The sequence below is a fragment of the Mobula birostris genome, chromosome 18 (assembly GCF_030028105.1).
Source record: "Mobula birostris isolate sMobBir1 chromosome 18, sMobBir1.hap1, whole genome shotgun sequence".
NCBI classification, from domain to species: Eukaryota; Metazoa; Chordata; class Chondrichthyes; order Myliobatiformes; family Myliobatidae; genus Mobula; species Mobula birostris.
The window spans coordinates 68219000-68285940 of NC_092387.1; the positions used below are offsets into that span (position 1 = coordinate 68219000).

The following is a 66941-nucleotide window of genomic DNA, read 5'->3' on the forward strand; positions in this document are numbered from 1 at the left end:
TGTAAAGGTAGAAAGATAGAAGGGCTAAAGTGTGTGTACCTCAATGCAAGAAGCATCAGGAACAAAGGTGATGAACTGAGAGCTTGGATACATACATGGAATTATGATGTAGTGGCCATTACAGAGACTTGGCTGGCAGCAGAGCAAGAATGAATTATCAATATTCCTGGATTTCAGTGCTTTAAAAGGGATAGAGTGGGGGGGGGGGGAAAGGGGAGGAGAGGTGGCATTACTGGTCAGAGATACTATTATAGCTACAGATAGGGTGAGTAATGTAGCAGGATCCTCTTTTGAGTCAGTATGGGTGGAAGGCAGGAACAGGAAGGGAGCAGTTACTCTACTGGGGATATTCTATAGGCCCCCTGGTAGCAGCAGAGATACCAAGGAGCAGATTGGGAGGCAGATTTTGGAAAGGCGCAAAAACACAGGGTTGTTATCATGGGTGACTTTAACTTCCCTAATATTGATTGGCACTTGATTAGTTCCAAGGGTTTAGACGGGGCAGAGTTTGTTAGGTGTGTCCAGGACGGATTCCTGTCACAGTATGTTGACAGGCTGACTAGGAGGAAAGCCATACTAGATATAGTATTAGGTAATGAACCGGGTCAGGTCACAGATCTGTCAGTGGGTGAGCATCTGGGGGACAGTGACCACTGCTCCCTGGCCTACAACATTATCATGGAAAAGGATAGAATCAGAGAGGACAGGAAAATTTTTAGTTGGGGAAGGGCAAATTATGAGGCTATAAGGCTAGAACTTGCGGGTGTGAATTGGGATGATGTTTTTGCAGGGAAACGTACTATGGACATGTGGTCGATGTTTAGAGATCTCTTGCGGGATGTTAGGGATAAATTTGTCCCGGTGAGGAAGATAAAGAATGGTAGGGTGAAGGAACCATGGGTGACAAGTGAGGTGGAAAATCTAGTCGGGTGGAAGAAGGCAGCATACATGAGATTTAGGAAGCAAGGATCAGATGGGTCTATTGAGGAATATAAGGTAGCAAGAAAGGAGCTTAAGAAGGAGCTGAGAAGAGCAAGAAGGGGGCATGAGAAGGCCTTGGCGAGTAGGGTAAAGGAAAACCCTAAGGCACTCTTCAATTATGTGAAGAACAAAAGGATGACAGGAATGAAGGCAGGACCGATTAGAGATAAAGCTGGGAAGATGTGCCTGGAGGCTGTGGAAGTGAGCGAGGTCCTCAATGAATACTTCTCTTCGATATTCACCAATGAGAGGGAACTTGATGATGGTGAGGACAATATGAGTGAGGTTGATGTTCTGGAGCATGTTGATATTAAGGGAGAGGAGATGTTGGAGTTGTTAAAATACATTAGGACGGACAAGTCCCCAGGGCCTGACGGAATATTCCCCAGGCTTCAGTTAATCTTCTTGCAGGCAGCCACAAGACGAAGAAACACAATAAAATCCACGAAAACTGCACACAAAAAACACCCAATGTGCAAAATAAAATCGTGCAAACAATAGAAAGGTAAACAAATAACACACAGGACATGAGTGGCTGAGTCCACAGTCTCGGAGCCAGTTCAGTACTGCAGCCTGTCCAGATCTCGATGGCTGCAGGCCACGGCTTCAGAGACAGTTCAGCACTAGGGCGAATAAGGCCTCGCAGTGTAGTGAGCTGAACACCAGTTCAATCCTTGCCCTCGGGCTTGATGCCTTAATCTTTATAATCTGGCCCAGCACTTAAATCAGCTAAAGGGGAACATGTCCAGGATTGCTCCTCTTTGGTTCTAGTTCAGAAAATCATAAGCAGAAATGTTCGGAGATGGACATTTGCATGTTCTCGCATAACATTTCTCTATTCAATTCATCATTATACAATTGTACTTCCAGCAAGAGAACTGATAAAGAAAGCACGAGCATGTACGTCAGGGTCATTTTGAATGATACTAAATTCCCGGCTCCATGATGCGTGAAAGAATCCTTCAATTCTAAGAAACCTGGGGATAGGGATTAAGATTAGTACAACTGGGACCAGTTCAGAAATAAGAATATTAGAACATAAAACAGTACAACGCAGTACAGGCCATTCGGCCCACAGTGTTGTGCCAATCTTTTAACCTGCTCCAAGATCAATCTATGCTTCCCTCCCTCTTAGGCTTCCATTTTTCTTTCATCCACATGCCTCTCTAAAACTCTCTTAAATGTCTTTAATGTATCTGCCTCAACCACCGCTCCTGATTGGGTATTCTGCACACCCTCCAGCCATAAAAAACAATAGCTACGGGCCTTATGAATTCTGGTCAGATCACTCCAAATCTCTTCTTTCAACTTACTCTGAGAGACCTTGGTATGTTCCTACCTGGTAGCAAGAATCAAAATTCACCATCAAAGTTATACTTATACCACAGAACATCAAACATCACAGCAAAGTACAGGCCGTTCAGCCCATGATGTTGTGCCGACCTTATAACCTGTTCTAAGATCAATCTAACCCTTCCTTCCTGCATAGCCCTCCATTTTTCTATCATCCGTGTGCCTATCTATGAGTTTCTTAAATATCCCAAATTATTTGTCTCTACCATCATCCTTGAGAGAGTATTGCATGCCCTCACCACTCTCTGTGTAAAAAACATATCTCTAACATACCCCCTATCCTTACCTCCAATCACCTTAAAATTATGCTCCCTCTCCTCATGTTAGCTATTTCCAGCCTGAGTAAAAGCCCTTGGCTCTCCCCTCGATCAATGCCTCTTATCACCTTGTGTGCACCTCCATCGAATAACTTCTTATCCTCCTTCACACCAAAGAGAAAAGCTCTAGCTCACCCAAGTTCAAGTTCATTGTCATTCAACCATACAAATATAAAGAGCTGAAAGAAACATCATTACTCTGGGACCAAGGTGCAAAACTTCTTACAGTCACACACAGCACAGACAGTTACGATCCAGGATGTGCAGTCACAAATTAATATTAGCACAAGTCCCTGAGGGGGATGGCCTGCAGGTTGATGGTGAATGGGATGTTGTCACATTTCTGTAAGAACAAACACACACAATTTCTCATCTCGTGCTGGATCAATTGCAGATGAACGCAATCCAGTTTGTTTTGCAGGGAGTGAACACTGGAGAGCAGTATTAATGGGAGGGCCAGCCTGCAGGGGTTCGCCTTTTGACCTTGCATGGATTGCAGTGCGACCTCTCGCACAGCTTCCGGTGCCTCCTCCTCTGGGTGGCTGTAACACACCATGCTGCTGTATGAGGGCCTGAGGGGTCTGGTCCACGCAATAACCCAAGGCTATGCAGCTCGTCTGCTGTAGGTCTTGCTGATGAACAGGACTTGCAATATTTTGTATTATTGTCAACAGCATCTTGTGATCATAAGAAAAACATGTAAGACAGGCATTTACTGGACCTGGAGGTGCCGCTGTCATCTTACCATCTTACCAGAAAGCAACCTTCTCAACTATGATTAATAAGAAATTTGTAGAAACAAGAATCTTTTAAGGTCTAAGTAGACAAAGGATGGGTTATAAAATTAGCATAAACAAGATATACTGGGATTAGCAGAAGAATTTAACTGAAGCACTATACTGCACTGAAGCGTCTGGATAGAACGTTGCTGTGATGGGTAGTACAATAACCAAAGCAGAATTACCAAAAAACAAAACATTTCCAATCACCCTGAGAAATGTATTCTTCCATGTAAATAATCTGAATGATAAATCTAATCTATATTTAATCCCAATTTAGTGTGAATCAAACGCCTTGCCTTTTCATTGGCTGATTTAATAATCAGATTTGTCAGTTTGTAAGAGTTTCAAAGCTCTTCTCCTTGTCTGTCAACAGAAAATTATATTGATTTCCAATTAAGTATCTGGCATTTGAGACTGCAACTACACATTATGAACAATTTCAGCAGCTCAGATGGCATGTGAGATCAATGGTTGTTTTCCGAAGAAATGGAAAATATTCTTGTGACTGATGGACTGATGGTAATATCTCTTCTCATCAGAATATTGAATGACTGCACCGTATTTAAAGCTTGAGTTCAAGCTTCAGTGAGGCCTAAGCCTCAGGCTGCAGTGTTGTCAGTTTGTAGCTGCCCAGGGTGGGGTGTTGGCGTTGGAGCCAGGCACTCAGCTGGAGTACTGGAGGCAGTGTGGTACAGTGTCCCTGCTCGAGTCAGTACTGCTCCCCAGTGCTTACTCGGCACAAGACAAGCTGTACTGTGAATAATCTTCTTTCGGGCTTCCAGCCAGGTATCGATTATAACTGACATTTCAATGACAAACACTCCCATCTTCATCAGCGATGATGTCTGGTTAAGTCTAGTCCAGTGGTACTTATACACCAGTAGTCTGTCCCTCCTGATCGGTTAGTCCTCATCCTCCTTCACAATCGAATTCCAGTTCTTACTTAGAGTGAGAGCTTTGTCTTTGTTAAAGTTCTTTTCCTCTTGTGTTTATTTCAATGACTTTCTTTACCAGGCGGTCCCAAAAGCCATTGACACAGCACAATAGCCTTCAAAGTCAATCCTATGGCCATTGCCAATGCAATGTTCTGCTACCACTGATTTCTTCTAATGTGATTATGGACAACATTCCTACTGAATGGCTAGAAGGAGAGGGAAATTAATTAGGCCCTTAAAAGGGCCAATGGAAAAACAAGGAGACCTAACAATGAGGAGGAACCTGTCGCTACTGCCTATCTTCCCAATATTACAACGGTTTCTGAAAGATCGCCAGGATCATGAAGAAATATCGGATTAATACCATCCACAAACCTGTAAGGAAGCTCAGATCACAAAGATGACCTGGAACTCGGCTTGGCTGATGTTTACAGGATTCCCTGTGAATATGGAGCAGCGTATATCGGCCAGACAGGACACGGTGGAAACCCACATCAAGGAACACAGGAGGTATATCCGTTTGGGTTACCCGGAGAAATCGGTGGTAACAGAACATTGCATTCGCAATAGCCATAGGATTGACTTCAATGGCACAAAACTACTGTGCCATTGGCTTTTGGGACCGCCTAGTAGAGGTAGCCATTGAAATAAAACTAGAAGGAAAGAATTTTAACAAAGAAGAAGGTCTAGGTTTAAGTAAGAACTGGAATTTGATTGTAATCCAGGTGGGAGTGTGGAAACCTGATTGGATGAAGACTAACCAATCAGGAGGGACACACTACAGGGGTATAACTACCACTTGACTAGACATGCCCAGGCATCATCCCTGTTGAAGATGGCAGAGATTGTCATTGAAACTTCGGTTAAAATCGTTATCTGTACCTGGCTGGAAGCCCAAGAAGAGTTTATTCATCATATGTGCCGGGAAAGCACTAGATCCTTTTGCAAGCAACACACACAAAATGCTGGAGGCACTCAGCAGGCCAGGCAGCATCTATGGAAAAGAGTACAGTTGATGCTTCAGGCTGAGACTCTACATCAGGATCCTTTTTCAAGCTGTATTGTGTTCAACTGCAGACTGCTGCAACATTCATGAACTCAGGGACTTATACTATACATATTTTTTGTGTATCTGTATTTTGCTGCTGTCTTATATGTGCTATATGTGCTTTGTGTGGTGTATGACTGTCGGTAGCTGCAGAGTAACGCTGTTTCATCTGGCTGTATTCATGAGTATTCGTGTAAGGTTGAATGACAGTTAAACTTGAACTTGAACTTCAAGAGCCGTAAGGTAATGTTGCAGCTCTATAAAACTCTAGTTAAACCACACTTGTACTGTGCTTATTGCTGATTGCCTCATTATAGAAAGAAAGTGTATGCCTTAAAGATTGATCTTGCAGCAGGTTTACTAGGATGCTGCCTGGATTAGAGAACATAACTCATGAGCTGAAGTTGAGTGAGCTAGGGCTTTTCTCTTTGGAGTGAAGGAGGATGAAGGAAACCTGATAGAGGTCCATATCCTGAAGAAGTATCTCGGCCTGAAACGTCGACTGTTTACTCTCTTCCATGGATGCTGCCTGGCCTGCTGACTTCCTCCAGCATTTTGTGTGGGTTGCTCTGGATTTCCAGCATCTGCAGATTTTCTCATGTTTGAGAGATGTATAAGATGTCAAGATGATAAGAAGCATAGAATGAGTGGGTAGCCAGAGATTTATTCCAGCAGCTAATATGAGGATGCATCATTTTAGGATGATTGGTGGAAAGTAAAGTGTCAGAGGTATCTTTCTTACACAGAAAATGCATGGAGCACACTGCTGGAGTGGTGGTAGAGGCAGATACATTAGGGACTTCTCAGAGACTCTTAGATAGGCACATGGATGATTAAAAATGGAGGGCCATGTGGGAAGGAGAGTTAGATTGATCTTGGAGAAAGTTATAAGGTTGGCCCAACATTGTGAGCTGAAGGGCCTGTCTTGTGGTGTACTGTTCGATATTCTATGTCCTAATTATAATTTTGATTCATGCGTCCAAGTAGGAACATACTGAGGTCTCTCAGGGTAAGTGGCAAGGAGAGATTTTGAGTGGCCGGCTCAGAATTAGTCAGGTCCAAAGCTGCTGCTCTTTAAGAAACAGAAAGTTCTGCAGAAGGCTTGCATGGTCAGTCTTCCATTACATCGTAATTGGTTCCCTTGCCCCCAGGCCTTTGGCTGAAGATAATTGCTTTAGTCACATTCCAGCATGCTGCTGTCACCCTACACTGAGGTTGTTAATTGGCTCCTGCCTGCCTTTCTGTCAAGAAATAAAACCAAAATAGTAAATAATTATTAAATCAGTTCTTGCTGCCTACTGAGGGCCCACCACTGTAATTTAAACTGGCATTGATTTAGAAGCAGGGGTTTTGCCGAGGACAAGCAGACCAGTAAAGCCCTCACTCTCTGATTGGCTGCTTTATGACAATGGAAAGGGATAGTAAACAGGGGTTATTGACCCATCGCTCTTAAATTGGTAGTTGGGTACATGCTGGAATCCATAAGAAATGGTGGTAGATACAGCTCAGTCCATCACAGACAAAGCTCTCCCCACCATTGAGCAGGTTTACAAGGAGTGCTGCCACAAGCTTTCACCATCAAGGACCCCCACCATCCGGGCCATGCTCCCTTCGTGCTCCTACCCTCAGGCTGGAGGTACAGGAGTTCTAGGTCCCACACCACCAGCTCAGGAACAGTTATTACCCTAAAACCATCAGCTGCAGAACCAGCATGGATAACCTCACTCACCTCAATGATGAACTGATTCTACAACATACGGACTCACTTTCAGGGTCCGGGCAACTCAACTTCTCAGTATTATTTATTTATATTTTTATATCATCATCATCATTATGAGCCGTGTCATATATTAGATTATGAGGACAGGCAGTCCTCTTTTGTTGTCATTTAGTAATGCATGCATTAAGAGATGATACAATGTTCCTCCGGTGTGATATCACAGAAACACAGGACAGTCCAAGACTGAAAAACTAACAAAACCACATAATTATAACATATAGTTACAACAGTGCAACAATACCATAACTTGATGAAGAACAGTCCATGGCACAGTAAAAAAGTTCAAGAGTCTCTCGAAATTCCCACATCTCACGCAGATGGGAAAAAGAAAAAAACTCTCCCTTCCATGCCCGACCACAGTCCGACTTTGAGTCGTTCAAAAACTTCGAGCTCTGATCAGCCCTCCGACACCGTGTACCGAGCACCATCTCAATCTGAACGCTTCGACCTTAGCCTTGGTCGCCAGCAGCAGGCAAAGCCGGGGATTTTGGGGCCTTCCCTCCGGGGATTCTTGATTGCACATTAACAACAGCAGCAAACTGGCATTTCAGAAATTTCTTCAGATGTTCCTCTGCTTCTCACGTCTGCCTTCATCAAATCAGAATTGTCCACGGCCCCTATTCAACAGATACAATATCATTTCACTGGAGAGCTGCACGCCCTGCGTTGCGCTGCCATCTTCTCCTCCCGCCTAAGTCATCATTATGAGTCATGTCTTATGACATGAGTGATCATGGTGACAATGATTGTTCTGGGCAGTGTGTTTACAGGACAGGTGACCTTAGCCATTATCAATATTCTTCAGAGATTGTCTGCCTGGCATCAGTGGTCGCATAGCCAGGATTTGTGATATGCACCAGCTGCTCGTACGACTATCGACCACCTGCTCCCATGGCTTCACGTGACCCTGATTGGGGGGCTAAGTAGGTGCTACACCTTGCCCAAAACTAGCCGAGGGAAGGAGCACCTTACACCTCCTTTGGTAGAGATATAGCTCCACCTCACCACCCATATATATACCTATGTGTTTTTGTTTACTTGCACTATTTGTCTTCTTTTGCACATTGATTGTTTGTCAGTCTGTATTTATGTAGTTTTCCACAAATTCGATTGTATTTCTTTATTTTGTCGTAAATGCCCATAAGGAAATAGTGACATATACTATATGTACTTTGATAATAAGTTTACTTTGAACTTTGACTTGTAAAAAATGTGACATCAAGGCACTTAGAAACTAACGTGACTGAGGAGAGTCAACATGGACTCACGAAAAGGAAATCATGTTTGAGTTATCTGCTTAAGAACATGAAAACTGGGAGCAGGTGTTGGCCGTCTGACCCATTGACCCTGCTCTGACATTCCATACAATCATGGCAGATCTGGCTGGGAAATGGGGAAACCTTCCTTTCCCCCATTACCCTTAATTCTCCTGCTATGTCTCACATGTGAAGCGTCACCTCACCTGAAAGCACTATTTGGGATCCTGAATGGTGGAGAGGGAGGAGCTGTAGGGGCAGATCTGGCACGTGTCATTTTGCAGGGATAAGTGCCAGGATGGAGATCAGAGGTCAGGGTAATCTAGTATCTAGTGCTCCCAGTGCGGCCTCCGTTATCTTGCTGAGGTCTAATGCAGACAGGAGGACTGCTTCATCGAGCTCTTTTATTCTGTCTTCCTAATAAGGTAGGGTCACTCCACTCATAGACTCGTTTGTTCATTATGTGCCACATTGTATTAGGTGGACAATCATGGTCTTTCCATGACTATGAATGTTCTTGGCAAATTTTTCTACAGAAGTTACTTGCCATTGCTTTCTTCAGGGCAGTGTCTTTTCAAGATGGATGACCTCAGCCATTATCAATACTCTTCAGAGATTGTCTGCCTGGAGTCAATGGTAGCATAACCAGGACTTGTGATGTGCACCGGCTGCTCATACGACCATCCACCACCTGCTCCCATGGCTTCACGTGACCCTGATCGAGGGCTAAGCAGGTGCTACACTTTGCCCAGTTGTGGCTTGCAGGCGAGTGGAGGGAATGAGCACCTTTGGTAGAAAAATATCCCCACTCCAACTTCCCACTTCAATTCAATTTCCCATCTCCCTTAATGGCATCTCTATCCATGGCCCCCTCTACTGCCATGAAGGGGTCAAATTTTGGTTGCAGGTACAAATCCCCATATTGCATCAAAGTAGCCTCCAACCTGAACATTCTTTTCTCCAACTTCTGGTAATCTGTCCCACATTTGCCCTTGTCTCTTTTTCCATTCCCTATTATCCTCTCACCCCTTTTCATCTCCTAACCTGACCATCCACTCTCTCTGGTTTCACTCCTCCTTCTCTTTCTTCCATGGTCCACTCTCCTCCTGTCAGATTTCTTCTTCTTCACCCCTTTACCTCTTCCACCTATTCCCTCCCAGCCACTTACTTCAACCCCGCTCTCCCACCCACCAACCCCCTCACCTGGCCTCACCTATCATCTGTCAGCTTGTACTCCTTCCCCTCCACCCACCTTCTTATTCTGGCTTCTGCCCTCATCCTTTCCAGTCCTCATAAGACAATAAACAGTAAGACATAGGAGCAGAATTAGGCCATTCAGACCATTGAGTCTGTTCTGCCATTCCAACATGGCTGATCCTGGATCCTACTCAACCCCATGCACCTGCCTTCTTCCCATATACTTTGATGCCCTGACCAATCAGAAAATATCAACTTTGCCCCCCCCCCTCAGCAGTACTCAAAATGGAGTACTTATTGTTGAAGGGGATGGCCACAGAAGTGCTCTCCACTATCTGACGTTCTCTCTTCCCTCTACTGGCAGTCACCCATTTATCTGTCTGCCGTAGCCTTGGGTGACTCCCTCCTGTAACTCCTCTCTTTTCCTAACAAGCTGAAGATCATCGAGCTGCAGCTCAAATTTCTTAATATGGTCTCTAAGGAGCTGCAGCTCGATGAATCTGGCTCAGATGTGGCCATTGGTGAGGCTGGTAGTCTCCCGGAAATGCCACATCCGACAACCAGAACAGAAGACTGGCCCTGTAGACATACCCCCTATTCTCTCAAGACTTAAATAAGAAAAAAGAAATAAGAAGTAAGAAATGAACTTACTACTTACCTTGTCTCCACCCGTTCTCGCCGAAGTCCTGTTGAGCCAGTGTGAATCAGACCACTCACACAATGACCACTTTGCGAGATGGTACTCCTCTTTTATGGAGACTGGGTTTTTTAAGCTCTTTGCCGGACTTGCATGGTAACACTCATGAAGGGACTTGGCCCAAAACATTAACTGTTTATTGCCCTCCGTAAATGCTGCCTGCTCTGTTGGATTCCTCCAGCATTTTGTGTGTGCTGCTCAAGATTTCAAGCATCTGAAGAGGCTCTTGTGTTTATGCCTTCCTCTTCACCATCTTCAGCTCTTTGTCAACACCACTTATCACCTTCCAACTTCTGTCACTATCACCACCCTCACTTCCCACATCTTATCACCTCTGGTCAACTGATTTCCACCATCACCACCAGCTCCTCCTCCCCCTTTTCTGTTAATCCTGATAAAGCAGCTCATCCCAAGATGCTGACTATCCAGTCCCTTCGAAAGATGCTGCAAAGATGAACAGCACAGTGTGCAAGGCATTTTTTCCATTCTCTTCTGAGAGATTCCTCTGGGTGCTTCTATTTCCTCCCGGCTCCCAGGTAAGCTGTTTGCATGATATGTTGGTGCCGAAAGTGTGGCGACACTTGAGCATCCACAGCTGATCCTCGGGCTGATTCGGTTGTTGACACAAGCCGCGTTTCGCTGTATGTTTCAATGTAATGTGACAAATAAACCTCATCTTTCCCTGACCAATTGATTCCATTCTGTGTGTTTCTCCAGATTCCAGCATCTGCAGTCTCTGGTGTCTCCAGTTTGATTCCTGTTTAGTTAATAATCTTTCTGTAATTTCATTTACTATTTCCTTTATGTTTCTTGACAATTTAATATTAAGTCCCTTTTGTCTTCCTCTACTTTTTCCTTGATTTTGTTTCTGAAGCTTTCCCAATCCCTTTGACCATTTGGTCATGATGTTCCTTTATAGTTTCAGTTTGACTCATTCCACATTTATTCCTGGAGAGTCACTGAATATTATTCCGGGCTTCCTCTTGGCAGAATGTTTATTTCTGGGCTCCTTTGATCAGCACTGCCAATATTTACCTCAGTGTTTATTTTGTTCAGCAAATGGTAGTGTAGCAGCTAGCACAGCGCTTCATAGCAACAGGCATTACCGACAGGAGTACGATTCCCACCACTGGCTATATATGGTTTGTATGTTTCCCCCCTGACCACATGGGTTTCCTTCAGGTGTTCCGGTGTTCTCCCATATTGCAAAGATGTGTGGGTTAGGGCTAATAAGATGTGGGCATGCTATTTTTGCTCCAGAAGCACGATGAGGCTTGCAGGCTGCCCCCAGCACATGCCCAGCAAATTATGCATTTCAATGTATATTTCAATATGCAGTGATAAATAAAGCTAATCGTTTCTTGAATGTCTCTTTAATTGTCAGGTTTATTTCTCCAAGTTTCATTTCCTCCCCATATTCATAATCCTTTCCTCTTATTCATTCTTTTTATGCTTGTAAGTTTAAATATGTATTTATTAAATAAGCTTTCAAAGCAAACATGATGGTCTGCGTGGGCTGTGAATCTATAATCCTAAATGGATCATTGATAAAGTGCTACATTAATAGATGCATATTATTAGGAACATTAGCTTCTTAGATCAAAATTCAAAGCTTCATTTAAGAGTTGAGTGATACTGTTGGTTTTAAAACTCCAAGTCCTTTGGTTCTATTCTGTGAGAAAGAACCTCCTAGGCAGCAAATGGTGAAGTAGTCCTACTTTCTTCCAAATGATCCTCAGGAGATGGTGGCAATAGAAACCCAAATAAAAAATGGAGAATGCTTCTTCTCATTGCTACCAGCAGGGAGGAGGTACTGGAGCCTCAAGACACACACAACAGTTTTAGAACTGTTTCTTCTCCTCTGCTATCCGATTTCTGAACCCATGAACGCCATCTCATTATAATTTTAATCTCTTTGCATTACTTATATACCAAAACACTGACATTATATACCAGAACACTGCCATACGTTGTGAAATTTGTTGTTATTCTGAGCAGCACAGTGCAACATATAACATAATACAGTATTTTATTTACATAACAACACTATACATATATAGGAATGAAAGGGTTATCATACGAGGAACGTTTGATGGCTCTGGGTCTGTACTCGCTTGAATTCAGAAGGATGGGGGGGGGGGATCTCATTGAAACCTTTCGAACATTGAAAGGCCCTGACAGAGCAGATGTGGAAAGGATGTTTCCCATGGTAGGAGAGTCCAGGACAAGAGGGCACAGCCTCAGGATAGAGGGGCATCCATTTAAAACAGAGATGCGGAAAAATTTCTTTTGTCAAAGGGTGGTGAATCTGTGGAATTTGTTACCACATGCAGCTGTGGAGGCAGGTTGTTGGGTGTATTTAAGGCAGGAATTGATAGGTTCTTGACTGGACACGGCATCAAAGGTTACAGGGAGAAGACCAGGAACTGGGGTTGAGGAGGAGATAAAAGATGGATCAGCCATGATTGAATGATGGAGCAGACTCAATGGGCCAAATGGCCTAATTCTGCTTCTATGTGTTATGGTCTTTTGTATATATTTATTATTGTAATTCATAGTATATGTTATGTATTGCACTATACTGCTGCAGATAAAACAACAAATTTCATAACATGCACTATTGATAATAAACCTGATTCTGATTCTGATACTGAAAATACAGTCATGGATATTTGGTGAAACTGTTAAGTTTTACAAACAAGGTTAAATTCCAGTAAGCAGTACAATGAGAATGTTGACCAAGAATTAAGTTACGGACTGGTAAACTCTATCTTCGGTTGAATAGTTCATTGTTCCACATGACAAGAAAGGACACCATTCCATTAAGCGTGTCTTCAATACCCTCGGCTTTGTTATAATAACCATGTTGCAACAGAGGTCAAAATTCATCTGAGGGAAGACATTGTCATGATTGGAAGGAGAGAAATATGCACAATGAACTAATCAGATCATTTAGTCCATGGTAGCACTTCTGATGAAAGGTCTCAGCTTGAAACGTCCACTGTTTATTCCTCTCCACAGAGGCTGTCTGATCTGATGAGTTCCTCCAGCATTTCGTCTGTGTTGCTCTGGATTTCCAACATCTGCGGAATCTCTTGTGTTTATGGTCACATTTTGCCCATAAGTGACTCTTGAACATTTAACTGGTCACCAGTAATCTTTGCCACAATTGAACTGCACACTCTTATGCACAAATTCAACACAGAATTCAGCTTTGAATAACTTCATTGAGTAGTCAGAATACATCAAGAATCCAAAGTGGTTCATTATACATACATACTCCCCGGCCACTTTATTAAGTACCTCCTGTACCTAACACAGTGGCCACTGGGTATATATTTGTGGTCTTCTGCTGCTGTAGCCCATCCACTTCAAGATTCGTAGATGTTCGTCTACACGCCACTGTTGAAATGTGTGGCTATATGAGACACTGTCGCCTTCCTGTCAGCTTGAACCAGTCTGGCCATTCTACTCTGAACACTCTCAGTAACAAAGCATTCTTGCCCGCAGAACTGACGTGCTCTGGATTTTTTTTTTTGTTTTTTGTTCTATTCTCTGTAAACTCTTGAGACTGTTGTGCGTGAAAATCCCAGTGGTTTCTGAGATACTCAAATCACAGCACCCCCCCCGCCGCACCAACAACCATTCCATGGTTAAAGTCACTTAGATCACATTTCTTCCCCGTTCTGATATTTGGTCTGACCCACAACTCAACCGTTTGATCATGTCTGTGTGTTTTTTAATGCATTGAGTTGCTGCTACGTGTTTGGCTGATTAGATATTTTCACTATCGAGCAAGAGTACAGGTATACCTAATAAAGTGGCCGCTAAGTGTAACTTGATTCTAATATGACTATTCTCATGGTTACAGAGGTTCCTGGCCGAAAATAATAACATAAGTTAGGATTGTAACTTTCTAATTACGTACTTTTGATTGGGATCTGTGACAAGAATACACGTAGATTACGATGTAGCTGTCCTGTGTTGGCACCAGTGGAATCAGCAGTTGGTCTGCCACCTGTCTTCAGGAGAGAGAGAGAGATAAGGAAAACAATGGAGCAGCATTTGGAGATGTTAATGAAGGAAGGAGGGCTGTCAAGAGCGGCTCCCCCTTTGAACCCTGAACTGTTTGAAGTGATGGACAGGCGATACCCCAGCAGGGGGATAAAAAGGGACAGGTTTGCTAAGGCAGGACACACACACGACACCCGAGGTAACAAGACCCTGGAAGCGGTGAGTCTCTCACAAGTCGGTGGGAAGTACCAGGCCATAGACGCACAGGGTGGAAAGGCACGATCGGCGGGAACCTGGTGTGTGTCCACCCTTGCCTGGGTGCCAGGTTCAGCGCAGGGAAACGATCGTATCTGGAAACGGAGGGGTCACAGTCGGTGACTTCAGATGACATCACAAAGGACTCGCCCGACAGCTGACTGCGAAGGTCTGTGTGGAAGCTGAGTTGAATATTCATTTGTTTTGCTCTCTCTCTCCTTCCCCCCACTGTCCATCGCCACGGCAGCGATTACTGCGAACTGAACTGAACTAAATTGAACTGAACTTTGCGTCACTTTGAAACTGGTCATTTACCCCTAGACAACGATAGAGCTTGATTGATCCTGTTATCTTAATTCTGTGTACATGTGTGTTTATCATTGCTGAACTGTTGCATTTATTATCCTTTTGATTAGAGTACTGTGTTGCTTGTTTCTTTAATAAAACTTTCTTAGTTCTAGTAATCCAGACTCCAACTGAGTGATCCATTTCTGCTGGTTTGGCAACCCAGTTACGGGGTACGTAACAGATCAAACTAGGAAATGTGTTTTTTGGTGAGCACGTTTAGTTTGTTGTAAACAAAATGCAGAAATCCAATATGGGCAGGAAAAACTGCAAGGGAGGACTGAGAGCTGCAGAGAGGCTGAGAGATCAGGGACTGACAGGAGGTCATCAGGCTTGGTGGGAAATCAGAACAGATTGGAGAAGAATACTTGAATAAAGAAATTTCACATCCAGCTGCTCACCATTCAGAAATCTGCTGATTTTATACATTTACATCTAACAATTTATTAATTATACCTATTAATTTTACAGACACAGAACACATATGACTCAAAATACACAATACAAAAGAGGATATTGCCATGTTAAGCAACAAAACAACAAGGTTCTGGTTTATACAATCTCCTGAAATAACTGCAAAGCTACTAAATATTAGCAACATGCAGTCAAGATGTTGAATTAACATTTGCGTGGCTGTAATGCAGTTTACAGTGGGTCTGCTTGGAATGACGTGAGATTTACAGCACAGGATCAAGACATTCCGCCCTGTCCGCCCTGTGCTGGTGCTCATACTCTCTGAATTATTGCACACAATGTCAGGTTGCTGCATATGCATTTGAACGTATTGTCCTGCATTTCTGCTGGTCACCGTCACAGATGGCAGTCTGCAGCTTTGGGAGCTGGTGATTAGGAATGATCTCTTCCTTACAGGCTTGCACTGTTGGAAAGGCCACAAGATCTTTGAAAATGAGGAACATAGAACATAGAATAGTACAGCACATTACAGGCCCTTCGGCCCACAATGTTGTGCCGACCCTCAAACCCTGCCTCCCATATAAGCCCCCACCTTAAATTCCTCCATATACCTGTATAGTAGTCTCTTAAACTTCACGAGTGTATCTACCTCCACCACTGACTCAGGCAGTGCATTCCACACATCAACCACTCTGAGTAAAAAACCTTCCTCTAATATCCCTCTTAAACTTCCCACCCCTTACCTTAAAGCCATGTCCTCTTGTATCAAGCAGTGGTGCCTTGGGGAAGAGGCGCTGGCTGTCCACTCTATTTATTCCTCTTATTATCTTGTATACCTCAATCATGTCTCCTCTCATCCTCCTTCTCTCCAAAGAGTAAAGCCCTAGCTCCCTTAATCACTGATCATAATGCATACTTTCTAAATCAGGCAGCATCCTGGTAAATCTCCTCTGTATCCTTTCCAATGCTTCCACATCCTTCCTATAGTGAGGCAACCAGAACTGGACACAGTACCCCAAGTGTGGCCTAACCAGAGTTTTATAGAGCTGCATCATTACATCGTGACTCTTAAACTCTATCCCTCGACTTATGAAAGCTAACACCCCATAAGCTTTCTTAACTACCCTATCTACCTGTGAGGCAACTTTCAGGGATCTGTGGACATGTACCCCCAGATCCCTCTGCTCCTCCACACTACCAAGTATCCTGCTATTTACTTTGTACTCTGCCTTGGAGTTTGTCCTTCCAAAGTGTACACCTCACACTTCTCGGGGTTGAACTCCATCTGCCACTTCTCAGCCCAATTCTGCAACTTATCAATGTCTCTCTGCAATCTTTGACAATCCTCTACACTATCAAGCAAATTATCTGTGTGGGTGTGAATGTTTAAGATACATCCTAACTTTACTGGCTTGTGCACTTTGCTAGTTCTATTTACAACATCTGTTACAATTGATAAGAATCCGCCTATGTAAATACTTTAATGGCCACAGGTGCCAGAATCAAGACAGCGGGTATGGTCCAGTTGGCTGTGGTCAACATTTGCTTCAAGAGGCAGTCTAATGACATGCTGTGACAGCAGTTTAAGATTAAAAGTGCGAAGTTTCATGCAACAGGAATACTACATTACCCAATAAAAAATTTTTTAAATTAGAAAATCTAATAAAAAATCAATATCAAGCCTAATAAATCCATTAGAAAACCAAGCACTTTGTTTATCCAGAGAGTGAAGATTGGCAGAGTACTAGATGAAGTACCAAATTAAATGGGATAGACAGAATCTCGGTAAGGATACAATAGAGGCAGGAACGGATGGTTCTGCCAACGGAGTTAGCTGGGGAAAGGTAGCATGGAGCCGAATGTTAGTGCTGGGATAAACTAAACATCTTATTTCAATACTAAATAAATTGTGTATTCCATGTAATATCCAGAAATGGATCCAAACTTGTCCCAGGTGATAACTGCAAACACAAACATCTCTCCTTCAGCGAAGCAGCTGTCCAAGCTGATGGCCCACTCACTGCTCCTGGGGCTTTCAGTTCTAGGCAATTCTGTGTCTCTCTTCTCTGAAATAGAAAATATTATTCTGTTAAAGCGTGCTACATTGGTGCAGAAGAGTTCAAAACTTGCACAATCCTCACTGATATGACGACACAAATTACGCATTTCACTGTATGTTTCAATGTACAGATGACAAGTAAAGCAAATCTTAATCTTAATTTCACTCACAACATTTAAAAGGTAAATGGAGAGAAAAGATTTAGAGGGATATGGGCAATATGTGGCCAAATGGGACTCGCTTAAGTGGGAACCTTGCTAGACATGGACCTTTTGGGCTGAATGGCCTGTTTCCTTATTGTATGACTTGATGACTCCCTGACTCTGACATAAGGAATAGAAGAATCTGGAATAGGCCATTCAGCCCCTCAAATCTACATCAGCATTCATCAAAGATAAATTTGCTATCGTTTCAAAGAATGTCCCTGTTTTTCCAATTAATGCTGCAGAATAGTTTCTGTTCAGCTGAGGGAGCAGAGGAGCCCACAGTTCTTCAAGATTCAAGATTGCTTAATGTCACTTCCTCTACACAAGCGTAAGGAGAACAAAATAATTGTTTCTCCAGATCTGATGCCGCACAGAAAGAATATAAAAGGTAACAAACATAACAATAATACTAAAAACACACACAATAAATACAAATACATAGGAGTGCTTCTATAATGCAGATTGATTGTATGTCCATAAAGTTGTTTCAGTGTTCTGTTTGTTGTTGATTGTACAGTAAAACCTGCCAAGAGAACCACCAGGATCTCCCTCCACCTCCCCGCCACCATTTGTGACATTTACCGGGAATGTTGTACACAACGAACCTGAAGTATCGTTGAGACTCCCTACTACCCATCCCACTATTTCTCTGACCCATTACTATCAGGAAGGAGGTACAGAAGCATCAGAAATAATAAGCAATCACACAATAAATATAAATACCTAAGATAGCTTATACTGTATACATATATTGATTGTACATTCATAAAGTGATGCTAGGGTTCACTGACAGAAAGTAATAAAGTAGTGGTGGAGTTAGTGAGTGGAGGAGTTGATCAGCCTTACTGCTTGGGGGAAGTAACTGTTCTTGACATGGATACTACGTGGCCTTCTCCCTGATGGGAGTGGGACAAACAGTCCATGAGCAGGGTTGGTGGGATCCTTTATGATGCTACTGGCCCTTTTCTGGAACCTTTCTGTGTCTATGTCCTTGATGGTGGGTAGGCTGGTGCCAGTGATGCAGGCAGGTGCAGCTGAAACTGGACATGCCTGACTGTGCCGCGATCCCAGAATTCTGGGCTGAAGAATCAGCCTAGACTCTTGCCCACACTCCCTGCAGTCAGCGGTGACTCTGTGACCTTTCCACTCTGTTCAGGGACCTTTACCAATGGGAAAATTAAGCAAAATACACAAAACTCTGGAGGTCAGGCAACATCTGTGGAAATGAACAAACAGTCAATGCTTTGGGCTAAGACCTTTCATCAGGACTGGGATGAAAGGGGGAAGATGCCAGAATAAAAGGGTAGGGGGAGTGAAAGGAGGGAAGTTCATAGGTGAAGCCAGGCGGGTGGGAAAGGTAAAGGGCCAGAGAGGAAAGATTCTGATAGGAGAAGAGAGTGGACCATGGGAGAAAGGGAAAGAGGAGGGGCACCATGGGGAGGTGAGAAACAGGTGAGAAGAGGTAAGAGGCCACAATGAGGAATAGAAGCTAATGTTAATCTTTATTTTATTTGAGTGCCCACACTAAAGCCTGATTTATACTTCTGCATACGGGTTATTCCGTAGCCTACGCCAGAGGCCTGATTTATACTTCTGCGTAGCTCTACGCTGTAGTGAGCATGCGTTGTTGTGTCTGTGTCGCTCTCAATTCACCACCAAAACGCTAGCTGGCGGTGGGGTTTCTATGTCACTATCTTGAGTTTCTTCATGAGAGACATGGACGAGGAAATGCATTTCAAATATTTTTGGATGTCGGCAGGTAGATTTGACGATTTGGTTCATCGTCTCCAACCATTTATTTCACATCAGTGTTCAGTCATGATGGAGAAAAGCAACTGGAAATGTGTAGGAGGAAATGCGATGCTACCAAGCGGACCAATCAAAGTTGTTGCGCTCTGCGTCGTCACGACAAGTGGGTTACTTTTTTGGGGAGGTGCATGTCACCCTACGGCGTAGGGTACGCGGTTTCTACGGCATAGATTTGACGCAGAAGTATAGATTAGGCTGTAGAGTGCAACACACTTTACTCCATTTGCAAAGGATACACTTCTTCCTGACTTCCAGATCAATCACATTTCTCCAAATCCCTACCAATTTACCCATTATTTTCCCTTCATTACTTTATTCCAATATTGATTCCTTCCGAGATATGACTAATGTATTTATATGATACCGTTAACTGTAGAAGTGACCTTCAAAACTTCACAAAATTCACAAAATGCTGCTTGTGATACTGGGCTATATAGAACATAATTATCAATTATCTGTCAGCAATGTTTGTGGAGGAATTTTCTCTGGGGAGTTAGTTTCGACTTACAAATTATTTAATATTGATGATAAGTAGGAATTGATCTGTAAATATTTTATGATGTACCTGCAGCTTTCCTGGTGAAACTGTCAATTTGTTCATCTGCTTTTAATTGTATCATTTTTGTAGTTATGCTTTAATTTTTGGACAATAACCTGATGCCAAATTGTTCCCAAAACTGCCCAGGCGCATGATTCTATTTAGTGTACATGATTTGAATCTCATAATGAGTCGTGCAGCGTGCCTTTATCAGAATTCTTTCATCACCAGTTACTAGCTAGATGCTGCCTGACATGATGAGGTCCTCCAGCGTTCCGTGTGTGTGTTGCTCAAACTTTCCAGCACCTGCAGAATCCCATGTGTTAGAGGTTGAAGGGTTTAGAAGGATATTCAAAGTTCAAAGTAAATTTATTAACAAAGTACATATATGCCACCATATACAACCTGAGATTCGTTTTCTTGCAGGCATTCACAATAGAACAAAGAAATACAATCGAATCAAAGAAAAACTACACACAAAGATGACAAACAACCAATATGCAAACGAAGACAAACTGTGTAAATACAAAAAATAATAATAATAACTGACTGAAATGACACATATTAACACTACATAGGACAGAAGTGGGAAGAGGGAAGACAGACATTAAAAGTTTGCACAAAAGTCAGGTAAAACTTTATGGATATACTTTCATCAACAAAAACAGGATTCAGCACTCCACACAGACATATGCAATTCGATAAGATGCACACGCCACTAAAATTAAATGAAAGCCCAACCCAGAAAAATGAAGACATTGTTACTATAGAAGAAAAAGTTAACCAGTGAAAGAACGTGCCCCTCCGTGGAAGACGTCCCACGATCTGAGCAGACTAAATGTGAACGCCTGGCTCACTGTTGGAGACCTCTTCCCAGAGACAGAAGGTTTCCTTGTGACAATACAGGACGAGGTGTTTAACACAAAAAATTAACAAAAATACATAATAAAAAAAGAACAAATTCAAGATGATAAATTTAGAAAATGCCAAGAAAAAACAGAAACAATCCAACACTTAACAGGATCCTTTAACTCAAACCTACACAGGCCCAATCAAGTGGCAACATCAATGATCAAAATCTTGCTTTAAAATACAAACTGATAAAAGAAACCATACCTTAATAGAAATAGAAGACCGATCCAGTTTTAGAGACAGAACACAACAATTTATATTATGACTGATCAGTTATTACAGATAGGACAATCCATAATAATTGTCCCTATATTATAATACAGGATAAAGAAGCAAGAACAATTTACGTTATAGATGCTACCATTCCAAATGCACATAACTTACAGAAATCAATAAGTGAAAAAAACAGAAATATGCTGAACTAAAAGAGGAAATTGAAAGACTATGGAACGTGAACAGGGTATATATTGTTCCAATAGTAATATCTACAACTGGCACCATCCCAAAGGCACTACATAATAGCTTTAAACAATTAGGGCTACATAGCAATATCTAAGTAAATCTTCAGAAAGCCACAATACTAAAACACCACTAGAATAGTGCGAAAATTCCCAGCAATTGAAAATAAGTGTGCTTGGCTATGCCCACGTGCTTGAGCTGAGACAAAGTGTTGTAAGATTTTTATAATAATAATAAAAATAATTAATACTGAGAACATGAGTTGTAGAGTCCCTGAAAGAGAGTCCATAGGTTGTGGAATCAGTTCCGTATTGGGGTGAGTGAAGTTATCCACACTGGTCCGGGAGCCTCAGCCCTGGTACACTGGCCATTGGTGCTTCCCAGAGTTGTGTGCTCAGCCCACTGCTGTTCACACTGCTGACATATGACTGTGTCACAGGATTCAGCTCAAACCATGACATCAGGTTTGCAGGTGACAAAACAGTGGTCGGCCACAATGATGATGAGTTGGAGTACAGAGAGGAAATGGAGCAGCTGGTGGATTGGTGTGAGAAGAACAACCTAAGTCTGAACATGGAAAAGACCAAGGACTTCAGGAAGGTGCAAATGAACCATCCTCTTCTGCAACTACATGTCTCCTCTTTTGAGGGAGTTAGGTGCACCGTTCCTGGGAGTTCACATCATAGATGCCCTCACCTAGTCCCTTAGTATCACCACCCTGAACAAGAAGACCCAGCAGCACCTCCACTACGCAAACAAGGCTCCCCCTCCCAGCTTACAGGAGCACCATTGAGAGCATTCTGACAAGCTCCAGCTCCATCTGGTATGGGAGCAGCTGAGCATCAGACTGGAAATCCCTATGAAGAGCTGTGAGGATGGCTGAGAGGATCGTAGGTGTCTCCCCACCATTCATCAGGACCGTTTATCAGGAGCAATATGTACGCAGGGCCATTAATATCATCGAGGATCCCACCCATCCATCCAGCATCCTCTTTGACTTTCTACCATCAGGCAGGAGACTCTGATGCATAAAAGCAAGAATGGTTCGGTTTCTTCCCCCAGACCGTTAGGCTTCTGTACTCCAGCCACATGGCATTCAGTGTCACCAATCAATCTGTTCTTTACCCGACAATATTTATTTTCTGCACTTTACTTCGTTTATTTTTGTGTGACTCACCTGTAGGTTTTATCCTTATTTTCATAAGTTATTGTGTGTTATAGGTATGTTATGTTTACTGCTTCACACCCTGTTCCAGAGAAACGTTTTCTCATTTGATGGTATACATGTATATAGTTAAATGGCAATAAACTTGATTTGACTTGACTTGACTCAATGGTTGAGGGGTAATAACTGTTCCTGAACCAGGTGGTGTGGGACCCAAGGCTCCTGTACTTCCTTCCCAATGGCAGCAATGAGAAGAGAACATGGCTTCGATGGTGGGGGGTCATTGATACTATGGACCAAATGCAGGCTGATGTGACTTGATCAGGTAGATAACTTGGCCGTTATGGTAGGCCTATTTTTGTGCTGTATAGATCTATGACTCTGACTTCTGTAGTGCTGATCAATTAGCCTGATGGCTGACCACCTCTGTCAGTTGAATTCTGTGAAATCTGATATTCCAGTAACCAAGTTCCAGTTTATTGTCATTTCACCATATACATGCATATTGCCAAATGAAACAATCTTTGTTTGGATCAAAGTGCACAACACAGTACATATAACTCACACACAACACATAAGTAATATTGCATGAAAGTTAATTTCTCCTTCCGGTAAAAAAAATCCCTCCCCCTCCCTCTTCCTCTATTCCCCACACTGGCCTTTTACCACTTCTCACCTGCCTATCACTTCATCCTTCCCTTTCTCCTATGCTCCACTCTCCTCTCCTATCAGATTCGTTCTTCTCCAGCCTTTGAACTTTCCCACTCACCTGGGTTCACCCATCACCTTCCAGCTAGCCTCCTTCCCCTCCCCCCACCTTTTTATTCTGGCATCTTCCCCCACTTCCTTTCCAGTCCTGACGAATGGTCTTGGCTCTTTATTCCTCTCCACAGAGGCTGCCTGACCTGCTGAGTTCCTCCAGTATTTTGTCTGTGTTGCCCTGGATTTCCAGCAACTGCAGACTTTTTTATTTTTTGCCACAAATAAAATAGCAAATAATAAAGTTAGAGAGTAAACAGCATTGCACTACTGGCGCTTCAGACATGGTGAGACCTGGGTGGTGGCGGGGACTTCGGTAGTCTCACAGCTTGGGGGGAGAAACTGTTTCCCATCCTGACAGCCTAATAGCTGGATTACTTGAATTCATCTTGCATTATAAAGTTGGGAAAATAAAGAAAGATGGTCATTGACTAACGAAAGCTGCACAATAGATTGAAATTTCATTGCTGTATTTTTTCTGGCAGCTCTGCCAGCTGTACTGAAACCATTGCATTCATTTCCTGCCCAGGCGGGAACTGCCTGCTTCCTCATTAATACTCTTGCTGCCACACACTTTCCTGGTCAGTCTTAACTCTTAAACTTTGAGTCTGTTGCAACTTGTACAATTCTCTTTCACATGATAAGTTCCCGAAAGTAGAGGCTGCCAAAATAAATGATCCATCCCTGGAGGAGGTTCTCAGTTGTAACCTTAGAAACGTCTCTCACAATTATTGGCCATGACTTCCTCAGCTAGTCCTAGCTCAGTTGGAAGACTATCAGCTTTTTCAGATAAAAGTTCAGAGACAGACTTAAATCACATTGCTCATGTAACTACCGTATTGAGGAAATATTGCATTATTGAGGAAACTTTGTTTTAGCTGAGGAGTTAAAGCAAGAACTCCAACAACCTTCTCAGGTGGATGCAAGGAAACACTCTCTCTCCATTTGTAGATTTCAAAGTTCAAAGTACATTTATTATCTATCTATATATATATATATATATATACACACACACACATACACTACCCTGAGATTCATTTTCTTCCGGGCAGTAACAAAAAATACGAAGAAACACAACACACACACACAGAAGCCGGACAGACAACCAATGTGCACAAAACAACAAACTGCAGTAAAAAAGCAAAAAATAAACAAACAAAAAGGAATAAATATCGAGAACATGAGATGAAGAGACATTGAAAGTGAGTCCATAGTTTGTAAGAACATTTCAGAAGTGGACCAAATGAAGTTGAGTGAAGTTATCCCCCTAGTTGAAGAGCCTGATAGTTGAGGGGTGATAGCTGTTCCTGAACCTAGTGGTGTGAGTCCTGTGGCTCCTGTACCTTCTTCCTGATGACAGCAGTGAGAAGATGGTTGCTGGTTTCCTGAACAGCACTCCATGTCGAAGTGCTCAATGGTGGGCAGGGCTTTATTATGATGGACTGGGCTGTACCCATTAATTTTTGTAGGATTTTCCATTCCTGGGCATTGGTGTTTCCACACCAGGTCATGATGCAGCCAGTCAGTACGCTCTTCAGCATGCATCTAGAGAAGTTTGTCAAAGTTTTAGATGACTTGCCTAATCATCGCAGACTTCTAAGGAATCGGGAGTGCTGCTGCACCTTACATGCTGGGCCCAGACAAACCTTCTGATACAGAGAGAGGAGTTTTCCAAGCTGGAGACATGAGAGACTGCAGATGGTGAAACCTGGAGCAATGAACAACCCGCTGGAGGATCTCAGAGCGTTAAGCTGCGTCTGTGGGGCAACGTGGGGTCAGGAATTGTTGGCATTTCAGGTCAGTCCTGTTTTCTCTAGCTGTTCTATCAGTGATTCATTCCTCAGCCAATATCTCTAACAGCTTTTTCAGTCACTGCTGTGTTTGGATCTTACAGAGTGTAATCTGCTGTGCTGTCTTATACAGTTTAAAGTGAGCGTGTTTCTGATGTAGTATGTTGTAGAGGTTGCTCATTTGGGAAACCGTAAGGCCCAATTACACATGCACCCTCTGCTGTGACTGCTAAGCTGAAAGGACAACACCTTCTCCTCTGCTTCACAGGGTTGAGCCATCCTACCAAATCCTCTGCAGCAGTTTATGGTCGAAATGACAATAAACTTGACTTGACTTGAAACACCCTTTGCATCACCATCTGACATGCAGGGGTGGGGTGGCGGCTACTGCACAAGATCGAAATAAGTTGTAGAAAACTCGTAAAATCATTCAGCTCCATCATGGGTACTAGCCTATGTCGTACCCAATACATCTTCAACCAGCGGTGCCCTAGGAAGGCGGAGTCCATCATTAAGAATCCCCACCATGCAGGAAATGAACTTTTCTCATTGTTACCATTGGGAAGGATGAACAGTACAGGAGCCTGAAGATACGCACTCGGCGATTCAGGAGCAGCTTCTTCCCCTCTGCCATCCGACCTCTAAATGGACATTGAATCCTTGGACACTGCCTCACTACTTTTTTATTTCTAGTTTTTAGCACTGCTTATTTTAACTTATCTATTTAATAATATATGAGGGGTAATTGATATGTTTGTGACCTAAGGTAGAAGGAGTCAATTTTAGAAAACCTAGCACATTTATTTTTCAACATAGTCCCCTCCTACATTTATACACTTAGTCCAGCAGTCGTGGAGCATAATGGATCTTGGACCTCCAGAAAGTGTCCACAGATGGGTGATTGATAAGTTCGTGGCCTAAGGTAGAAGGAGATGAGTTATACAGCTCTCGTTACATGCACACGTAGGTCAACTCTTTGAGTGATTATGCAGAAAGTTCGAAGTTAATAACTCATCTCCTTCGACCTTAGGCCACAAACTTATCAATCACCCCTTTTGAGTGTGTGTGTGTGTGTGTGTGTGTATATATACACACACTTAACGTAACTCAGTTTTATTTATCAAGTATTTTATGTACCGCTGCCTTAAAGTTATCAAATTTCATGACATATGCTGGCAATATTAAATCTGATTCTGATGCTGAAACCCTGGTTAGACCAGACTTGGGATATTGTGTTCACTCCTGGGTGCCTCATTATAAGAAGGGTGTAGAAGCTTTAGAGTGAGTGGAGAGGAGATTTACCAGAGCTAGGCTAGACAGCATGTCTTATGAAGATTGGTTGAGTGAGCTAGGGCTTTTTCTCTTTGAAACGCAGGAGAATGAGAGGTGACTTGACTTGACTCCAAATATCCGGACCTGCATCTCGGTTTTTTTGCACTATCTTACTTTCCATTTTTCTATTTTTCTATTTATGATTTATAATTTAAATTTTTAATATTTACTATCGATTTGTAATCCAGGGAGCTGGAAGCTCATAATCAAATATCGCTGTGATGATTGTACGTTCTAGTATCAATTGTTTGGCGACAATAAAGTATAAAGTATAAGATGATAAGAGGCATAGATTAAGTGGATAGCCGGACTCTTTTTCCCAAGGTAAAAATGGCTAAATATGAGGGACATAATTTTAAGGTACTTGGATGAAAGAATGGGGGCATGTCATAAGTAAGTTTTTTACACAGAGATTGGTGGGTGCCAGGGACGGTGGTGGAGGCAGATACATTAGGGACATTTAAGAAACTCTTAGCTGATCACATGGATGATAGAAAAATGGAGGGTTATGTGGGAAGGAAGGTTACATTGATCTTAGAGCAGGTTAAAAGGTCAACACAACATCATAAGCTGAAGGGCCTGTACTGTTCTATGTTCTGTCAATGGTGCATTTCACATGTGCGACACACATGTCAACCTAAGGTAGGCCATGGGATAGAGCTGATCCTTTCTGGGCTCTTCCAAATGTCAAAATGTCAGACCATTGAGGAGCTGGAGAGAAAATCACAGACCTTGTGAAACTTCAATAATCTCCGACCACCATTACAAAGTGCTGTCATTTACCACTGCGGCTACATGGTGGAAAAGAAATATGCTTACAGACCAATTTCTGGGCAAAATCTTGAGGAAATTTCCACTTCTTACCGTAATGACTGGCTTTGCCTGGATGGAGGATCTGAAACAGATACATAGATACCAGTTCAGTAATTGCTTGGTATGTTTGTGTGAATTAGTTATTTCGAGATACAGTGTGGAACAGGCCTTTCTGGCCAATGAGCTGCACCGCCCAGCAACCCGCCGATTTAACCCTAACCTAATCACAGGACAGTTTACAATGACCAATTAACCTACAAACTAGGAGGAGACACACATGGTTCCCAGGGAGAATGTCCACACGGCTTACAGATGGCACTGGAATTGAACTGTGAGCTCTGGAACACCCAGGCTGTAATAGTGTCATGCTAACCACTGTGTGATTAAAGCATTAGACCATAAGACTATAAGGTATAGGAACAGACTTAGGCCATTTGACTCATCAAGTCTGTTCCACCATTCAATCATGACTGATGTTTCTTCCAAGCCCATTCTCCCGCCTTTTCTCTATAAACCTTAACCCTCTTACCTATCAACAACCCATCAATGTCTGCCTGAAATATATAAAATAACATGGCCTCTGCAGCATTCTGTGACAACAAATTCCACTGATACACCACACTCTGGCTGACAAAATTCATCTTCATCTCTGTTTGAAAGGGATGTCCCTTTATTCTGAGGCTGTGCCCTCTGGCCCTGAACTTCCTCACTAATGGAAATATTCTATCCACATTCACTCAATGCAGATCTTTCAGTGTTCTGCCTATTGTGTCTGTGCACAACTACATACATATTAAATAAAGGCACGCACGCAGGAGATGGCTTTAACTGGTGTATTCACATTGCACAGAGAGAGAGAGAGAACAATGTGCATGTGTAGAGAACATAAGACCATGAGATCTAAGACATAGAAACAGAATTAGCCATTCAGACCATTGAATTCACTCTACCATTTTATCATGGCTGATCCTGGATTCCATTCAACCCCATGCACCTGCCCTGTCACTATATCCCTTGATGTCCAACCAATCAGGAATCTATCAACTTCCACTTCAAATATACCCACAGATTTGGCCTCCACTGCAATAGACAATAGACAATAGGTGCAGGAGTAGGCCATTTGGCCCTTCGAGCCAGCACCGCCATTCACTGTGATCATGGCTGATCATCCACAATCAGTATCCAGTTCCTGCCTTATCCCCATAACCTTTGATTCCACTATCTTTAAGAGCTCTATCCATCTCTTTCTTGAAAGCATCCAGAGACTTGGCCTCCACAGCCTTCTGGGGCAGAGCATTCCATATATCCACCACTCTCTGGGTGAAAAAGTTTTTCCTCAACTCTGTTCTAAATGGCCTAACTCTTATTCTTAAACTGTGGCCTCTGGTTCTGGATTCACCCTTCAGCAAAGCAGTCTGTAGCAGAGCGTTCCACAGATTCACCACTCTTTGGCTAAAACACATTCCTCCTCACTTCTGTCCAAAAAGGTTGCCCTTCAATTCTGAGGCTGTGCCCTCTAGTTCTGGATACCCCCACCAAGAGGAAACATCCTCTCCCCATCCACCTTATCTAGTCTTTTCAACATTTGGTTGGTTTCAATGAGATCCCCCCGACATTCTTCTAAGTTCCAGTGAGTACAGGCCCAAAGCTGCCAGATGCTCCTCACATGTTAACCCCTTTCAGTTCCGGAATCATCCTGGTGAACCTCCTCTGGACTCTTGATCCTGACCTTGGGTGCTGCTTGCGTGGAGTTTGTAGATTCCCCTGTACCTCCCACATCCCAACAATGTGGGATTGCCCCGAGTGTATGGATGGGTGCTATAGTCTCTGGGGAGGTAGTGGAAGGAGGAGTTGATAGGAATGTGAGAATAACATTGGATTTTTAGTTTTCATTTTTATTAAGAGATATATCACGGTAATAGGCCCTTCTGGCTCAACAAGTCCACACCACCCAATGACACCCATGAGACCAATGAACCTACTAACCTGCCTGTCTTTGGAAGGTGGGAGGAAACCGGAACACCCGGAGGGCACTCGCACAATCACAAGGAAAACGTACAAACTCCTTATAGTTAGCAGCATGGATTGACCCCTGGCTACTGGGACAGTAAAGCACTACGCTAACCACTACACTACCATGCCACCTATAATCCAATAGAAATTTTAATTTTATCAGTTTGAAATTTTTGACTCAAGAGTGAGGGGAACAGAAGTGGAAATTTTCTCCTCCCCTTCAGAGAGTGGGGAATGCACAGAACCCACTGACTTATCCCTACTGCCCTCTCCGAGTGAGGTAACAACGTGAACTATTCTTATCCCTACTGCCCTCTCCGAGTGAGGTAACAACGTGAACTATTCTTATCCCTACTGCCCTGTCTGAGTGAGGTAACAGCGTGAACTATTCTCCAGTCCTCTGGCAGTTCACCTGAGGTTAACAAAAGAATAATGCAAGATTGGACAGGAAGAAATGCGATTGAACAGGTAGATAAATCGAAAAGGTCTAGAGGGATATGGGCCAAATGCAGACAGAAATGACTAGCTTAGATGTGAAGCTTCGTCGACATGAACGAGTGGGGCTGAATGGCCAGGTTCCGTGCTGTTTGACTCACTGATTGGTGTAAATGGGTGGTTGTTGAGGACTTGCTGGACAAAAGGACCTTTATCCATGATATATTGGTCTATTGGTACGGCCCACTCTGAACACAGAACGTGGAGTGCTGACTCAAAGAACAGTTGTACTCTTGTGATTGAACAATATTAATTTGGCCAAACCTTTCAACCTGTGAGCAAATCTATTGACTATAGCCCATGCACATTTAGGTTCAAACTTGGACAACGGGTGTTAGTCAGAATGCTAACACTGAGTAACACACATAGAACACTGCAGCAACTCAGGAGGTCAGGCAGCTTCTATGGAAAGGAATGCTGAGATCCTGTATCTGCCGAATCTCTGGTGTTTATCCTAACACTGATACCACAAATAATTAAACTCCGTAACCTCGGAGGGAGTACAACTTTACACAATTTATAATCCTAAATATTAATCTTCAATGAATGTGAGTTTTATAAAATGGATGCACATGATTTATTGATAAATATGTAGAACTATACTGATGTCTACATAAATATGTAGAACTATACTGATGTCTATTAGTTTTAATATCCTCTGAGTGAGAAGAGATGGGAGAACATTCAGAATTGCTTTTCTTAGTTCACCAAATTAAGTATGTTGAAGGGAGCCTGGACATGTTGAATTTAAATGATCTGAAATATGTGCTGATTTGCACAAGACATAGGAGCCCACTGAGTTTGCTTTGCCATTCCATCATGTCTGATTTATTATCCCTCTCAACCCCGTTCTCCTGCCTTCTCCGTGTCCTTTGACACCCTGACTTATCAAGAATCTTTCAACCCCTGCTTTAAATATATCCAATGACTTGACCTCCAGAGCCATCTGTGGCAATGAATTCCACACATTCACTGTCCTCTGGCTAAAGAAATACCTTCTCATCTCTGTTCTAAAGGGATGCCCTTCTATTCCTAGACTCCCCCACATAAGGAAACATCCTCTCCTCATCCACTCTATCTAGGCCTTTCAATATTTGATACGTTTCAATGAGATCCACCTTCACTCTTCTGAACTCCAGTGAGCACAGCCCAGAGCTATCAAATCACCTGATACATTAACCCTTTTAGTCCCCGAATAGTTTTTGTGAACCTCCTTTGGACCCTCTCCAATGCCAGCACATCTTTTGTTAGATAAAGGGCCCAAAACTGCTCACCACACTCCCAGAGCAGACTGACTAATGCACTGATCTACATGAGTAGATTTGTTTGAATTGATCTGTTTCTGCATGTGTTCATTTTTTCTTTCTTTTTTCAATATTTTTATTGATTTAGATTTCTATATATAGAAGAATACAGAGTTCAAGAGAATATATATTATAAAACAAAAAACAAAATATAATAATACCAGATATAATATATTAAATCACATTAACAAAGTCCTTACTCTATATTCATTAGATTACTTCATATATTAGAACATAAACAATTTTATTAAGAAAAAAAAGGATCTACGCCCACTACCAAAGCCAAAGCTGTTTCAGAAAAAAAAAAGAAAAAAGAAACTTATCAGATAATAAAATATACTATTAACCAACTTCTGTACTTTAAAAAGAAGTCAAAGATTATGAAAATAATTTAAAAGTGGTCCCCACAAATTTTGGAAGTCTTGATTAGATTCAGAAATTGAATAGGCGTCGACTTCCTATGGTCAACTTTCTCTCTTTGGGAGGGGGGAGGGCGTTGGGTTTTTTTCTTTGAAGCTGCTTGGGATTTTTAGCCAAACCTGTTGTTTGGTTTTCTTATCTCATAGGTCATTGCTTAGTTTTATTAATCTTCTTAAGGATTATCTTTTTAATTTCTTTTAAAATAATAAAATGAATTATAATACTAAATTACTTAGCCTTAACGTGAAAGGATTAAATCATCCTTTGAAACAAAATAAGATTTTTGCCTATATTAAAAAACTTAAGGTCCCAATTATTTTCTTACAAGAAACACATACATAATTCTGATAATTCACGCCTTTTTAGCCGATGGCGAGGTTTGCACTTTCACTCAAGTTTTCAGGCCAAAGCTAGAGGTGTCTCGATTTTTATAGAAAATACAGTTCCTTTTGTTCAACACAAGGTTGTCTCTGGTACTAATGGACGATTTGTTATAGTATCAGGGAAACTAGAGGATAAATTGGTATTTGCCAATGTTTGTGCCCCAAATATAGATGATCTAGGATTCTTTGAGCAATTTTTTTCATTTTTGCCTGATCTGTGTGTGTATTCATTGGTGTTGGCAGAAGACTTTAATTGCTGGTTAGACCCAGTTTAAGATCGGTCCTCTTCTAAACCAGTGACACTTAATAAATCAGCTTCGGTTATCCATTCATTTTTGACAAAATGTGGTATTGTTGATAGATGGCGTCTCTTACACCCAACAGATAAAAAATACTCCTTTTTCTCCCATGTTCATCATACGTATTCCAGAATTGACTATTTTTTTATTGATAACCAAATGATTCCATTAGCTCAATTTTGTGAATATAAAGAGATTTCTATCTCTGACCATGCTCCTGTGCTCTTATTCATAAATCTTCCTGGTTTTCCTCAAACAGATTCTGGCGTTTTAATTTAACTCTATCTGACGAGGAGTTTTAAAAGTTTTTGGAGAGGCAAATCACTCTTTTTTTTGAAGAGAATACGGTGTTCATTTTTAAGTAGACGTCAGGATGTCTCCTGATTGTTTGGCTCACACATTCATGGCTTTGATTTTCAAATGGAGATTCAGGATATTGGGCATAGTGGTTATAACACTATTACATCTCAGGAAGTTATGGAGTTTGGTGTTCAATTTCAGCACCGTTTGTAAGTAGCTTGTATGTTCTCCCTGTGAACCTCTGGGGGCTCCAGTTTCCTCCAGGTTCTTCAGTTTCCTTCCACAGATGTAATGTTAGTAGGTTAATTTTTCATCGTAAATTGTCCTGCGATAAGTCTGGGGTTAAATAGGTGGGATGCTGGCTCAGTGGGCTGGAAGGGCCTGTTTTGTGCAGTATCTCTAAATAAATTAATAAATATTGCTGTTGTGGTGAGAAACTTACTCCTCTCTCTGTGAGATGGAGGGACACAGGGAGTGACAGTTCGAGGATGAGGTGAGAGATTTACTCCTCTCTCTGTGAGATGGAGGGACACAGGGAGTGACAGTTTGAGGGTGAGGTGAGAGACTTACTCTTCCCTCTGTGATATGGAGGGACACAGGGAGTGACAGTTCCGAGGGTGAAGAATAAAACAACATACATGCTCCCACTGCTGGAAGAAGCCCCAAAAACTGATGTTTGCAAATGTCTGAATTAATTTATTCTGTCGTGTGTCTTTAATTATTTGTAATCTTACCTGTTAAATCATTTTCATAGATGTGCTTTTTAATCATGTAAATCTTAACCAAGACAAATGAGACAACTAGAAATATTCCTATTCCAGCTCCCATCAAGGCATACTTCATTTCTAGAAAAGAGCAGACAGATGATGAATGATGAGGGGGTGCCAATTCTCCATTCACACTGACATGATTGACCTCACAATTCAGCACTGTGTCACAACAAAACACTTGCAGCTATCTGCAACTGCATCCTTCATAACCAGGATACATCTCAACAAAGAGAAAGCTTGCTGTGATTGTGGCCACTTCATTCTGTACCTCCTGTACCTCATAAAGTGGCCACTGAGTGTATGTTGGTGTAGACCGTCCACTTCAAACTTTAATGTGCTTTATGTTCAGAGGTGCTCTTCTGCACACCACTGTTGTAATGCGTGCTTATATGCTCTTTGCTCGCTGCTGCCAGCAGGCAGAAGGTACAAAAGCCTCAGCACTTACAGCACCAGTTTCAGGAACAGTTACTACCCCTTCCCCATCCACTGAGATGTTCCTACAACCAATGATCTCACTTTAAGCACTTGTTATCTCATGTTTTCATTATTTATTTACGTTTGCATTTTCACAGCTTGATGTCTTCTGCACTCCAGTTAATCTTCCATTGATCCTGTTTTTAGTCACTGTTCTATAGATTTGCTGGGTATGCCCGCAGGAAAATGAATCTCGGTTATATGTGGTGACATATATGTACATACATAATAGAACACTACAGTACAGAAACAGGCCCTTTGGCCCATCTAGTCCATGCTGAACTAATTTTCTGCCTAGTCCCATCTCCCTGCACCTAAACCATATCCCTCCATACCCCTCCCTTCCATCTACTTATCCAAACTTCTCTTAAATGTTGAAATTAAATCCGCATCCACCACTAGCGCTGGCACACACACCACCCTCTGTGAAGATCTCCCTCCCTCAAGTTCCCCTTAAATATTTCACACCTTTCACTCTGAACCTATGGCCTCTAGTTCTAATCTCATACAACCTCAGTGGAAAAAGCCTGCTTGCGTTTACCCTATCTATTCCCATCATAATGTCGTAAACTTCTATCAAATCTCTCCTCATTCTCCTGCGCTCCAAAGAATAAAGTCCTAGCTCTATTCGACCTTTTCCTATAACTCAAGTCCTCAAGTCCTGACAACGTCCTTGTAAAACTCTGCACTCTTTCAATCTTATCGATATCTAGTATTTTCCCCTTTCCTTCCAATCCTGAAGAAGGGTCTCAGACCAAAACGTCGACTGTTCATTTCCATGGATGGTGCCTGAGCTGCTGAGTTCCTCCAGCATGGTGTATGTGCTGTTTATTGATAACTTTCTGGTAGGTATGTGACCAGAACTGCACACAACAACTCCAAAAAGTCTTTAACAGCTCCAGTATAACATCCCAACTCCTGTACTCAATACTGTGATTTATGAAGGCCAGTGTGCCAAAAGCAGTCTTAATGACACTATCTACCTGTGACACACTTTCAAAGAACTTTGAATCTGTATTCCCAAATCCCTCTGTTCTACCACACTCCTCAGTAGCCTACTACTGAGGTAAAGTGGAATTTCTCCTGGCATGCTGGGGACTGAATTTCCTCTTCAATAGATATAAAATCTCAGAATGTCTGGACATGTCCACAATATTGTTTGAGGGAATTTGTCCTGTTTCCTGCACTGGAATGTTTCAGGAAGAATTTCACTGGATGTAAAAGGTTGTAGTTTGTCTACAAGGGAATGTTTTCACCACTCAATTTTCCACCTCTGACCATGTCACAGTTCCACTCACAATTTTCAAAGCAAAATTAGAAAATATGGAATTTAATTAGATTCGAATGAATAGGAAAAGGTTTGGGCTGTGGCCTTTCAGCAGTGTGGAGGGATTCTAATGGCAGATATGCTCTTGACAGAACTGGAAGAGGAAGAGACGCCAAGAAAACAAGTCAAGCGTTCAGGTACAGATAATCTACTATCCTTAAAAGTGAACTCAGGCTGGAGGGAGTATAGCTGCAAAGACAGATTGAGGATACTAACACAAGAGATTCTTCAGATGCTGGAAATCCTGAGCAATGCACAGACAAAATGCCAGACGAGCTCAGCAGGCCGGGCTGCACCCATGGAGGAGAATAAACAATCAACCTTTTAACACGTGCCTCTTCATCAGGACAGGAAGGCAGAATAAGAAGGAGGGGAGAGGGGAAGGAGTACAATCTGGCAGTTGAAACCAGGTGAAGGGGAAAGTGAGTGGGTACACTGAGGATACTCACCAATTTCATCACCATCCTTGGATGCTCCATTGGCAGATGCTTTTGTTGTGAAATAATCTGCAATACAAAAATATTAAATGAGTTACAAAATAGCTACCATGGTAATTATTCGTTGACCTTTCTATTAACAGCAATTAGGATATAGGTTAAAAGGCCTTCCTTGCAGCGCAATGCGCCACACAAAAGATTTAATCAAATTTCCAAATTCATTAATTTTTCTGTCTTCGTAAGTATTACTAGGGCACTGAACTAGTTCCAGACCCCTGAGAGTGTGATGCGTTCACACCTGAGGGTGTTTGAGTGTCAGACTGGGTAATGCATACCCCAACACACTGAAAGATAAAGGTTAGCTTTATTTGTCACATGTGCACAAAACATATTTGCGTCAAATCAGATCCACGAGGATGGTGCTAGGGGAAGCCAACAAGTTTTGCCACACTTTCGGCGGCAATATGGCATGCCCACAACTTACCCTAACCCATACGTCTTTAAAATGTGGGAGGAAACCACGCACAGGGAGGAAATCTACACAGTTAAAGGGGAAAATCTTCGGACTCCTGACAGTCAGCAATGCGAATTGAACGCAAATCTTACAGCTGCTATGCTACCATGTTGCCATGATTCACGAGTGGTACGTGTAGAGTGGATAGTGCTGGTAATGAAGCCATTGGCACAGACCTGGGTGCAACTTCAAGGAGACCAGCCTACCCAAAACCACAGAAACAGGGTCCGGAATGAGGACCTTTCCTCATTTGGGCCCCTCTAAAAGTTCTCATGTCTACCCCCAGATCAGCATAGCCAATCCCTTACAGCCTCCGCTGCTTATCCAGCTCATGATACAGTACATCATGAAAGGCCTCCAGTACAATTCACAAGCAACAATTTAAGGCTGGCGTGTTAGCACAGCAGTTAACGTATAGTGCCAGTGATCTGGGTTCAGTTCCGCCGTTATCTGTAGGGAGTTTGGACATGACTGTGTGGATCTCTTCCAGCTGCTCCAGCTTCCTCCCGCATTCCAAAGAACATACGGGTTTGTTTGTACCATGTCTGGGTAGCCTCCAACCTGATGGCATCAACATTGACTTCTCTAACTTCCACTAATGCCCCACCTCCCCCTCGTACCCCATCCGTTATTTATATACACACATTCTTTCTCTCTCTCTCCTTTTTCTCCCTCTGTCCCTCTGACTATACCCCTTGCCCATCCTCTGGTTTCCCCCACCTCCCCCTTTTCCTTCTCCCCGGCCTCCCGTCCCATGATCCTCTCATATCCCTTTTGCCAATCACCTGTCCAGCTCTTAGCTCCATCCCTCCCCCTCATGTCTTCTCCTATCATTTTGGATCTCCCCCTCCTCCTCCCACTTTCAAATCTCTTACTAGCTCTTCCTTCAGTTAGTCCTGACGAAGGGTCTCGGCCTGAAACGTCGACTGTACCTCTTCCTAGAGATGCTGCCTGGCCTGCTGCGTTCACCAGCAACTTTGATGTGTGTTGCTTGAATTTCCAGCATCTGCAGAATTCCTCGTGTTAACGTACGGGTTTGGAGGTTAATTGTAATTGGGCAAAGCGAGCACATTGGACTGGGAGAGCCCGTAACCTTGCTGCATTGCTAAATAAAAATAATTATATTTCCAAAGAATGATTCTTATTAATGAGAAGGTCTTTCAAAACCAGCACTGTTAGAGTTAACAGATATTTTCCGTCAGCACTGGCTTCTAGTCTCCCCCTCTCCAGCTTCAAGTCAAACTACATTTATTATCAAAGTATGTATACTTTATAGAACCTCGAGATTTGTTTTCTTACAGGCAGCTACAAAACAAAGAAACCCAACAGAACCCATTAAAACAAAAGAAGGCCATCAAACTCCTGATGTGCAGAGAAAAAAGAAAAAAAAATTGCAAACGATAAAAGTAAGCAAACAGCATTCAGAACTGAAGTTGTCAAAAGTGAGTCCACACTGTGAGAGTTGCAGGTCACAGCCAGAGTTTGGTGCCGAGACGAGTGAACCTCGCTGAGTAACGAGTTGAAGTTCAGCACGGAGGCGAGCGAACCTCAAGAAGCAGTGATTTGTACCAGCCCGTGCCTCATCTCCGGTCCCAACACCCTGTCCTTTTCAATCTGGCCCAGTGTTTAAATCGTCGAGAACTTGCTCTCGGACACAGACCCTGCTGCTTCGAAACGCTCAACTTGGTCCGTACCCAACTTTTCCAATTCGGCTCGACACTTAAATTAATCAAACCTCACTCTCGGGCCCAGGTCCAGGCTTGCCGCCTCAACTCTGCATTCTCTCCCCTCGCCTCACCTCGGGCCCAGGTCCAGGCTTGCCGCCTCAACTCTGCATTCTCTCCCCTCGCCTCACCTCGGGCCCAGGTCCAGGCTTGCCGCCTCAACTCTGCATTCTCTCCCCTCGCCTCACCTCGGGCCCAGGTCCAGGCTTGCCGCTTCAACTCTGCATTCTCTCCCCTCGCCTCACCTTGGTTCTGCCAAATCGGATCGCCTCCGAGTTCGGTCCAGGCATGGCCAAACATTGGCTCATTCCCCTTGGCTCGTTCTCTGGCCTGGACCGCACCACCTCGATTTGGCCCGTACACATCACCCCACAGCCGTCCTGCACCATGGAGACTACAGTTCCCACTGCAAAAATGCCAGGTTGTACTGGCGATTCAAAAGCTCATCTCCGACAGGGAGTTACAGGCTATTGTTTGCAGTGATTGTTCAGCAGAAAAAGTGTAATTAATGAGTATCTAGTTGTTTCTTTTGTTTTATCTGCCACCAGCAAGCAGTTACCGAGCTTCACCAACACCATCTCAAACCCTGTTTTGTGCACTTTATTGTCCTGGGTGGGTCTGTAGTCTAGTGTTGTTTTTGTGTTGTTTCATGTAGCACCATGGTCCTAAAAAACGTTGTCTCGTTTTTACCGTGTACTGTACCAGCAGTTATGGTCAAAATAACAATAAAAAGTGACTTAAACAACAGGAATTCTGCAGATGCTGGAAATTCAAGCAACACACATCAAAGTTGCTGGTGAACGCAGCAGGCCAGGCAGCATCTCTAGGAAGAGGTGCAGTCGACGTTTCAGGCCGAGACCCTTCGTCAGGGCTCCTGACAAAGGGTCTCGGCCTGAAACATCGACTGCACCTCTTCCTAGAGATGCTGCCTGGCCTGCTGTGCTCACCAGCAACTTTGATGTGTGTTGATAAAAAGTGACTTGACTTGACTTGACTTGAACCGGAGGTCTCCTGGCCTCCTTCTGGTCCTCGATGTAGAACCAGAAACAGATGACAAATACTACCCAACTTGTAGATTCAACCTGCACCTCCGCAATAGGTTAGAGCCCCATCCTCGTCCCAAACTATCTTCTGGTGCTTAACCTCTCTGCACCCCACCCCAAGCAAAGCTCCAGATCTCCCTCCCCATCTCACTGGGGTCTTTTCCATCTATTATTTCTGACCTGTGTTCTATCTAGTTTCCTCTACTTGCTCGTCAGAAAGGTTCCTTACGAAAATTTGAGTACACAAAAGACAACAATCTTGCTCTAGTGCAGGTGCATAATGCAACCATGTAGTATATTACAGAGTCACCCACAGAGCACCAGTCTGAACCACCCTTGACCCTGAAACTAGGTACACAGGTCTCACATGGCAACAGTCTGAAAGGTCAAAAGACTTTTGTCAAATGTCCATCCAAGGTCACAAATACCCTTTGATTTAAGTAGATAAATTCAGACTTTGGTGAAGCGGCATTTGTAAAATTGCTTGCAGTTGTGGTTGAGCCTTTACAGGAAGGAAGTGGGGGCTTTGGAGCGGGTGCAGAAGTTGTTCACCTCAACGTTGACTAACTTAGAGATCATGAGAAGGTGGACACACTTGGAATGTTACCTCTGGAGTGTCAGAAGCTGAGGGGCGGGTGACAGCAGTATATCACATTATGAGAAGCATAGGTGGGGTAGAATGAGCCTCAGAATGGAAATGTCAATTAATAGAGGGCATTCACAGCGGGAGAAGGAAATGTGAAAGGAGATTATTGAGACTATTTTGTTATACACAGGCTGGTAACTGTTTGGAATGTGATGTACTGTTCTACTGTATGTTCTGTGTTCTAGACTGACATTTGGGAAGAGGGTATAATCAATTTGGAATGCACCCCACAGCAATTTCCTAAATATTTCTCAACCTTCAGGTGCTGAAGGGAAGTACGTGCCAACTGTAAGTGTGCTGATTTCAAAAGACCTATTCATTAGCAAGTGTCATTGTTTGGAAATGCAGTTATTTTTATTCAGAGATACAGCACAGTTCCAGTACAATAAGCACACAGCCCAATTGCACACATGTGGCCAATTAACCTAATCACCTTCTTTGGAACGTGGCAGGAAACCAGCACACCTGGGGGAAACCTATACGGGGGAGAACGTACAAACTCCTTACAGACAGTGGCAGGAATTGAACCCTAATTTCACAGCTGGCACTGTAGAGTGTTATGCCAACTGCTACGCTACTGTGCCACCCCTAGAGGTAGTCTATGTAGTCAACTCGCAGTGCTTTTAAAGGCAATCACCACAGAAGTCAGCACATATACCCCAGACTTTTGACACACGGCAAGCCTTTTAGAATTCCATAAATAATCTCCGCAGAGGATTTGAAGTAGGAATTAAAAGGTGCCCAAAAGTTTTAACAGACTCCTCATTCAATTTTTGAGCTGAATTTGAGCCCATGAAAGTGGTCTACCTGTCAGCTGGTTAGAGATGGAATGAACTATCCGCCTTTGGAGATTTCTGTTCACTTTCCCTCAAGAGCTTTCTGCATAAGATATGTGGATGTGCTGCAAATCACGAAGTGCATAACTAGCAGCTTAAGTTCATCTCTGGTCTCTTTGACTGTATGAAAGGAAGAGATCTGCCAGCTTACTTGCACAACCAACACACCTCACGCTATGACTAAGGTACCTGTTGAGTAGACACAAAAAATGCTGGGGCGACTCAGCAGGTCAGGCAGCATCTAAGGAGGGAAATGGACAATCAATGTTTCAGGACGAGATTGTTCATCTAGAAACATCCAAGTTGTTTTTGAAGCCTCCGCTTGCCTGGTTGTGCTGAAGCCAGATTTGACTTCTATCGTTTCCAAACATCAGCAGGTGAACAGATGTCCAAACCTGAACCGATGTTCTGTACGTTACTGAAAACTGGTGGTTTCAACGTTTTAGACATTAGTTATATATTACTGGGCTGTTACACAATTATTTTACTTTCCTGTAGGAAACCCTGGTGCTCGTCTGACCCATAACATAAATTTACATTCCTGATAACACAGAAAATACAGCAAGTCTTTGAAAGGGACCCTAGATTTGAATCATTGTGTCCTACACTATATTTACAGCCTAACTCTAAATATGGGAAATACTTGACCATACTATCAGATTTAACTCTAATGGTGGAGAATCATTCTAAGCATGGCTGTCCTGAGAAATCTGTCTCTATTCAACCATTTCTACATTCTAATTAACAGGTCCATCATGGACCTATTCAAAGTCCAGACTGGGATCAAACATTGAAACTCTCTTCGCAAATCGGGAAAAATTTGAGGTGGGGAGGGATGAGTAGAGCAAAGGGAATATCTCTGATAGGGCCAGACCAAATGAGGTTAATTATCAGCACATTAACCTCCTTTCTCTGTGTAATGTGTTGTAAACTGTGTGGGTGTGGTGCAGAGCTGACTATACAAATAAATTCACAAAAACTGAACAAAAATCATAAGAGACTGTTTGTGATTCAGACAGAACAAAAGAGTGAACTTATTTGGTTCCAAGCTCCGCCTGCCTGTCCTATCACATTCCATTACCTATAGCTTCATCCTGACCCCCTGCTTCTTACCTCCCACCACGATCCTCACTGATTTGATTTGATGCAAATGACATAGTGTATTTTATGTTTTATTGTACACGTGATAAGTAAAGCTAATCTTTAAAATCATTTGCTGCAGATACAAGTTAATTTCATGCGCAGGTCCTTCAAACTCCTCTCAGTGTTTCCCCATTTAAAAATACTTGCCTTTCCATTTGTATTAAGCTCAAGTTCAAGTTTATTGTCATTCAACTGTGCACGTGTATACAGCCAAATGAAACACTGTTCCTCTAGAGCAAAGTGTACAACACAGTACATACAACTCACTCACAACATATGAAGTAATATTACCACAAATAAATTAACAAATAATAAACTATATTCCAGAAGATTGACATTTTGCATAAGGTACATTTACAACACACAACAGATTGGCTCTTTCACTGCAAGACTGCCATTTCCCCGCCTGCCTCTACATGCCTGCACTTTTCAACCCACTCTGTCTTCCAGCTTTGTCTGTCAATACACCTGGATCACATATAGTCCCCATCCTGTAGTTCATGTACCCACGCCAAGCTCGCCAGTTTCATCAATTTTGCCTCTAACTTCCAGTGCTCCCAATGCAGCCTATTATACATCGGTGAGACTTGTCGTAAACTGGGGGCATGCTTTGCCAAACACATTTGTACCATCCGCCACAAGCAGAGCTTCCTGGTGGCTAAGTATTTTAATTCCCATTCTGACGTGTTGATGCATGGCCTCCTCTTGTGCCAAGATGAGGCTGCCCTAGGGTGGAGGAACTACACCTTATATTCCGTCTGGCTACCCTCCAACCTGATGGTATGAGTATCGATTTCTCTGTCTGGTGAACAAAATTCCCACCCCACCCCTCTTCACTCCCCACTCAGACCAGTTACTTCTTCTTGCCTGCCTATTACTTCCCCGTGCGTCCCCTCCTCCTTCCCTTTCTTCCACTTTTCACTCTCTTCTCCTATCAGATTCTTTCTCCTCCAGCTCTTGAACTTCTTCGCCCACCTGGCTTCATCTATCCCCTTCCAGCTACCTCCATCCCCCTCCCCTCTCAGTTCTGAAGAAGGGCCTGAAACATTGACTGTTTACTCTTTTCCACAGATGCTGCCTGGCCTGCTGACTTCCTCCAGCATTTTGTGTGTGTTGCTGTAATCCCCTCATCTGGTGCGATCATCCATGAGCGGCTGAAACGCAGCACAAGTCTCTGCAGCATTCCCGGTTTCTCAATCAAAAGTGTCCCTTAGTCCCTGCTCTATTTTCGATCCATAACTAATCCTCAGTCATGTAGGAGTGTATTTACACTGGGGTGTAATTTCCCCCAGTTTTATATGCTGTGGTCTTCCTGAACAATATCTTGCATGTAACCTTAACAAAAATCTTCCAAAAGTCCAAATGCACTACATTCACAGATTTATCTTAAACCCAAGAAATATGGAGCAACACACACACACACCCCCAAAATGCTGGAGGAACTCAGCAGATCAGGCAGCACCTAAAGAAAGGAATAAGCAATTGATATTCCAGATTTAGACCCTTCATCGATACACAGGTTCCCACGTTTAGATATTTGTCTCACCTCTCTTATGATCCATTGCCTCAGCCTGAAATGAGAAGGAGAAAATACTTGCTCAAGTTCTTCCTTACTGCTGTAACACCCGACTTCCTGGATCATTGCTGTGTGTCTATTAACTATTTCAGAGAATGTCAGGGAGAAACAATTGTGTAATTCTCATATGAAGCAAGAGGAACTAAATTCAAAATGGGATTATAATCTCATTGAAACGTGCACAGAAGGAGAGCTTCTGATTCCTGGTGTCAGACAGGCAATCCTGAAACAACAGATTGTTTCAAAACTGTGACAATCATACCAGTGCCCAAGAAGAACAGGGAGAGCTGCCTAAACAGCTAGCACCCAGTGGCACTCACATTTACTGTGATGAAATGCTTTCAGAGGATGTCATGACAAGAATCAACTCCTGTCTAAGAAAGGACCTGGACCCATTGCAATTTGCCTATCGCCACAATAGGTCTACCATGGATGTAAGCTCTCTGGTTCACCACTCGGCCTTGGATCATCCTGACAACAGTAATACCTGTTTATTGACTACAGCTTAGTGTTTGACACAATCATACCCTCAACAAACTCCAAAACTCGGGCCTCTGTACCTCCTTCTGCAACTGGAAACCTTGACTTCCTCACCGCAGGACCACAGTCCATGTGTATCAGAAATAACAGGTCCCCATTGCTGACACCTCAAAATTTGTGCTTAGCCCACCACTCTACGCCCTCTACCCCCATGATTGTGTGGCTAGGCACAGTTCAAACAGCATCTATAAATTAGCTGACAATACAACTACTGTAGGCAGAATTTCTGATGATGACGAGGAGACGTACAGGAGTGAGATAGATCAGCTGGTTAAGCGATGTCACAGCAACAACCTTACAGTCAATGTCAGTAAGACCAAGGAATTGATTATGGACTTCAGGAAGAAGAAGTCAAGGGAACACACACCCGTCCTTGTCGAGGGATCAGAAGTGAAAAGGGTGACCAGTTTCAAGTTCTTGGGTGTCAGCATCTCTAAAGATCTATTCTGGGCCAAACATATTGATGCAATTACAAAGAATGTGCACCAGCAGCTATACTTGGAGTTTGAGGAGAATGGGTATGTCACCAAAGGAACTTACAAATTTCTACAGATGTACCATGGAGAGCATTCTAACTAGTCTGGTGTGGAGGGGCCACTGCACAGGATTGGAAAAAGCTGCAGAAAGTTGTAAACTCAGCCTGCACCATCATAGGCACCCACCTCCCCAGCATCCAGGACACTTTTAAAAGACGATGCCTCTAAAAGGCAGCATCCGTCACTAAGAAACCTCATCACCCCTGCCGTGTATTTTTCTCATTGCTACCATCAAGGAGGAGGTACAGGAGCCCAAAGACACACACGTGATGTTTCAAGAACAGCTTCTCAGATTTCTGAACACATGTTAAACCCATGAACAGTACCTTTACCCTCTCTTTTTGCACTACTTACTTAATTTAATTTTATTTTTTTGCATATACGGTGCCTAAAAAAGTATTCACCTCCCCTTGGAAGTCTTCATGTTTTACTGTTTTACAACACTAAATCACAGTGGATTTAATATGGCTTTTTTTGACACTGATCAACCGAAAAAGACTATTTCATGTCAACGTGAAAACAGATCTCTACAAAGTGATCTAAACCAAGTGGTGCTGCTGGAGCTGACAGTCCCATGGGAAGATAGCTTGGAAGAGGCCTTTGAAAGGAAGCTCTCCAAGTACGCAGGACTGGTCAGCAACAGTCAGCAGGCTGGATGGAGAGCGAGGTGTCTCCCAGTGGAGGTTGGTTTAGGGGATTCGTAGCCCGTTCTTTAGTTAGAGCCTTCAGCATTTTGGGCTTCGAGGGAGAGAGGAAGAGGAGAGCCATCCTGCCGTACCACCGATGCAGCAGAGAGGGCCTCAAGATGGCTGTGGCTCAAAAGAGGGGAGCCATGGAGTCATAAGTAGCTAGCCATCTGGACACAAGCTGGGGTCTGATCAGCCCCGGCTGGGTCACCTGGAGGAGGTTGTATGATGTTGAAAGACTTGAAACACCCGATGATTCCAGGAACATCACTGAAGATGTGTCCAGAAGCATCAATAGATGTATGTACACAGCAAATTAATTAGAAATATAAAACACAAAATAATTCATTGTATAAGTATTCACCCTCTTTAATGTGACACACCAAATCCACCGTGATTCAATGTTGTAACACAAAATATGAAAACTTCCGAGAAGGGTGTGGGTGGGGGAATATTTATATACGCACTACATATTCTTATTCTGCTTTATTATTATGCATTGCAATATACTGCTGCCACAAAACAACAAATTTCATGACAAAAGCTGAATGTGATCACTGGGGTCTCTCTTCCACCCATCTGAGATATTCATCAGAAGCACTGCGAATGCAAGGCTCTTCCATAGTCAATGATTCCTCCCATTCGTCCAGCAATCTCTTTGAGCCCTACCATCAGGCAGGAGGTACCGTGGCATTAGGACAAGGTCTGTTAGGGTGGGTAACAGCTTCTTTCCCCAGGCTGTGAGACTACTGAACTGCCTGCCACTACCCAGGTCTCATCACATTAACAACATTATACTGTTTATATTTTAACCATAAATACACCTTATGCTAAATGTCAGTCTTCTGGGGTATGCTTTATTATTTGTCAATTTAATTGTGGTAATATTATCTTATGTGTTGTGTGTAAGTTATATCTACTGTGTTGTGAACCTTGGTCCAGAGGAACGTTGTTTTATATGGTGGTACACTTGTATAAGGTTGAATATCAATAAACTTGAACTTGAAGTTTGCATGTGATTATAAGTAAAGGAAGTCAACCTATTCCACTGTCAGTGAGAACATGTTTCAGCCTTGGTTTCACATCCCCACCTGTAGACCAAAAACCTCTACCTCAACCTGGAATATATTCCATTCATACAACTTAGACCAGGCCCTTGGGCCCAATATGTCCATGTTGCCCACCAGAGGTACTCCCATTTTCCTGCATTTGGCCCATATCCCTCTAAACCTTTCCTATCCATGAACCTGTCCAAATGGCTTTGAAACATTGTAATTGTACACAAGAAATACTGCAGATGCTGGAAATCCAAAGTAACACACACAAAATGCTGGAGGAACTCAGTAGGTCAGGCAGCATCTATGGAAATGAACCAACAATCGACGTGTCAGGTTGGGACCCTGGTAGATTATTTCATATCCCCACCAACCCCTGTGTGGAAAACTTGCCCCTCAGTTCCCCTCTCAACTCCAACCCATCCCTTCCAGTTTAGAGTTCCCCCACCCTTGGACCATTCACCCTGCATGCCCTTCTTGATAGTACATTCCTCTATAGGGTCACCCCTCAATCTCCTACCTCCAGTCCAGGGGAGTAAAGCCCCAACTAATCTAGTCTCTCCCTTTAACTGAATCCCCCAGTCCTAGTAACATCCTTGTGAATCTTTTCTGCGCCCTTTTCAACTTGGCATCATTCCAGTAGGTGGGTGATCAGAACTAGAATCAACAGTCCTTTGATTCAGTGACTCCCCCTCCAAAGTGCCCTGGGATAGAGAATTCCTTGGAGAGAAAGAGTTCATCTTTATCTCAGCCTTAAATGACCAACCTCTCATTCTAAAACTATGTGTTGGTTCCAGATAGCCCACTTGAAACATCTGCTCAGCTCATCCACCCCTCAAGCACCATCCAATCTGCCCCCCCCCAACAGTCTAAAATGTTCCAGAATCAGAATCACAGAGAAATGTTGTGGAATGTTTTGTTTTGCAGCTGCCAGTACAGTGCAAGACATAGAAAAAGTTTACTGTAAGGTACAATAAAAAGTAAAATAAATGAATGAATCAATAATGTGAATGAGGAATAAAGAGGTAGTGTTCATGGGTTCATGGACTGTTCAGAAATCTAATGGCAGAGGGGGAGAAGCTGCTCCCACATTGTTGAGTGTGTGCCTTCAGGATCTCGTACCTCCTCCATGGTAGTAACGGGAAGAGGGCATGTTCCAGATAAGGATGGTCCTTGAGGAAAGATGAAGCCTTCTTGTGCCATGGGATTTTCAATGTGGTCACTCCTCATTCTGTTAAGATTCTGTTAATATAGACCTAACTTATTCAACCAGCACTCGTAAGGCAGCCTCTTTATTGCAGGAATCAATTGAGGGAGCTTCTCTGAACTGCCTCCATTGTAGGTACATGTTGAATCTCTAGTCCAACATCCTTGGCACCTGATTGGAATCAGATCACAGAAAGTCCAGGCCACAGAAACTTCTCCTTGATTATCTTCTGAACAGGAGAATTGTTCTCTTTCAGTTAGTGAGACAGGTGTGGAGAATGAAAGATGGAGGTTTCCAAGAACTGTCCTTATCTCAGAGTTTCCATAAGTTGGAAAGAGTGTTTATTCAGAACATGGAATTAACTCTCATCTCTTTATCTCTCATCTCTCATCTCAGCTCATGATAAAATGGTGGAGCAGACTCGATGGGCCAAATGGCCGACTTCTGCTCCTTTGTCTTACGGTCTTATGGTCTTTAGTTTATTTTAGATATTTTGATAGATGTTAGTTATAATTAGTTAATTTGTTCCCATCACTCCGAGAGATCAAACATGCCAGACCACAAAACGTCACACTGGAGAACTTCAGCCTGTATATCCCTCTGTAAATGAGGAGACCAGAGTGCATGAAGTACTCCAGGAACAATCGCACCAGCTGAAGCAAGATTCCACTGTACTTAGATAAAATTACGTTATAGATTAATTATAGATTACATATACAATATATTATATTAGATTAGATTATATATTAGCTTTAGGTGAGAATGTCTGCAGATGCTGGAAATCCAAACAACACACAAAAATTGCTGGAGGATCTCAGCAGGCCAGGCAGCATCAATGGAAAAGAGTAAACAGTTGACGTTTCGAGCCAAGACCCTTCATCAGGACTGGAATAAAAAGTTAGAGCAAGAAGGTGGGGGGAGGGGAGGAAGAAGCACAAGGTGGCAGATGATAAGTGAAACCAGAAAAGGGTGAGGGGTGAAGTAAAGAACTGGGAAGTTGATCGGTGGAAGAGATAAAGGGCTGGAGAAGGGGAAATCTGATAGGAGAAGGTGGAAGACCATGGAAATAGGTGAAGGGGGAGCACCAGATGGGCAGCTAAGGAGATAAGGTGAGAGAGGGAAACAGGAATGGGAATGATGAAGCTGTGGGACAACTCCCTGAAGTTTGAGGAATCGATGTGTGGCTTGTTGCGCTGGAAGGGATTGTTCTGCACTGCATCTTAAAATAAATATAACTAGTCCTGCAGTAAAATATCCTGAAAACCTTGGTTCTTGCTTGAGATTTAAATTAATTTTTAATTAATTCACCAAACAATTACCTTTTGCAAAGTAACTGGTCCTAAAACTCAGCTCCATGGATATGCATCATAATTTCCTGTTGCAAGCATTTAAGAACATGGATTTTAAAGTCCATAAAAGAACAACAAAATCTAATTACACAGGAAATTCTACAGATGCTGTAAATCCAGAGCAACATGCAAATCTGATGAAGGAACTCAGGAGGTCAAGCAGCATTTATGGAGAGGAATGAGTAGTCGACGTCAGGCCAAGGCTCTTCAATTGGACTGGAGAGACGGGGAAGAAGCCAGAAAACTCCTCCCACCTTCTTCTAAGCAACACACATCAAAGTTGCTGGTGAACGCAGCAGGCCAGGCAGCATCTGTAGGAAGAGGTACAGTCGACGTTTCAGGCCGAGACCCTTCGTCAGGACTAACTCAGGACGAAGGGTCTCAGCCTGAAACGTCGACTGTACCTCTTCCTAGAGATGCTGCCTGGCCTGCTGCGTTCACCAGCAACTTTGATGTGCGTTGCTTGAAATTCCAGCATCTGCAGAATTCCTCGCGTTTGCGTTTTTAAATCCCACCTTCTTATTTTGGCTTCTTCCTCTTTCTCTTCATAGACGTACCTGACCTGCTGAGTTCTTCTAGCATTTTGTTTGTGTTAACAAAAACTATTTATGGGATTTGAACTCCTTTCTTAGCTATATGTGTATATTCCACTCTTTTCTGAATGCCCCTCCGCAGACAGCTCCTCCAGAATCTGGGACCTCAGCAGTGAACACAACTGCTTCACTTCTGACCACAAACACAGGGTGTTCCAGTGAATCAGCTGCCGCTGCAGTTGTCCAGTAGAGTAGAGAATTGCCTCCTAACTCAACAGCAACATAGACCATTTGCTGGATGAACCCTGCAGGCCAGGCAGCACCTATAAAGGAAATGAAGTCTCAATTTTTGGGGTTGAGACCTTTCATCAGGCTTTTCCCCTTGAAGCTGGGTAGGACTAGAACTAAAGGTCATAGGTGTAGGGTGAAAGGTGAAATATTTAAGGGAAATCTGAGGGGGAGCTTCTTAATTAAGGGGGATTAGAGCTTTATTTCTCATGCACACTTGAAAACATTTGGTGAAAGGTGCCATTTGCGTCAACAACCAACACAGTCCGAGAATGTGCTGGGGGTTATTCACAAGTGTTGCCATGTTTCCAGTGCCAACATAGCAAGCCCACAACTTACTAACCTAACCTGTAAATCGTTGCAATGTGGGAGGATGTGAGAGCACCCAGAGGAAACAGCCGTGGTCACAGGGAGAACGTACAAACAGCTTACAGACAGCAGTGGGAATTGAACCCGGATCGATGGCGCTGCGCAATGTTACGCTAACCGCTACACCAGTCAGTAGGTTAATTGGTCACATGGGAGTAATTGAGCTGTGCAGGCTCATTACCGTGCTGCAACTCTAAAATCACTAAATAAATACAATTTGGGACGGGGCTACAGTCATGCTGCTGAAGACAGCAAAGCTCAGTAAATGCCATAACCACCCAACATGTTCAGGTTCTGTCCTCATTTCTGAGGCCATCTCAGCACAATCCTGCCACAATCTTGCAAATCCTGTGTATTTTTTTTACAGATGTGTCACATAATAAAAACAAAAGATATTCAAAAAACACTCAAGTAAATTGAATTGAAGCGTACAGTATATACTGTTTGAAGAGGTTACTGCAAATTCTTGTATTGCTGGTCAACATTTCCTTCTGCTAATCCCATCAAAAATTGAAACCAAAAAGGGTTTAAATAGAAAGGAATATTTTCTATTGGTTGAAGATCTAATAACCAGGAATGTTAAGTAATTGCCAAAATAATCTGAGGCAAGATTAGGAAAAAGCTCTCCACACACAGTCAGTGGTTTGCTTTTGGATCTCATTCCCTGATGGGAAACGATAACAGACTTAAGGTTAGATTTCATATTGGAATTAGATAATATTATCAATATTATTTGTTTGTTATCATTTTTGTATTTGCATAGTTTGTCTTCTTTTGCGCATTGGTTGCTTGTCAATCTTTGTGTGTAGTTGTTCATTGATTCTGTTGTGTTCCTTTGTTCTGCAGTGAATGCCCACAAGTAAATCAACCTCGGGGTTGTATATGGTGACATATATGTACTTTGATAATAAATTCGCTTTGAACTTTGAGATAAATACTTGGAGACAACATGACAGAGATTTGAGTCAGAACCGGGTGGTGATGCCATTACGACTGGCCATTAATAGAGGCAGCACAGACTTCCTGCGCCCCAAATCAAGGGTCATTGATAATGTGAATATAAGCAGTTGTTGTTTCACAGGGTTGGGGAACTTACAACAGGAGGGCACAGGCTTAATGTGAGTGGAGGGAGATTTCATAGGAACCTGAGGAGCAATGTTGTCACCCAGAAAGTGGTCAGTACATGGAATGAGGTGCCAGAGGAAGTGGTTGAGACAGGCACATTAACAACTTTTAAAAGGTACGAGGACAGGCATTTGAGTGGTGGGGTGGTGATACATCTCTGCCAAAGGAAGTGTAAGGTGCTCCTTCCCTCCACTAGCCTGCAGTTCACTCGTGGGAAAGGTGTAGAACCTGCTTAGCTCCCAACCAGGGTCACGTAAAGGCACGGGAGCAGGTGGTGGATGGTCGTACGAGCAGTTGGTGCATATCACAAGTCCTGATTATGCGACCACTGACGTCAGGCAGACAATCTCTGCAGAGTATTGATAATGGCTGGGGTCACCTGTCTTGTAAAGGCACTGCCCAAAAGGAGGCAATGGAAAACCACTTCGGTAGAAAAGTCTGCTAAGAACAATCATGGTCAAAGACCACGTTTGTCCATGTCATTCAACATGTCACATAATGACGATGATGATAGGAAAGGCTTAGAGGGATTCATGCCGAACATGGGGAAATGGGACTGATGGATGGAAATTCTGGTCAGCAGTGACTAGTTGGGTTGAAGGATCTGTCTCCATCCTATATAACTCTGTGGCTGAATTACTTTCTTCCTTGCGGATCTATAGTTCTCTGGCTCTAACAGACTGGCTGATTACTGACTGCATGGCTTGTAATAGTGCCTGTCTCCCAGTGTACCCTCCCATGTAGAGTAACCCATAGTAACAATGTGAAGTTCACAGCCTGGTGTTCCCAGGATCACAGGAGTTTGCCTTAGACTCTACCAGCTCCATCATGGCCACAACTTGCCCCACCATCAAAGACATTTTCAAACTGTAATGTCTCAGGAAGATAGCATTCATCACTAATGACCCTCACAATCCAGGACATGATCTCTTCCTGTTACTGTCATCAAAGACTTGGTACAGGAGCCTGAAGACCCACACTTAATGCTTCAGAAACAGCTTCTTCCCCTCTGCTGTCAGATTTCTGAATGGTTTGAAAATCCATGAACATTTCTTCGTTAATCATTCTTTTTGCATTATTTATTCATTTTAATAATTTGTAGTTCTTTTTCTCTAAGAACAGTACTACTCTCACAAAACAAATTCCACATAATTAAAGGCAGTGATCATAAATCTGATCTGATTGTGAGTCTCACTCTGTCTCTGAGATGTGAAGCTAAAGAGAACATTAAAGTCACTTTTTGCTTGTCTTCAGGAAAAGCCAAAAGTCGTTTAGTTTCCAAATGAAGCAATCAGTCCCCTCCCAAAGACCAACCTAGTCTGAAACTTAAAAGCTGTAATCAGCATTCAAGTCAAACTGTAGTCTCCCAGGAACAGAACTGGGCTTCCTTCCCTGTGTTATTCAGCACAAACAGTTTTTCATTTAATTTTGAAAATAACTATCACAAAATTTAACTTCCAGTAATATTCCACTGTTACCTAATTCAGATAGACCAGTAATAAACTCAAAAATATTTTATTTACAATAATTTCAGTGTTTTTCCCAGAATAATCCTAGCTATATGTTGTTGTGTATTTGATTCAAAATTGGTTGAAATTTCCTTGAGTTCCAGTCAGAAAAACACAATACTAATTGATTATAATGGGTTTGCAAAATCCATTGGAGCAATTAATATGCCAGCATATTGAGTATTAGAAGGTTACGTCAAGAAAGTCACATATTATCAAATGTTGGCTTCTTTTAGACAGTCATTGTCATATTTGATTATAGTGTAGAGACGAAGTTTGTTTTCCAGTAGCTACCTGTCCATCACTCTACTCCAGTGATGATGCTTGCTATACTAGCTTTAGCTGACACATTTTTTTTCACATGAGATTGTAGACATTGGTGCTGGAAATGGAGACCATTCCATTCCAGGATCCCTGGTTGCCGCTGAGATCCTCGTGATCTCCCTCATAGAGTGACACCTCTGGGTCTGAGTCTGCAGGTTATGAATGTCACAGTTAGATGAGGGGTAAACCCTACCCCTGCACCAAAAATGTGTCTCCTTTGGAAATTTGCTGCACAGGGTCTCCATAACAGTTGTCAGGGCAGTTCCCTGGAGAAGTACAGAGGAATGGATAGTTGAAGACGAGAAGATGCATCTCAACAATCAGGATCCATGCTGTACGGTGAATAGTTTTCACCATAAGCACTCTGTGGCTCCTCTGGGCAATATTGTCATTCAGTGTCAGATCATGGAACAAAGTTGTCCTTCAGTGGCAGATCATGGGAAAATATTGTTCTTCAGTGTCAGATCATTGGGCAACACTATCCTTCAGTTGCAGATCATGGGGTAATGTTGTCCTTCAGTGGTAGATCATAAGTCTGTCCCGAGCCTTATAGGTTCATTAGGCCGGGTCTTATGCCGGTTTCCGTGGTGTGAAGCGACTGAGAGTACAAGACTCCCACCCCCGGATAGGACGCCAGTCTATCGCGAGGTTAACCCCCAGCATTTTGCCGGTACCCATTTTCAGCTGGGTAGACTGGAGCAATGTGTGGTTAAGTACCTTGCTCAAGGACACAACATGCTGCCTTGGCTGGGGCTCGAACTCATGACCTTTAGATCGCTAGTCCAACGCCTCAACCACTTGGCCATGCGCCACACTAGTGGCAGATCATGGGGCAACATTATCCTTCAGTGACAAAATCATGGGACAATATCGTTCTTCAGTGTCAGATCATGGGGCAACTTTATCCTTCAGTGGCAGATCATGGGGCAATGTTGTCCTTCAGTGGCAGATCATGGGACAACATTATCTACCAGTGGCAGATCATGGGACAATATTGTTCTTCAATGGCAGATCGTGGGGCAACGTTGTTCATCAGTGGCAGATCATGGGAAAATATTGTTCTTCAGTGTCAGATCATAGGGCAATGTTGTCCGTCAGTGGCAGATCATGGGACAACATTATTCATCAGTGGCAAATCATAGGGCAACATTATTGTTCAGTGGCGGATCATGGGGTAATATTGTCTACAATATAAGCTTCATTGGCACTGAAGTCCCAGAGATGGAATGCGCTGAGTGACTTCATCACTACCAGTTTGCTAGTGCTGTTACATTAACAGGAAATCCTGATATCTGAATAAAGACAGAACTGATCTTTGAAAGTTCATATCAATTCCTGTCTAACCACCACTGCGATACTCGAAGGATTCCTGATTGAGAAAGTAGGTTCTTGTTTTCAAGGCAACAACAGCTGGTGTGAAACAAGCCCTGTCAGTAGTTGTTCTCAGTTCCTCCCAGCAACAAGTCAGAATGCAGAGAGTTCTGACAGAATGTCACAGGCAGTACCTTACAGCTGTGACCTTGGCAAAAAAGAGACAAAGAGAAGGGTCTACTTTCAAAGAGCAATTAAATTACGCTATTTTCTTATTCCTTTCAATACACCTTCCAGGCTCCGGAGTAGTTGTGACAGGGTAGATGTGGAAAGATCACCTCTATACTTTCCTCCTTAAAATGATGCCTCCGCATAGTAGCCATTTCTGTCCTGGGAAAAAGATGCTGACTGTTCATTCTATCTAAGTGTGCTTATTGTTTAGTTGTTTGTTTGTCTGTAGATACAGCACAGTTCTGACCCAGCGAGCCCACACCACCCAGTTCAAGTTCAAGTGTAGTCATCATTCAACTATACATGAATAACCATGAATGAAACCAAACAAAACAGCATTCCTCCATGGCCAAGTTGCAAAACACAGTACCTACAGTCATACACAGTACAGGAGGCATATAGCAAATAAACATACAGACACACAAAAAATAATATATTATAGCCCAAATCCCTGAGTAACATGTCCTATAAATAGGTGCTGCATGGGTATTAGCATCAAGAATAAGCAGTTCTCAGCAATCCGCAGATGAATGTATGCATGCACGTCTGCAATCCAGCTCGCCTTCCACCAAGTGAACACTGGAGAGCTGCATCCAAAGGAGGGGCCTGATCCCAACCCAGCATGGGTGCCGCACTACACTGCCTCTGGCATCTCTCCTGGACTGCTGCAACAGGCTTGAGGTCTAGTCCTTCCTACAACCGAGGTCACACTGCTCCCTTGCCACCAGTCTCACCCAATCACACCCATGTGACCACTTAACCTACTAACCTCTATGCCTTCAGAATGTTGGAGGAAACCAGATCACCGGGAGGAAACCCACGTGATCACACAGAGAGGTTTCATTTAGCCTCCTGTGGATTCCCAATCAGTCACAGATGGATGGTAACTAATATATTGTACATCACTGGCTCTGCATGGGAGGCACTTTGGTTAGCCCGTTCTGTGTGTGTGTGTGTGTGTGTGTGTGTGTGTGTGTGTGTGTGAGAGAGAGAGAGAGAGAATGGGAGGAAGGAATGGGATTTGTTTTGTTGCTGTTGTCCTGCTGAACATGGTGGCCATGCTACATTGAAACCAAAATGTGTAGCAACACTTGCAGGCTGCCCCCAGCACATAGTTAGGCTGTGTTGCTTGTTAATGCAAACAGCACATTTCACTCTATGTTTCGATGTACATGCGATAAATAAATGAACTTGAATCTGAAACTGATTAATTTTCCTTCTCAGCTCAGTTCTCCTGCCCTCTCTCCGTAACCTTTGACACCTTTACCATTGTTGAAAAGCACAAGGAGATTAAAGCCTTCCTGGTTATGGCCAAAAACACAGGTTTAATGATATTGAAGTTGTGGTAAGGCAAAGGTTAAAGACAACGTCCATGCAAGTTTTAGTCAAATGAGACCTTTGAAGTGAGACTTCACTGGAGACACCTCTGCTTACTACAAATGTGATAGGTGGTGGTGACTATGGCGGTGTGTACTCAAGCCAGACGAATGATGCCTCTGTAGTGAGACTTTTCGAGAAAAGTCTTGCTAAAACATACGTTCCTTTACACAATGGAGGGCACTGGAAACAGATGAGCTAGGAATAATGGAAGGATGTGAAACACACCCAACAACTAAGGGACATTGCTTTACTGACACCAAAATATCATTGGTTGTCCGCTTGAAGTTTTGATTGACTATTCACATCTCTATTGTGAATGGGGATTGATCTTACAAGTAAGGAATTCAAACATATACAGTTTACCAAATGGTCAATATCTGTAACCGATAAGCCACTTCTGTTCAGACTGCAGAACAGTGTGGGTGACAGGGGCCATCGTGTTTTCCCTGTGCAGAACGGAAGTAAAAGGTATGCTTGAATCGTAAGGGTGTTTGTGTTGCGGCAGAGTTACTTTAGATATTTTATTAGCAACAACAACAGGCAAAAGAAGGTAACAGCACATCGACAATCAAGTGGACATGAAGATAAAGAGCCTGGCTCGGAGAAAGGAAGGAGCCCAGGAAAGCAACACTTGAGCACCGGAACAGAAATGAGAGTTACACTGGAGAGTGGGACCATTCCCCAAGAACAGCAGCCCACAGGTTCGATCTGGTAAGAAAAGTAATGCTTACAGTCAGAATCAGGGAGATCCGAATATAAAGGTTTAACAGAAACATGAGGCTAGGATCTAAACGGTTTGGCCAGATGTTTTCAATCCATGTACAGTTCATACACATAAAAATATTGGCAGAGGTTTTCTCCAACCCAGAGGAGGTCCAGTCGTTCAGGCATACAAGTAGAACCCTGTAATTCTAAACCTATCTGAGCACAACAGCAAAGCGTTCTGTTCTGCCCCTGTAGATATTCTCAGTCGAGCACAGGGAGGTAAGCGGCTAATTGTGATGAGTGTTGAGACCTCACAGGTGACAGAGAGAAGGCAGGAGAACAGGACTGAGAGGCAAAATAAATCAGTTTCATATTCGGATCACTTGTACATCAAAATATAGAGTGAAATGTGCTGTTTCCGTTGATAACCAACACAGCCTAGGATGTGCTGAGGGCAGCCTGTAATGCCTGAAAGAAGGCAATTCTGAAAACATTCTGTCCCAATGAATCCTTGGCTGAATGCTCAAAGTCTTTATGTTGATGTATTGCTGATCAAAAGCAGGAACTGTGTTTGCAGTGGATATCGGATGCAGTAGTTTAACTTGGCATATTCTTACAACTTAAAACATCTAAGACTGCACATCGCACAAAAGACTCCTGTGAAGATTTGACATCTGGTAAGGCCATGGATCCCAGCGTCAAATTAATCACACAAAATGTGTTCAGCAATGTATGCTGTTGACATGTCGATCCAGATTTATCTGTTACATATGTGCAGCCCAATTTCTTTCCCACATGTAGCTCCAATCGTTACGTTTGGGACCAGAAATGTGTGCTATGAAGCCCTCCCCCAGCACTGCCTTTACCATATGGACCAGAATTAACTCTTTATCATTGTGTCATGATAGATAGATGAAATATATATTAAGCAATTTGATTTGTCCTGCTACTGTTTTCTCATAGGTAGATTAGTCACAGAATTCCTTTAAATAGCACTATGCAAATTTTACAGCCAGGTGAAAAGGCATTTTTACCTCATCTGAATCATTAGGACTTTTTACCTTTTGACTTCAAGATGCATAACCAGTGCATTATTGTAAACAAGGTCTTCTGAAATGTATCGAAAATTGAAAGGCCTAAGTAGAGTGGATATGGAAAGGATGTTTCCTATAGCGGGTGAGTCTAGGACTGGAGGGCACAGCCTCAGAATAGAAGGACGTCCATTTAGATGAGGTGAATCTGTGGAATTCATTGCCATAGACAGCTGTGGAGGCCAAGTCATTGGGTATATTTAAAATTGAGGTTGATTGATTAGTAAGGTTATGAGGAGAAGGCAGGAGAATGGGGTTAATAAATCAGCTATGATAGAATGGTGGAGCAGGCCTGATAGGCCAAAAGGCCTAATTCTGCTCCTTATGGTCTTTAGTTACACAAACTGCTCTCAAAGTCAAGGTGAACTGTGTATGCAACACACGCAAACTGCTGAAGGAGCACAGCCATTTGGGTAACATCTATGGAGGGGAATAAACAGTCAATGTTTCAGTTCAAAACCCTCCATTAGGACCGGAAAGGAAGGACAGAGAGACCAGAGCAAGAAGGTGGGGGTGGGAAAGGAGTACAGGCTGACAGGTTATAGGGGAGACCAGGTGATGGTGGGTGCAAAGTAGTCGATATAGAAGTATGATGGATTCTTCCCTTTTAGTTGTGGACTCGTTTGTCCAAAAATAGATTTAATGCTTTGCAAATTTGCATTGTGAAACAAATGTTATCCTAGACAGGAATAAAGGAATAATCCCATCAGAATCAGAATCAGGTTTATTATCACTGACTTATATGAGGTGAAATCTGTTGTTTTGTGGCAGCAGTACAGAGCAAAGGGAAGAGTGGAGCTTGTTTTGCTGGTGTTCTTTTGTTGCTTGTTGTGTTCTCTGCTGTTCTGCCGAGTACTGTGGGCATGTTGTTTTGGTGTCGGAATGCGTGGAAGCACTCACAGGTCGTCCCCAACACACCCCTTGGACGTGGTGATTGTTAATGCAAATAACAGATTTTACTGTATGGTTCTATGTACACATGGCCAATAAACTTAAATCTTGAATTCAGCTTCATACACAACCTTCATCATACACTGTACACAACCAATAAATACTCTGACTGCTGTATATATCCCAACCAGTGATACCAGGCACTCCTTAACGATAAAAATATCCTTCATTTCTCCAATTTCTAACAGTACACTACTCTTCATTGTTCTTGGCAGATTTTGTTTCCCTGCAAGGTATCCGCAAAAAAAGTTCCTTGGTATAGCTTTGATATTTCATCTGCAGAATAGGCTCCATGTATCAGAATCAGGTTCATTATCATTGACATATATCATAAAATTTGGTGTTTTGTAACAGCTGTACAGTGCAATACATGAAATATACTATAAAATACAATAAGAACTCTATGTATATGTAAATATATATGTGCTGGACTGATGTTATAATCTTTAAAAACTATTTCTGCAGTTACATAAAGCACTTTGAGCAGATTGTTCCAAGGTTATAATAATATTCTCTTGACAACATGTTATATTTTTTGGAAGATTCTGTCAGATATTTTCCAGTTCCAAGTAAGTGCAAGGCATTCCGGAGTTCAGACTGCCTGCCAGCATTCCAAGGTTTGGCTTCGCTCAGCCAAATTTAGACAACACCATCCAAACAAAATGATAGTAACATTACAAGTCTCTGCAAACGTGTAGGAAATCCAATCTGGGATCTGCTTCCTCAGGTTACAGGGCATTATGTATGTGCAAAGCCTCAGCAATGCCTCGCTGACTCTCTTCCTTCTGCACAAAAAGAAAATAATCCAAGCCGATTCTGACTGCGTCAGCAAACGTTCCCTCTGACTAAGCTGCTGAAATCTGGGTTGGCTCACTTTAGATCTGGGTGCCGATCATAAGAGACTAGGGCACTGGATTTACTTCTGTCTGCTGCTCTCCACCAGTTGGCACCATGGCTCCTGGTAAGCCCTATTCTACTCACACAAACTTCATAGGAAAAAGAAAAAGACTTTAATTTTTAAGATGTCCTTTGCAGTATCCTAACTCCCAAAACCATCTGCCGCAGGAAAGCAGCCAACATAACCCTTGCATTCTGAATTCTGATCATTTTCTCTTCTGCCTTCTCCCGTCAGACGGAAGGTATGAAGCTTTGAGAGCATGTACCACCCGGCTCAAGGACACCTCGTATCCGAACCGTGGAACAGAACTCTCTTACACTAACGAATTTAATACAACACTCCAGATGTACCCCAGCCAGAGTTTTATATAGTTGCTACATAACTTGATGATTAAAGATAATTTTTTGATCATCTTCGATGATCGTAGTGGTTAGTGCATTACTTTACAACACCAGCATTAAACTCGGAGTTTAATTGCTGCTGCTCTCTGTAAGGAGTTTATACATCCTCCCTGTGATCACATGGGTTTCCTCTGGATGTTCTGGTTGCCTCCCACGTTCCCGTTAAGGTTAAGGTTAGTAAGTTGTGGGCATGCTATGTTGGTGCTGGAAGTATGACGACATTGTGGGCTCCCCAGCACAATCCTCGCTGATTTGATTTGACGCAAGTGACACATTTTACGATATGTTTCAATGTACATTTGAGAAATAAAGCTAATCTTTAATTTGTTCCGTTTTGTTGTCCAATCTAAATCATTCACTAAAAGCCTGAAGTTTATCCTTATGAGGAGAAATAGGACAGTTCACTCATTTAGCAAAGAACCTGAAATTGTCCAAGGACATTTCTGTGAATGAAGATGGAAAAGTATTTAATTTATTTTTAATTTAGAGATACAGCATGATAACAGGTCATTGAGCCCATGCTTGTGACCAATTAGCCTACTAACCCTTATGTCTTGGGAACGTGGGAGGAAACGGGAGCACCTGGAGGAAATCCACATGGTTATGGGGAGAAGGTACAAACTCCTTACAGACAGTGGTGGGAATTGAAGCCTGGTCACTGACACTGTACAGTACTACCATGCCACTGTTAGCATTTGACAAGGAAATTAGTTTGTAGGGCTTGTCTACTCTGTTGAAGGCAAAAAAGTTAACAGACTTGAAGTAAATTGCTTAGGTCACAGATATAGGTAGTCAAGATGTCAATACCTTAGAATTATGTACTCCATTTGACAATTTGCCTATTCACCTTGGGTCTTGGTCCAAGTTTTTAACAAGATGCTTAAGGCCATATTTTGTTGTTCAAAGAACTTAACGGAGCTGGTAAACAACAACCATTCAAAGAACCTGAACAGAATCCTTCCACAACAGCAAACAACATTTATTTTTTATTAAAAATATCTTATGTACTTACAAAATAAGAGGATGAAAATTGGTAAAATCCTAAACCAGCTGAAAGCCAGAATCATTGCCATGGCACCGTCACAGTCAAACCCTGTAAGATCAGACTGTGACTGGTGGGATGCATAAAATACAAAATACTTGAAAGGAAATACAAAACCACATCCTGTAAATGGTGTAAAACATCAAGTGCTTCCTTTTCATTTAGAACCGAGTGGTTTGAATACCCTCAGTATAAAGTGAAGTCTTGGCAGTTGAAAATAGTATCTGCATGTTATTATATTTTTAAAAAATCAATCCTGGTTATTTTTATCATAACTATTGTTTACGTTAGTTCCCCCCATCATGAAGATTACCAGTACACTTTAGACAATAGGTTTGGTAGATTGAACCAGCAATAGGAGCTTTGGTTCAGTGTTAGTCAGGTGGGAAACTATTTCAGAGAGCCGTGATCTAACAGACTGATAGCAAGCTAAACACAAGTGACAAGGAGAAGGTGAGTCCACAGACTCGCTCAAAGACACTGGCTTTACGGAAACTCATAAAAGAACAAAAAGACTTTGTAAGTCTTTAATTCAAAGAGCTTGAGATCAAGAGTCAAGGTGTGATGGTTCAGCTTTATAAAGTGGCTGGGCTGCACCTTTGGTATTCCACTCAAATCTGGTTGCCCCATTACAGGAAGGCTTTGGAGACAGTACAGAAGAGGTTTATCAGGGTGTTGTCAGGATAATAAGAAGAGCTTGAACAAATTTGGGTTGTTTTCTCCAGAGCAAGAAACAAGAAGGAAATGAAGATAGTTGTTAAAATCCAACACGGTATGTGCTCCGTTTTCATTTCCTCTAAAGACACAGTAACATTGGTCTGAGAAAAAGTCACTACAGCCTCTTCCTGAGGGTTGTTGTGAAGCTGAATAATACTGCATTTCAGCTTGCTCATAGCCTTTGAGTGTTAAGGACGATCAAAGTCACTTGCTGCATGTCAATATGGTAATTTTTTAAAAATTAAGCCATACTGCATGCATTGTAAATAACTGGTTTGCACAGATTGGCACAGCATCTCAATCTCACTGTCTTCAGCAGCGACAATAAAGTTCTATTCTATTCCAAGAGGCTTCTCTGTTCACAGGTGTGGAGGGTTACAAACCATCTCTTTTTTGAAACCTACCTGAGCCCATGGAATCCAGGTCTGACAACCTGCTACAGGCAGGTTCCCATTAGGTAGCATACATCTCCAGATCTTCGTCCAATCTCCCGCTCCCATTCCCTCTCTGTTGGGTCCTCTACCCCCATCGAACTCATGATCATAGAACATAAAACAGTACAGCACAGGGACAAGCACAATGCCCTCAATATCTGTGCCAACTATATAATGCCAGATTCATGTGCTGATCCATATCCCTCTTTTTCTTGCATATCCCTGGGTCTATATAAAAACCTCTTAAATGCCACTATTTTATCTTCTTCCACCACCACCACCAACCCTGGCAGTGTGTTCCAGGCACCCACTGCTCTCTGAGATCAAACTTTGCCCCACACATGCCTCTGTACACACCTCCCATTACCACCTGAAAGCTATGCGATAAGTTCAGTTCAAGTCCAATTGTCATTCAACCATACCTGAATACCCATGAGTACAGCCAAATGAGACAGTGTTACTCTGGGGCCAGGGTACAGCGCACAGTACCAACAGTTATACACAGCACTAAGCACCTATAGCACATATAAGGTAGCAAGCACATAAAAGATATCAGTAAAATACAGTCATGCAAAAACATATAGTGCAAGACCCCCAGTCAATGAATGCTGCAGAAGTCTGCAGTTGAACACAATACGGCTTGCCTTCTGTCAAGTGAACACTGGGGGGCAGCACTGACTCCAGCTTGGACGCCACGCTATACTGCCCCCAGTGGAAGGCACCAATTCCAACTCTCCTACTGGTATTTGACATTCCCACACTGCGGAAAGAATTTAACTGACTACCCTATCACTGCCTCACATAATTTTATAATCTTCCATCAAGTCTCTTCTCAACCACTGCCACATGGGTGAAAACAATCCAAGTTTGTCCAACCCCCCCCCCCTCTATATGGCTCTCCAATCCAAGCAACATCTGGTGAAGCTGCTCTGCACCCTCTCCAAATCCTCCACATCCTTGCTGTCATCACTCATGGCATCAAAGGCACCGATCTGACAGCGCAGCTCCCCACCCCAGATACTGACACCCCCACATCATGACTCCTGGCAGTTAACTTTTACCGTAACTCCTCCACAGAAAAATCCTGCTTCACGGCCAACCTCTTTTGCACTGACCACCTAACCTTTACAATCATTGACCCAAAAATCAAACTGTTGGAGGAAGTCAGCAGGTCAAACAGCATCTGTAGAGGCAGAGGGATGATGCTGATGCAGGGTCTTGATCTGAAATGTTGACCTTGCCTTTGCCTCCACAGATGCTGCCTGACCCACTGAGTTCTTCCACAGTTTCTTTCTCGCTCCAGATCCTAGCATCTGCAGTCACTTGTGTCCCCAAAACTGGCCCATACAGGTCCATCTGTGCCGCCATAAGACATAGGAACAGAATTAGGCCATTCAGCCCATTGAGTCTGTTCTACCATTCCATCATGGGTGATTTATTAACCGTCTCAACCCAAAGTTCCTGCCTTTGGCAATTTTACTAATCAAGATCCTGTCAATATGCACTTTAAATATATTCAATACCTTAGTCTCCACACCTAACTGTGGCAAAGAATTCCACAGATTCACCACTCTCTGGCTAAAGAAATTCCTTCTCATCTCTATTCTAAAGGGATATCCTTGTATTCTGAAGCTGTTCCCTCTGGTCCTAGACCTCCTCCACTATAGGAAACATCCTCTCGACATTCACTCTATATAGGCCTTTCAATATTCAATAGGCTTCAGTGGGACCCCACTGAACTCCTTCTAAACTCCAGCGAGTACAGGCCCAGAGCCATCAACTGCTTCGCATATGTTAACTCTTTCATTCCTGGGATCATATTCATGAACCTCCTCTGGACCCTCCCTAATGCCAGTACATCTTTCCTTACATAAGGGGCCCAAAACTGCCTACAATATCCCAAGTGCATTCTGAACAGTGCCTTATAAAGCCTCCACCACTACTGGAAACATCCTCTCTTGTATCACTCAACTGCAGATGTACTGTACAGGGAGTCCCCCCAGAGGCACATCATCCCTTGCGGCCCCTTGCTGCTAAATTTTACATGTTTAGACCTTTCAATGACGGCACCATATCTGCATCCTATCCTTGCCTGGACATCATGTTAACCTTTACCTTACCACATCTTCCACAACATTAGTTACTTGGACACCTCTGAACGTGAACATCATTGCTTGGCCCCCACCCGATCACAAACATCCCACGCCCCTGCCCTTTTGGTGACTGAAAGCATGCACACCAGCTCATGCTTGTATGATAGTGTAGCGATTAGCAAAATTGACTTTATAGTGCCAGTGATCGCTAATTGGGGTTCGATTCCTGCCACTGTCTATAAGGAGTTTATGCATTCTCCCTAGAACCATGTGGATTTCTTCCGGATTTTAATTTCCTCCCACATTTCAAAGATGTACAGGTTAAGGCTAGTAAGTTGTGGCATGCTATGTTTATGCCATAAGTATGGCAATTTGTGGGCTGCTCCCAGTACATCCTCAGACTGTATTTATCATTGACACCACACAACACATTTCATTGCATGCTTCGATGTTTCAATCTATATTTGACAAATAAAGCTATTTTTTTCTGTTCTGATAAGAGATCACTGACTTGAAATATTAACCCCCTTTCTCCTCCACAGATGCTGACTGACCTGCTGAATATCCCAAGCACTTCCTGTTTTTATTATGTGAGCCTTTTTTAATCCCCTGTAGACATTGTGATGTCAAGTAGTATTGGAAAACAAATTCTCCAGGAACTAATTAGCTGTAAGACTGTGGTTGCACCTTCAAATTTCTAATTTTGGCATCTTTACATATTGGTCAGACAAGACCATTCAGACACTTGACATCATGTAACTGCCTGCAGCCAGCCACTAATTTAGCTCAGAGGAGGGAACGTTGACTCAGACCACGAGAGGCCTGCCTCGGGCATTTTCATGCCTTACAAGGTGCAGATTGGAAGTCTGTGTGGGGTGCCACTCCTCGCACAGACACTAGAGCAATGTGTGGTTAACTGCCTTGCTCAAGGACACAAACACGCTGCCACAGCTGAGGCTCAAACTAGCGACCTTCAGATCACTAGACAAACGCCTTAACCACTTGGCCACATGCCCAACACCTCAGAGTAGCTCAGAGTAGACTCAAACTACAGTTGGGACCATTTTGATGCTTGTGGGCCAGTACTCACTGGAGTTTAGGAGACCGAGGGGAGGGGGAATCTCACTGAAACTTACAAAATACAAACGGCGTAAACAGAGTGGACATGGAGATGATGTTTCCTATAGTGGGGGTGGGGGAGGTCTTGGACCAGAGGGCACAGCCTCAGTATATGAGGACTCCCCTTGAGAATAAGGATGAGTTCAAAAGTACAAATTTCAAAATAAGTTTATTATCAAAGTACATATATGTCACCATACACAACCCAGAGATTCGTTTTCTTGTAGGTGTTCACAGTAAATACAAGAAACACAATAGAATCAACGAAAGACCGCATCCAACACGATGGACTAACAAACTGTGCAAATACAAAATTAAATAAGAAGAAAATAAATAATAATAACAAATAAAAAAGCAATAAATATCAAGAACATGAGATGAGGAGTCCTTAAAAGTGAATCCATATGTTGTGGGAACAATCTGCGATGAGGTGAGTGACATTGAGTGAAGTTATCCCCTCGGGTTCAAGAGCCTGATAGTTGAGGGGTAATAATTGTTCCTGAATCTGGTGGCAAGGGTCCTGAGGTGCCTGTACCTTCCTCTTGATGGCAACAGTGAGAAGAGAGAATGGCCTGGGTGGTAGGGGTCCTTAACAATGGATGCTGCTTTCCTGTGATAGCATTTCATGTAGATGTGTTCAATGGTGGGGAGGGCTTCACTCATGATGGTCTGGGGCAAATCCACTACCTTTTGTAGGATTTTCCACTTAAGGGCATTGGTGTTTCCACACCAGGCTGTGATGCAGCCACTCAATATACTCTGCACTGCACATCTATAACAATTTGTTAAAGTTTTAGATGACATGCTGAATCTTTGCAAACTTCCAAGAAAGCTGCTGTGGTTTCTTTGGAATTGCACTTACAGGCTGGATCTAGGACTTGCATCCTCCGAAATGATAACACCGAGGGATTTTAAGCTGTTTACCCTCACTACCTCTGATCCCCTGATGAGGATTGGCCCATAGACCTCCAGTTTCCTCCTCCTTCAGCTAATAATCTGCTCTTTGGTCCTGCTTACACTGGGTGAGATGTTGTTGCACAACCAACCTGTTGTGGAATTTCTTTAATCAGAGGGTGTGGATCTGTGGAATTCATTGCCACAGACGGCTGTGGAGGCCAAGTCATTTAAAGCAGAGGCTGATAGGTTTTTGATTAGTATGGACATCGAAGGTTCAGGGGAGAAGGCAGGAGAATGGGATTGACAGAGATAAGAAATCAATGGTGGAGCAGGCTTAATGTGCTGAATGGCCGGATCGTGCTCCTAGGTCTTATAGTGACTGAATGTGCATGTGATGTTGCAATGTCTGGTGACTCAACAAAGACTGTACCTTGTTTATGCTTTGAGGAGGAATTCTTTGTTCAGCCACTCACTCCCAGTGAAGTTCTACAAGCAGAGGCTTCATTATGGTTCCCTCTCTCAGCCCCTCCGAGGAATGTATGCACTATCTAATTTTTATTTATTTCAGCAGTGTTACTCACATCAGTAATAATTAATTCTATTTTCAAAATATGTTATTTATACTATTAAAATATGTACTTAAATGTAGTAAGCAAATTGCCCAACTGCAGTTCAGGTCATTACTCAATATTAAAATAAGTGATAAACTGCTCCATCATAACACACTCTTTAATTATTGTTGTGTTGGTGCCCCTGAGCAGCCAGCTGTAATTAAAGGAAATCCCTGTGGAAGGCTTGTGTGGTAACGTATGTGCTTCAGAGCTACATCTGTGGTTGTATGATGTCATTTCAAACCTTGTCAGTAAAATTAATTCAAAACCTGAAAAAGCCTTGAGATTGTGAGTTGCCATAGAGGGAGTACAAAGAAGGTTCACCAGATTGATTCCTGGGATGGCAGGACTTTCATATGAAGAAAGACTGGATCGACTAGGCTTATACTCTCTGGAATTTAGAAGATTGAGGGGGGATCTTATTGAAATGTATAAAATTCTAAAGGAATTGGACAAGCTAGATGCAGGAAGATTGTTCCCAATGTTGGGGAAGTCCAGAACGAGAGGTCACAGTTTGAGGATAAAGGGGAAGCCTTTTAGGACCGAGATTAGGAAAAACTTCTTCACACAGAGAGTGGTGAATCTGTGGAATTCTCTGCCACAGGAAACAGTTAAGGCCA

General features: G+C 42.8%; 1 protein-coding gene across 2 annotated transcripts; it reads right to left on the bottom strand.

The window, feature by feature from the left end:
• Positions 1–15593: 15593 nt before the first annotated feature.
• Positions 15594–60510, bottom strand: LOC140212200 (transmembrane protein 273-like). Of its 2 annotated transcripts, none has more exons than XM_072282890.1 (5): positions 60421–60510; positions 35451–35507; positions 33165–33275; positions 27268–27298; positions 15594–17440 (listed from the first exon to the last, which is right to left on the bottom strand). In XM_072282890.1, the coding sequence occupies exons 1-5, from the start codon at positions 60479–60481 to the stop codon at positions 17416–17418; spliced, it is 285 nt and encodes a 94-aa protein (XP_072138991.1). In that variant the 5' UTR covers positions 60482–60510; the 3' UTR covers positions 15594–17415. The 2 variants fall into 2 exon arrangements, with proteins under 2 accessions (XP_072138991.1, XP_072138992.1); XM_072282891.1 differs by lacking the exon at positions 60421–60510 and adding an exon at positions 42891–42979.
• Between the last annotated feature and the right edge of the window lie 6431 nt (positions 60511–66941).

What these genes read in the sequence shown, in the direction of transcription:
- LOC140212200 (XM_072282890.1), bottom strand. Translation starts at nt 60,481, where the DNA reads ATGGCAATGATTCTGGCTTTCAGCTGGTTTAGGATTTTACCAATTTTC. An exon ending in AATTTTCATCCTCTTATTTT is followed by an intron (nt 35,508 to 60,420) that starts GTAAGTACATAA and finishes TTTGTATTGCAG; the next exon opens with ATTATTTCACAACAAAAGCA. An exon ending in CAAGGATGGTGATGAAATTG is followed by an intron (nt 33,276 to 35,450) that starts GTGAGTATCCTC and finishes GCTCTTTTCTAG; the next exon opens with AAATGAAGTATGCCTTGATG.